This window comes from Lissotriton vulgaris, chromosome 7, assembly GCF_964263255.1.
Source record: "Lissotriton vulgaris chromosome 7, aLisVul1.2, whole genome shotgun sequence".
NCBI lineage: Eukaryota > Metazoa > Chordata > Amphibia > Caudata > Salamandridae > Lissotriton > Lissotriton vulgaris.
Window position 1 is genome coordinate 1,494,256,479 of NC_141695.1, and position 72,089 is coordinate 1,494,328,567.

The following is a 72,089-nucleotide window of genomic DNA, read 5'->3' on the forward strand; positions in this document are numbered from 1 at the left end:
AGCACTCTGTCGCTGCAGCCTGCTGTCCCTGTGGTGGTGAAGCTGCTGATACTATTATCGCTGCTAAAGCGCGAACTATGGTGCAGTACGCTTAAGGAGCTGAACAGCCGTCCTCTGCGAAGACATCCAGCAGATTCCAGCTGCCCGCGGACTCTGTCCCCCCTCCTTCCTTGACGCGCTGAAGAGAAGCCGCTGCCTTTCTCGTGCAGAGAAATCCAGCTCCGGCGTTTCCGGTCTACCCCCGCGGGTGACTGGGATATCGAGAGAGACCCCTGAAGGAGATACCAATCCTCCATCATTCTATTCAGAGGTATGGTGTTGACTAAACCCTTAGACAAGAATTCTTGAAGCAAACCTTGGCAAAACCAACTTAACTTAAAGCTACTTACTTACTCCCCTTCCACGTGTTAGGCTTAGGTCAGGCACACTGGGGTAGGTGTAGTTAGAAGCACCAGTTGAGTATTTTAGCCTAATGTATATATGACTGTATATATGTTTTATTACTTTTAAACCATTGTATGGCTAAGAAACCATATCAATGCTTTTACAGTTCTATTTCGCAATACTTATCTTACTGTACGTACTTTTTATAATAACAATTTTCGCAATTGTGGCAATACATTTCTCTTGTACGAGAAGAAAGACTGTTCAATAAATGTTAACCCTTTATTGACAAACGCCCGTCTCTCTATTCTCTACATCTCGTGAAAGTAAACTGCACTAGACTGACTGAGTGAAATACATGTCTATTGTTTCACACGACCCTAGAGATTGACTCTTGATCTGAGGAGCAAAGTTGTCATGTTGCACGGTTGTTGGAAAACTGAATCCCTTCTTGTCTGTGCCAAGGAAGCTGATCACTTCCTATGCAGAGAAGAAAGTTTCCAGTGACCTCTGAGCTAGTTGGTAACACAACCCAATTAAGTTTAGCATAGTCAGTGGAGGCCTGGAATATCTGCAGTTCCACGTCGATACTACTGTTTATGTTATTCCAATGCGCAGGGCCTAGTGGGAAACTAGGAACTACACTACAGTGGGAGGAAATTTCACATGAAAAGAGTCTAAGCAAGAAAATATACGGTTACAGTTTAAAGATGTTGTTGCATCGAGAAATTGGAGCGTATGAATGTTCTGATCGGTTGTCATCAGCAAGTCTATATGCCAAATCTAGAACCATCATTTGTGGGAGTCTAGGTCTTGCTGCAACACGAAACCGAGTTTTGAAATCTGTACAAGAAATTGAGTATTTGGCGGAGAAAGAACCAGACAGTACAGATATTTTGAAGACAAACATGTTGGATACATACTATCCAAATAGAAGTACTCACCTTGAGAACGCTTGTCTCTATGAAGTTCTGCAAACCTACACTTTTAAAAGGAACGTCACAGAAGACATCAATACAGGTGTATATGCTGTAATTGGATGTGAAGGCTGTTTAGTAAAACAAAGAAAAGGTCATTTGATTAATCATCGAAAATTTATTTGTGATTCTCCAGACAAAAGAGAATTTTATTACTTAGCACTTTTACAACTCTTTAAACCTTGGCGTAGAGAAGAGGAACTACTTGGAGATTTTCTTAATTATGAAGATTCGTTCAATGCAACCAAAGATACCATAGAATGTCCTGTTTTTTCAAGTTATCTGCAAATGTTGAACGAGGAAATACAGCAAGAAGCTACAATTGCAGCAGAGATTGCTAGAGACAGTTCTCAAGACAGTCAGAGTTCTGCTTCATTGAATCAGGATCCACTAGGAGGGCCAATTATACAAAATGAAGCTGCCACTGCCATGGAAGAAGTTAAATGAGCCATGGAACAAGCTCAGGAGGATGGAGTTGACTTAGAAGATTTGGAAAAAGAACTTAACGTTGAACAAGGACAAATATATGACCAAGTCACACAACAAATTGAGCAGGGTTTATTACATAAGAAAAAGGAGTGCTCATGTACATCATTTGTGCCTATCCGACTATATGTCAGTGGAGAAGCAGGAACTGGGAAAAGTTTCCTGATTAAAGTGATTGCAACATATTTGCAGAAAAAACTGAGTCATCGCTCTCTTGTGTTGTTACTGCTCCAACTGGATTGGCAGCACACAACATTGAAGGAATTACTTTACACTGCTTATTGATGCTGCCAGTGGAGCATGATAACAAATTACAATACCACAAGCTATCTGGAGAAGCTTGTTGTGAAGTTTCAAGAGTACTAAAGAAAATGAAACTTCTTATCATTGATGAAGTAAGCATAATATCAAATGTAATGCTTGCTTTTGTGCATTTAAGAATGCAAGAAACTCTTAAAACAGACTATGATGTGGTTTTTGGAGGCAAACACATCATTGTTTTTGGAGATTTACTGCAACTAACTCCAGTGAAAGGACAGCCAGTGTTTAAAATGCTTACGCATGAAGATACCAGTAAGTGCTTAGGAAGCATGGGAAATGTTAACATATGGCTAAATTTCAAATATGCAGAACTACTTCAAAATATGCGACAGGCAAAGGATGAAAATTCTAAAAATATTCTACAAGATGTAAGAATTGGAAAAGTAACTGAGCATGGCAAAAAAGCTTTACATGCATGATTAATTTCAAATTTTTTTCCAAAGGAAAATATTCTCCCAGAGAATATTTTTAAGAAAATTCCTGAAAACAAATCTGTCATATGCTTGATGCCAACTCTGCAAGAATGCTCAATCTTCAACACCAAAATGTTAAAGTTGGAAAATCACGAGATTGTGAAACTGGAAGCTTTTGATAAAATAGAACATGAAGGAGCCACTATTATTTTGTCAGAAAAGTTGAAAACAAAATTGAATTCTTTAGAGAAGACAATATCTAAAACTGCTGGTATGGAAAAGACTCTGTATGCATCTTTAAATTGTCGTATAATTCTACGACGTAATTTACATGTGGAAAGAGGTTTAGTAAATGGAGCAATGGGTCATGTTGTGGATTTTGTGAATTACCAAAATAGAGATGGAATTAAAATTATAAAAATTAAATTTGATGATATTGAAGAAGTACACCAAATCAGTTGTTGTTCTGCTCGCTTTTTACTAGTGAAAGATTTATATGTCCGCAGAAAACAGTTTCCTGTTTCTTTAGCATATGCAGTAACTATTCATAAATCTTAAGGTTTAAGTGTTGATACTGCTTTGGTGAATATTGGAAATTCTGTGTTCAAGGAGGGCATGGCATATGTTGCTTTATCTCGAGTCAGAACTTTATCTGGATTGTACTTGATTGATTTTTATGAGACAAAGATTAATGCAGATCTAAATTGTGTAAAAGAATATAATAGGTTAAGAAGAGAATATGCTCCAAATTTACCTCAATATCCTCTGTTTGAAAAGCATGTGGTAGGCCAAAAAAGAAGAAATGAGAAAAATTGTAGTGAAGTTGTAGCAAAAAGAAAAAAAGTAGATGAAACAGTAATTGTAAACAGAAAGGAAAGGATTCAGTTAAAGATGTTGTTGGATTTCAGTTTGAAAATAGTTATGGTGTCAACTGCTATGCTAATGTAGTGGTTAATGTTGTTTTCTTTCTCCAAACTGTAAAAGAACAGATTGCTGAAAATCGTGATCAAACACTTTGTTGTTTATTAAATTCTGTGTTTGAGAAATGTAGCAGTGATAGAACAAAAATACCAAGTGTTTCTGAAATTCAAAAGATTTTAGACATATGTTCTGGTCTAAATCAATTTTCACAGAATATTCAGCAAGATTGTCAGGAATTTCTAATGTATATGCTTGTTGTTTTACAAGATGAAGGAGTAGATTTAGAAAATCTTTTTGGCCTTTCTTATAAATGGCAACATGACTGTGACAATTGCTCCTTTTCAAGTAGTACTACAGTACACACTGAAAGATTTCTATATTTGACATTACCAGACTGCAAATCAGTGTTTTTTAATAATCTAGTTAGAGCAGCAAATCAAAACATGGTTTGTAGTCAATGTAAATCTGATATGCTATCAACTTTATTTTTAATAAGATATGGACAGTATGTTATTTTAATGTTCCAACGATGTAGACCTGATGGGACTAAATTGACAACATTAATTAAAAATGTTGTGGCTTCTCAATTATCAATTTCAGGAAGAACCTTTACAACTGCAAGAATTATTTACCATGATGGTCCTTCAACAACATCAGGACATTACACAGTTTATTTAAAATGTGAAAAAGGTTGGAAGCTCTGTAATGATACTCAATTGACTTTCAAACAACGTTTGCCTTCTGACTTACTAAATTCTTACCTAGTGTTCTTACAACCGAAATTTTAGGGAAGGTAATTGGCTATGAAGATTGCAGCAGTTAATATAACTTAGTTTGCTCTTCAAAATTTCTTTCTGAATGAGAGTGATGAAGGTAATAAAAAGCATGTAGTTCTCATAGAGATAGTATATGTTTATTATATAAAGTGTGCTGTGAGTATTATAGGAATTATTTATTAAATGTAAGCTAGAGATGGAAGTAAAACTCTTGTTTCATAACGTTGAAAGATGTTGGAGCTTTTCTTTCAGAAAGTTGGGTAAATGAAACATTACGAAAACAGTGGACTAGTTTACATAGAAAAGGACTTTCCATATACTATTTGGCCTCGTGGAAAAGTGGATGGATTAAAAGTGAGTTTAGATATGGTTTTTAAAAATTTACATTATTTAAGTAATTATTCAATGGGTTTTTTAAACACAATCATTTTGATTGTGTTTTTTTTGCCCGCTGTTATATGATGAGTACTTTTGAAGTCACTGTTTTAAGTGAAATTCAATATATTCTGAGAACAGCAAAAATAAATCATTTAACATGTTGTGGAAATGATTTTGTATTTTCTATTATTAAATATATATTATTTTTCTATTCTCTTATGCTCACTTACCTATTTCCACCCTCTATCGCTCTTTTTAACTCAACCTCACTGGCCTTTTTTGACTCTTCCTCACCTCCCTTCCCTTATTCCATTTTCCACACTTATTCTCATTAACCATTCCTTCACTGCTCATTACCTCTCTCCCAGCCACCAATTTCCAGCTGTCAGTCACTCTACTTCCTTCCCTTCCCTTTGTTTCCTTTCTTTGTTACCTCAATAATTCTCCTTCTCTCATTCACCTTTTTACACTTTACTCACTTCTTTTCTCACTTCCTCTATCCTCTCACATCCTCACTCCTTTTCCCTCACAGCCTGTCTCTTAGCTTCAGTCTCTGGATCCTCTCACTCTCTCACTCCTCTCCCGTCATGCTTACTCCCTAAAAATAACCCACACTCCCTTCCTTACCTTTCTTTGCTCTCTTACTCAGTTCTTTTGTGTCACTTTTTTTCTTTACTAGCTCTATATTCTCACTCCTTCACTTCATTTGTCTCAAGCTTACTTGTTTTTATCCTCTCTTTATTTTCCATTTTTCATCAACCTGCCTGCCCTTCACTCATCCTTGCTTACCCTTGTTAATCTCCTACTTTGTCTCTTGTATTGTAAGATATATATTATAAATATTGTAACTTATTTTGTTTTATCTTTCACAGATATAAATTTAAATGAAAATATAAAACTAAGTTGATATTACTTATAAGGTAAGTTTGGTGTAGAATATTTTTTTTCTCTATACTATTTTCCAAAACCTCACTACTCTTCTTTGATATTCCCACACCTCTGTTTCCTTATAGCGCTTGCCTCACTTATCACAAACCTCATAGATTTCACTGCGTCACCTCTACAACCCTTTCTTGCGTCAATACACCCCATTTGTATACATTACAGTTGATGCACATATAATGTGGCACAGGGGTTTACAAAGTGACGCATCTACCTAGATGCGTCACTTTGTAAATATAACTCAACAAGGTACAATTTTTACACCACTGCTGTGTCACAAAAAGAGACGTACCGGCGCCGTAAAAGTGATGCATGGTCTCATAAATGAGGCTCTCAAGCGCACCACAGGGAAAAACAGTGTTAAAAATTGTAGTAAAAAAAATAATTTCCAGCACTGCATCCTTTCACATGGGGCAAGCTCATGACCTTACCTTATGTAATGTGAGAGATGTTAACATTGTGAGAGTCTACCTTGTAAATACACAACTGTGTCAAAGATTGTGCACACAGCTTGTAAATATGCACTCAGACAAGAATAGGAAATGCTTTGAGAGATCTTATCACTGTGAGAGTCTACCTTATAAATACACAGCTATGTCAAAGATTGCTTTGTCTGCCTGCATATTTACAATCTGCGTGCACAATCTTTGACATAGCTGTGTGTTTATGCATCTTCCCACCATTTCATATGGTTTTCTATCTGCTATTCCTATCCCTCTCTAGACATTCACTCCTTCTATCCATGCTACAGGTTGCACAATGTGCTTCATAAAAATGAGCATATTTACAACTCCAATGAAACCATTACACAATTTCTAAACCAGCATTGAATCTAAGCATAAAAAACAATTTATAAAGAGGTCTACCTTATAAACACACAACAATATCAAAGATTGCGCATGCAGCTTGTAAATATGTCTCTCTTTTTTTGTATATTCTATCTCAATTTATGCCATTTAAAAAAATATTTTCAAGCAATGCATCCTTTCACATGGGGCAAGCCCTAACTGAAAGGGCCTGCGTCAGTCTTACACCTACTGTGAGGCAGGTGCAAAATATAGACACAACAGCGTCCTAAAAGTGACGCAGTGAAATCTCATAGATTTCACTGCGTCATTTGTACAACCCTTCTTTGCATCAATACGCCCCCTCTGCATACATTACACCTGACGCACATATAATGTGGCACAGGGCTTTACAAAGTGACGCATCTACCTAGATTTTTTGTATTTGATGGAAGCCTTATTAAAAACAGGCATAGTTCTAGGGGTGCCTCCTCTCGACATGAAGCATTACATTTCACTGTCTTCCAAAAATTCAAAAAATGGCGGCGATAGTGTACTTTAGAGAGAAATAGTGACAAAAAGAAGGCATGAGATGAAAAAGAGATGTGAAATGCACATTGGAGAAAATATAGTGGGAGAAGGGAAGTAACTGTGAGTAAACTAACTATGTAATACAGAAATGTTGAACTCTATACTATAAGTCTCACTTTATACTACAATTATGAAATGAAATTAAATGAAATGAAATGAAGAAAGTTCTTAATAAAGCGCACTGCGACCAAGCGGCTTCCTGGCGCTAAGGTAAAGAGCTAAAGAGTAGATATAGCCGGGGGAGATCAGCTAGAGTACGCTATGAGAAACAAATGAGTCTTAAGAGCTTTGCGGAATTGGGAGTAGACTGGTATAGATCTGATAGCCAGAGGGAGAGTGTTCCAGAAATGGGGAGCTAGTACAGAGAATCTAGTGCCTCCAGTTTTAGATCTGCGGAACCGTGGAACAGTGAGGAGAGATTGATTGGAGGAACGAAGGGCACGTTTAGGAGTGTAGGGGATAATACGAGAGTTGATGAAGGCCGGGGCAGTGCAGGTGCGAGCCATGAAGGCCAGGCAGCCCATCTTAAAGAGGGATCTCTGGCAGATGGGAAGCCAGTGGAGGGATTTCAAAACAGGAGTGATGTGAGAGGACTTGGGAGGGTGATAAATGAGACGGGCGGCCTGATTCTGGATAGCCTGCAGTCAACGTAGTTCGTAGGCCGGGATGCCCACATACAGGCTATTCCCGTAATCAAGACGGGAAAGAATCATTGCAAAAATAATGAGTTTAAGGTCATCAGAAGAAAAGAAACTGGACACTTTCCAGGTAATCCGGAGAGAAAGGAACCAGGAAGAAACAACTGAGCTGATCTGGGCATGCATAAAGAGGTACCGACTGACTTTAATACCCAAGGTCTTCGTGGAGGCAGCCGGAATGGGTGGGGGGCCAAAGATGGAAGGGCAAAATGCGGCCGACCACGGGGAGATGGTAGGGTCAGTCAGGACCAACTCAGTCTTGTCCAGATTAAGCTTAAGTTGGTTACGGTTCATCCACTCAGAGATGAAAACTAATGTGGAGTGGAATTTAGGAAGGGAGTGCAGAGGAGAAGAAAGATAAAAAAATAACTGGAGGTCATCTGCATAGTTATATACGGAGACCCCCATGTCAAGGAGAGAAAGAATAAGGGGACGGATATAAAGATTGAAGAGAAGAGGGGACAGGGAGGAGCCTTGGGGGACCCCGCAAGGAACCAAGCGGGTTGGGGCGGTATAGCCAGAGAGATAGCTAGCCTGAGTCCGTTCTTTACGAAAAGAGGCGAGCCAAGAGAGGGCGGTGCCCCGAACGCCCGCCGCGCAGACACGGTCGAGGAGGATGGAGTGGTCGACCGTGTCAAACGCGGCGGACAGGTCTAGGAGCACCAATGCCTGAGGTAAGTTGGAGTCTGCCTTGCTCTTTAGCTCGTCTAGAACGGACAGGACCACTGACTCGGTAGAATGGGCCGGACGAAAACCCGCTTGGTGGGAGGCCAAGAGGTGATTATCCTCAATGAAGGAAGAGAGACAAGATGTAATATAGCTCTCCAAGATCTTCCCCAGGTAAGGGAGAAGGGATGTGGGTCTGAAATTGGAGGGAAGAGAGGGGTCTGAACCAGGATTTTTAGGATGGGGCGAACTATAGCTGATTTAAAGAATTTCGGAACTAAACCTGAGGAGATAGAGACGTTAAGGAGGGAAAGAGGAGGATCGGGGCAGTGAGTGAAACGTTCTCTCAGAATGCGAGCTGGAGCACAGTCAGCCGGAGAACCGGATTTCCCTTTCTGAAGTAGAGCCAAAAAAGAGTTCAGAGGGATAGGTGGAAACTGATCGAGAGAAGAAGAAGACAGGAGAGGAGTAAGAGGGGGAGAAGGAGGTGGCGAGGGTACTAGAGGAATATTGGATTTATTCTTCACGATCTTCTCTAGAAAGAAGTCGTTCAGAGACAGGCAAAGAGCGTGGGAAGGGATGAGATTAGGGTTGACCCTATCCGAAGCAACTAAGTTGCGAACTATGGAGAAAATCTCTTTGGGCTTATTGGCTGACAAAGATATTCTCTCCGAGAAGTGAGTGGTTTTGGCTAACAGGATGGCCTTCTTATAATTAGCCAAAAGAAGCTTGTATTTGCTTCGCAAGAAGGGACAATAGTTGCGTCTCCAGTGGCGCTCGGAACGCCTAAGATCCAATTTAAGAATTTTCAGCTCGTCTGTGAACCATTTTTGGGCGTCATGGGGGCGGCAGGTCTTAACTTTCCTGAGGAGGGCCACCTGGTCGCTAGAGGTGGACAGCCAGTGATTCACGGCGTCTACTTGACAATCAAGGGAAAGAGTACCTAGGTCGGGGGAAGAGGTAGTGAGAGAGACACAGAGGGAGTTGAGGTCAACCCGATTCCAATTACGAGCTGTAACATTCTTGGGCAGGGAGAGTTTCTCTTGTGCTCCGAGCTCAATAGGAAATGAAATCAAAAAGTGATCAGACCAGGTGCAAGGAAGGACTGTGGGTGGAAGAATAGTACAACTAGCTGACCATATTTGATATAAAATATGGCCATGAATGTGGGTGGGGGAGTGAAGGTGAGGGAGAAAATTAAGAAACTGAAGAGTGGCCGAGAAGTCCCTAGAGGACAAGTCCTCTCTGGGGTCGCCTGGCCAATAGTTAAAGTCTCCCAAAAGGAGCACAGAAGAATTATTGACCACAAGCGTAGCCAGTAGTTCTTGCAAGGGGGGCACAAAGAGAGGCATGTTCTGATGGGGACGATACATAAAGACTATTGTAAGGGGGGCCAACAGATTAACGGAGCGGGCAACTAAAAAGTCGACGCCAGGTATGGGAGGGAGGGGGAGGGGCTGGAACTAAATATTAGAACGAATGATCATCGCCACACCCCCACCAGCTTTACCAGCTGGTCAGTCCACCTGAAGGGCGTAGTAAGAGTCGGGAAGGGCGGACAGAAGATAAGGAAGGGAGTCAGCCGAGAACCAAGTCTCTGTGAGAAACAGAAAATCAGGGGCATCGGTGTCTAGTAGATTAAAAAGCTCAAGCTGGTGCTTGCCTGCCGATCTAGTATTAAGCAGGCAAGCGGTGGCCGTAAAGGATGAGGGGGGAGGGAGAGGGACGGGGAGGGAAAAGCCTGTAACCGGGGAATAGGCAAAATAGGTTCAGGCGAAGAGAGCGACGGGACAGAGATGCCCAAAGCTGCAATGCGCTGAACCAGGGAGGGGGCAATGGGCTGAGCTAGGTTTAAGGAGACTAATTGAGCTGGGGTATAAGTGAGAGTGGGGGCAGGGTGGGTGGCCCCTGGTCCCTGCCTGTCGCGGACGAGCGCAGACGGTCTTGCCATAGGCGCGCCTTCGGCGCACAGACGACGCGCCCGCTACGCTCTTCCGCTGCGCGTACGAGGAATGCACATCTTAATTGGAAAAGGGGGCGTGGCCTTGCGGTGAGGGAAGGGGGAGTGGCCTCACGGCCGAGGGCGTGGCTTGTAGGCAAGTGGAGAATGGCAGCGAGTGTGTTTCCAAGCCACGACAGCGCTAAGGTCCGCTGCGTGGAAAGCTTAGCACAGCTGATGTCAGGGGAGAAATGCCCAGAAGGAGGGAGCAGGCAAGTTAAAAACACAGTTACAATTCAAGTTTTAAAATAAATCACAGCGTTTCTCCCGGCTTCCGCCTCAGGAGCAAAATTACCTCTGCTGCGCGCTAGCACTCAGCGCGTCTAAGTAGCAGGCAAGGAAAGGGGGCGTGGCCTCGTGGCGAGGGAAGGGGGCGTGGCCTCGCGGCCGAGGGCGTGGCTTGTAGGCATGTGGAGAATGGAGGCGAGTGTGTTTCCAAGCCACGACAGCGCTAAGGTCCGCTGCGTGGAAAGCTTAGCACAGCTGATGTCAGGGGAGAAATGCCCAGAAAGGGGGAGCAGGCAATTAAAAACACAGTTACATTTCAAGTTTTAAAATAAATCACAGCGTTTCTCCCGGCTTCCGCCTCAGGAGCAAAAATTACCTCTGCTGCGCGCTAGCACTCAGTGCGTCTAAGTAGCAGGCAAGGAAAGGGGGCGTGGCCTCGTGGCGAGGGAAGGGGGCGTGGCCTCGCGGCCGAGGTCGTGGCTTGTAGGCAAGTGGAGTATGGCGGCGAGTGTGTTTCCAAGCCACGACAGCGCTAAGGTCCGCTGCGTGGAAAGCTTAGCACAGCTGATGTCAGGGGAGAAATGCCCAGAAGGAGGGAGCAGGCAAGTTAAAAACTCAGTTACAATACAAGTTTTAAAATAAATCACAGCGTTTCTCCCGGCTTCCGCCTCAGGAGCAAAATTACCTTACTATCTCATAAATTTCAAGTAAAATAACAGAAAAATGTCTTAAACAATTTATAATTTATAAATATAAATGTATTCTTCAGAATTTTCATAACTTAGAAGTACTTCTAGCATTAATTGATCAGGAATCTCCTCATCAGAACTCTTCATAAATGACTCCTGGATCTCAGCATAGTTCAAACATTCCATTAATTCAACATCCAAAGTCTCATCATTAAAATCCTCCATTCCATCTTCTCTCAAAACAAGATCTTCTTCTTGAATAGTGTTATGAATAGGATCATTTGAGACCTCAATCAAAGTATTCTCAACAAAGGTTGCAGAAATTTCAAAATTTACATTGTCCTCGTTGACATCCATATTCTTTTTACATTTCTTGCTGTAAATAGTAGAAAACAAAAACAATTTAATTTATCTTTTTTAGTAATGGATAATATTAAACTATCTTTATCAAGTATTAAATTCCCCTTACAAATTAACAACTCACCATTTAGAAAGCAGTAGAAGAGATAATTCTGTCTAAATTTCACACCAGAAATACAACACCAGAAATTAAATTCCTCACAAATGTACCTCAAAGAGTACTATCACAAAATGGCTGTGTTTCCCTCTCATTAGAGAACCATTTCATTAGTAGAAAACCAATGAAACTTCATCACACACAAATTCAAAACCAAAGAAACATTTTAATTGGTTGTAAATTTCAAAAGCTAATTGGCTCTTGAGTGTCTGTAAACATTCTAAATGGTCTGCATAGTCCGCCATCTTGTGACTCTGAAGAACAGACACTCAAGAGGTGAAAAATAAATGGGGAAATAATTAAAAAGGGGCAGAATAGACACCCTCTGACCCCTTAGGTTTTCTGAGGGGGTCCTAGAAGGACCCTGACAGGCAAAAAAACTTTTTTTTTTAAATTTCGCGGGGCAAGCGCTGGGTGCGCTTCCGGGTGCGCTCTCCGGTACGCGCACCGTGCGCTCACCGGAAAAAAAATGTTAAAAAAATATATACATTTAACAAATGTTTTAAAAAAAAAATGTAATTGATGTAAAAGACAGCTAACAAAAAAAAATAATCATAGGTTACAAAGTCGATATACAAATGAATTCGCTTTTAAAAAAACTATGAAATTCACTGAAAAAACCATAGGTTTCACAAGCGTTATAGTTAGGAATTAACTTTTAAAAAAACCTTTCAAATTCACTAAAAAAAACATAGGTTTCACAATCGTTATAGTTAGGAATTAGGTTTTAAAAATCTTTTAACATTCAATTTAAAAACCAAAGGTTTCACAATCGTTATAGTTAAGAATTAGCATTTAAAAAACCTTTGAAATTCACAGAAAAAACAATAGGTTTAACACCAGTTATAGTTAGCTGGACATTTTACTCATACAAAACCATTGAAATTTCCATGTTATAGTTAGTTGGACTCACTATAACTCGCGCGCCCGCAATCCACTGCTGATGATGTCACATATTACATCATTCATGACATGGTCAGTGACATCACTGATGACATCACTGATGACATCTCAAATGACATCACTGATTTTCAAAGGTTTTTTAAATGCTAATTCCTAACTATAACGATTGTGAAACCTCTGTTTTTTTCATTGAATTTCAAAGGTTTTTTAAAAGCTAATTCCTAACTATAACGATTGTGAAACCTATGTTTTTTTTAGTGAATATATATATATATATATATATATATATATATATATATATATATATATATATATATATAGCAACACCAGAATTCCGGTTGGAACTCAGTCACGTTCACGGGTGGGTCGGCGTAGGGCTACCGGTCACCCAATACATCCATAAGGTACCTTTATCCGTAAGAATAAAACGTTGCCGACACTCAGAAAGTTGCTGTGCACGTTAGATTTAATAAGGCAGGAAAACAACGCGTTTCGCTTTACAGCTTGATCACGTTTACAAAGTGAATCACCAAACAATTGTCCTTTTACAGTTTCACTGAGTCTAGAAAGAGGACAAACCACCAAGTGTCTAAAACAAAGGTAACTTCATGGCAGACATGTTTGAAAGGGCAAAAGAGGGTTGTACACATAATATATTTGCGATGTAACTCAAAATATTGCAGTTTTCTTCAATATCATAATGTGAGTAAATGATAGAAAAGCAAAGTACAAAAGATGTGATTTGTTATTTACATGTGAAAAACGTTGCGATCTGGCGTTTGGTCCCATGGTTGTGAAATACAAACTATCGAAACTTTATCAAATGCACAGGCGTGTTTTGCTCAAGTGATGGTACTCTTAGCGGGTAGCTCAATAGAGGCTGAGCCTAAATGGGTAGACACCCCCGTCAGAACAACACATGGTAGTTGTAGTGTGAAACAGTCTAAGCCCCAGTGGGCAATTATAAATACATTATTTATAATATCTACAGTTGAAATCATATGCAAAATCCAGCTCACAATATTTGTTTTGCTAATAGAAAGTCCATGCCCCAGTGGGCAAATGAGCAAACTTATTTACATCCAAAGCAATTGATGTTCTTGTAAAGCTATGGGCACCTGCTTCGCCCCCAGTTATGCCAACCTATTCATGGGTTGGTGGGAGGAGCAGGTGTCCACTGAACTAGCCGAATTTAACAACGAGGTGGCCCTGTGGCTTAGGTACATCGATGACATTTTTATGATTTGGAATGGAAGCATCGATGCAGCAAAAGATTTTGTCAAGGCCCTTAATGTAAATACTTTTAATTTGAAGTTCACAGACAACATCCAGAAAGATTCAATTGAATTCTTGGATATTAAAGTTGAGATACAGGGTGACATCATAACTACCAGCCTTTATCGTAAACCGACAGGTGGCAACAGTTTGCTGAATGCCAGAAGTGCACACCCTCGAAACCTAGTGGACAGCATCCCATACTGGGAGCTTCTACGGGCGAAGAGGAACTGCAGCACGACGGCAGCATTTGAACTAGAGAAGGACATTATGTGCAATAGGTTTCGGGAAAGGGGTTATAGGAACAAAACGATCTCCCAAGCCTGTAAAAGAGTAGATGCTAAAACTAGAAATGAACTTCTCAATCCTAACAAGATCAAGGAAAATGATGAAAAAGTGAGGTTCATTACCACCTACTCGGCACAGTCACAGGATCTCCGCAAAATTCTGAATAGACATTGGAATATTCTTCTAACTGATCACCATCTGAAACCGTATCTGGGCCAGAACCCCCAGATCACTTTCAGAAAATGTAGATCCCTGAAAGACGACTTGAGTAGAAATGTCGTGGTGGATAAATTAGAGCCTAAAGACACTCCTGGGTTCAGATGCTGTAGATCCTGTAAGGCTTGTCGGAACAGCACCAACTGTAAGGAACTTACAGTTCCAACTACAGATAAAACTTTCTTGATCAAAAAGACCCTTTCCTGTAACACAACCTATTGTGTTTATGTACTTATTTGTCCATGTAACCTTTGGTATGTAGGCAGTACTATTCTGAGAGCGAAAGAACGAGTCCTCCAGCATCTAAGGGCGATCAAGAATCTCAACCTACAATACCCGGTTGCCCGCCACTTTTCCACCCACCACTTTCAGAACGAAAATCTAGTGAGAATGGTAGTTGTAGACAAGGTTGCCCTTGGCACACGAGGGGGCAATAGAAAACTTGCACTATGACAACTCGAGTCTCGTTACATCATTGACTTCGAGAGTATGACCCCCAGTGGATTAAATTTGCATGAAGAATTGGCAGTACATCTTGCTGAATTAATTTGTAAATATGATATGATTACATGGTCTGCGTAGCATTTTAGCTAAAATGTTTTAATTTCAATTTCCTCCCCCTTTTGATATTTCCCACTTAGGTAACGCTTGAGTAGATGTGACTGATTTTGGAGCAAGCAAACTCAGCTAAGCAAAATGTGTTGCAAATGAGCAGAAGCGTTGGCCAAGTAATACCCTTTTGATGGATATATAAATAACGATCTATGATTTGCCCACTGGGGCATGGATTTTTTACAAGAACATCAATTGCTTTGGATGTAAATAAGTTTGCTCATTTGCCCACTGGGGCATGGACTTTCTCTTAGCAAAACAAATATTGTGTGCTGGATTTTGCATATGATTTAAACTGTAGATATTATAAATAATGTATTTATAATTGCCCACTGGGGCTTGGACTGTTTCACACTACAACTACCATGTGTTGTTCTGACGGGGGTGTCTACCCATTTAGGCTCAGCCTCTATTGAGCTACCCGCTAAGAGTACCATCACTTGAGCAAAACACGCCTGTGCATTTGATAAAGTTTCGATAGTTTGTATTTCACAACCATGGGACCAAACGCCAGATCGCAACGTTTTTCACATGTAAATAACAAATCACATCTTTTGTACTTTGCTTTTCTATCATTTACTCACATTATGATATTGAAGAAAACTGCAATATTTTGAGTTACATCGCAAATATATTATGTGTACAACCCTCTTTTGCCCTTTCAAACATGTCTGCCATGAAGTTACCTTTGTTTTAGACACTTGGTGGTTTGTCCTCTTTCTAGACTCAGTGAAACTGTAAAAGGACAATTGTTTGGTGATTCACTTTGTAAACGTGATCAAGCTGTAAAGCGAAACGCGTTGTTTTCCTGCCTTATTAAATCTAACGTGCACAGCAACTTTCTGGGTGTCGGCAACGTTTTATTCTTACGGATAAAGGTACCTTATGGATATATATATATATATATATATATATATATATATATATATATATATATATATATATATATATATATATATATATATATATATATATATATATATATATATATATATATACATACATACATACATACATACATACATACATATATATATATATATATATATATATATATATATATATATATATATATATATATAGATAGATAGATAGATAGATAGATAGATAGATATATGTATATCATATACCAAGGTACGGGGAGACAACCCCATGTCTTGCATCAAGAAAGAAATGTATTTACAAAACGGCTGCTGGACGCATTTCACTTGACTAGCAGGCTTGTTCAGGTGAGGTGTTGAGGTGGTGAACAAGCCTGCCAGTAGTCAGGCGAAACGCGTCCAGCAGCCGTTTTTCTCAGAGCCACTTTGAAAGACGGGTCCTCTTGCACACGCTACTGGCAGGCGCGTGAAAATATCCAACAAACGATCACTTCCATGAAAATGACCAGAGGACACAGCGGGGATTACAGGGCGACCATTTATTCACAGTGCTTGACATGATGCATTTCGGCGTTTTGCCTTCTTCTGATGTCCCTTGCACTGGTTCACACTCACTCCCTCCTTTTGAATGTTCCACGGCTCCGCCTCTGATTGCCTACAGCTGCAGCCTGTCATCGGAAGACTGCAGATCCCAGCATGCATTTCAACGATCTGTGTTGGTTGCGGAGTGAGTATGTGCTTCAGTGAGCACTGCTGTGCCTTGCAAAGGGGGGGAGGAGGCTTGGTAGAAGCTGAGTGTGTCCCAAAATGAAAGTGTCCATAGCCGCCTTGGGTCCCCAAACGCCTCAACCCCATATTCAGGTACCAAACCGGGCCGTGACGCGTAGATTCAGTGATCACAGGTCCCCGTGCAGTCACGGACTGCTTCTAGCAGCGGTCACTTGCTTGGTCTGTTTCCGAGGCGGGGTCGCAGTATCCAATAACTTGGAGAGAATTGCCACGTTGCCAATATTGCTGCGAGCCACTTTGAAAGACGGGTCCTCTTGCACACGCTACTGGCAGGCGCGTGAAAATATCCAACAAACGATCACTTCCATGAAAATGACCAGAGGACACAGCGGGGGTTACAGGGCGACCATTTATTCACAGTGCTCGACATGATGCATTTCGGCGTTTTGCCTTCTTCTGATGTCCCTTGCACTGGTTCACACTCACTCCCTCCTTTTGAATGTTCCACGGCTCCGCCTCTGATTGCCTACAGCTGCAGCCTGTCATCGAAAGACTGCAGATCCCAGCATGCATTTCAACGATCTGTGTTGGTTGCGGAGTGAGTACGTGCTTCAGTGAGCACTGCTGTGCCTTGCAAAGGGGAGGAGGAGGCTTGGTAGAAGCTGAGTGTGTCCCAAAATGAAAGTGTCCATAGCCGCCAGTCACGGACTGCTTCTAGCAGCGGTCACTTGCTTGGTCTGTTTCCGAGGCGGGGTCGCAGTATCCAATACCTTGGAGAGAATTGCCACGTTGCCAATATTGCTGCGAGCCACTTTGAAAGACGGGTCCTCTTGCACACGCTACTGGCAGGCGCGTGAAAATATCCAACAAACGATCACTTCCATGAAAATGACCAGAGGACACAGCGGGGGTTACAGGGCGACCATTTATTCACAGTGCTCGACATGATGCATTTCGGCATTTTGCCTTCTTCTGATGTCCCTTGCACTGGTTCACACTCACTCCCTCCTTTTGAATGTTCCACGGCTCCTCCTCTGATTGCCTACAGCTGCAGCCTGTCATCGGAAGACTGCAGATCCCAGCATGCATTTCAACGATCTGTGTTGGTTGCGGAGTGAGTACGTGCTTCAGTGAGCACTGCTGTGCCTTGCAAAGGGGGGGAGGAGGCTTGGTGGAAGCTGAGTGTGTCCCAAAATGAAAGTGTCCATAGCCGCCTTGGGTCCCCAAACTCCTCAACCCCAGATTCAGGTACCAAACCGGGCCGTGACGCGTAGATTCAGTGATCACGGGTCCCCGTGCAGTCACGGACTGCTTCTAGCAACGGTCACTTGCTTGGTCTGTTTCCGAGGCGGGGTCGCAGTATCCAATACCTTGGAGAGAATTGCCACGTTGCCAATATTGCTGCGAGCCACTTTGAAAGACGGGTCCTCTTGCACACGCTACTGGCAGGCGCGTGAAAATATCCAACAAACGATCACTTCCATGAAAATGACCAGAGGACACAGCGGGGGTTACAGGGCGACCATTTATACACAGTGCTCGACATGATGCATTTCAGCGTTTTGCCTTCTTCTGATGTCCCTTGCACTGGTTCACACTCACTCCCTCCTTTTGAATGTTCCACGGCTCCGCCTCTGATTGCCTACAGCTGCAGCCTGTCATCGGAAGACTGCAGATCCCAGCATGCATTTCAACGATCTGTGTTGGTTGCGGAGTGAGTACGTGCTTCAGTGAGCACTGCTGTGCCTTGCAGAGGGGGGGAGGAGGCTTGGTAGAAGCTGAGTGTGTCCCAAAATGAAAGTGTCCATAGCCGCCTTGGGTCCCCAAACGCCTCAACCCCAGATTCAGGTACCAAACCGGGCCGTGACGCGTAGATTCAGTGATCACGGGTCCCCGTGCAGTCACGGACTGCTTCTAGCAGCGGTAATGAATTACGGAATTTGCCCAGTCATCCCATTAACGACGACGCACCCTTTGTTATGGTGAATAATTGCTTGTCCAATTAGAAAGACATAAATTTAGGAACCTTTACTGACAGTTTCCAAGTACCTAGCAAGCTGTGAGTCGCAGCCATTTACATGCATTGAAAAGACTGGAAAAGACATATTTACCAATGACTTCAGAAATGGGGGTTGTGAAAGGAGCGCGCCCGAGCCTAGGTTACATGATATGTTTTCAACCTGCCCCATCAAATAGGGTCACAGTACATTAAAAGGCCAAGTCTGAGGTCCGGGCACCCTCCTCCTTCCCCCAGGGGGGGGCAGTATAGGTGGACCAGAAAACAGCCCACTAAATACCAGCTCCGGAATTTTAGGTGCTGCATGCATTGGTACCTCTGTGGGAGGGCAAAAGTATGATATTTTTGGAGAATAATATATGGAAACCTGCCCCATCGGTAATATCAGCCCATGTGTAATGAGGGCATAAGTGCTTATACATCTTCAACTTGTGAGGATACACTTTTCGAAGTTCGAACATTAAAAGTTTCCTGGTTTTTAGCCATGCTATGTCCGTGCTCGCTCTGTGCTCAGGCCAGCTGGTGCCTCTACAGTTAAAGGCGAACACGCTCCTTTCCCCTCCCAGTGCTTAATTTGCGTTGGGGTTTGTGGTGCTGGGCACATGCATTTAATTATCACCCCCGGCAATTATCTCATGGGCTGCATTTTCCCAGAATTCCTAGACTTAGTTTAGTCGCCTGAACCCGCTCTTGGACCAGTCACCTACGTCACGTGGAGCCCGCAGTCACGTCACTTCCGCTGCCCTCATCCTTTAGAGCAGTCTGAAGATGCCGCCCACCGTCGTCCCGAGGGGCGGTGTCCGGGGTCAGAAAACGGATTCCACATATATAGTCGTAGAGCACACGTCATTTGTCTATCACAAAGGATAACACTCCTTCCTAATTTTCGAACCTTTTAGAGCAAAACGTGAGTGTTTAAGATAATTCTTTGTTTCCCGGAAGATTTGATGTGGTATTTTCCATTTCATTGAGCGTTGGTCCTGCTAGAGAATGAGGGATTGCTCCCTTGAAGCGCGCCCTTTCATATTCCTTGCAAGGTATCCAGGAGGGATTGTTTGTAATTTTTCTTGACAGTGTGACGTTTCCAAGAAGTCCGAGAGCAGCAGCGACCCTGCTTACAGAGAAACGGGGAAGTTGGCCAGTGGGCCTGCGCCTCTCACAGGCCGAAATTACTGGGATAATATGACAGAAAAGTCTACCTCTGCACAGGGCTATATTATGGGGTCCAATTCAGTAGGACAGGGAACAATAAGTAGTGGCGATTAGACTCAAAGACACGTCTAGAGACAGGATGTGGCCTAACAACCAGAGCTGCCCACTTTGGAACTGGAGAACAAGGATCGAGTCCTGGCGTCGGCTCCAAATTCTGTGATTCTCGGCAAATCCCTTACAGAGGGAAACAACCCTGACCTTATATAATGTATACTGGTGCCCAGTAGAGCCTCCAAGTTCGCACTACATAAAACTGCAAAACATTCTGCGTCATCAGCTGACGAGAGAGAGGTACTTGTCTCTTCAGACTCCACGTTTGATCCCAGCGCCGCCCTTTAAGGCTGTAGCCATGTTCAACATTCTGTCTTGATCTTAAACTGAAGGGGCGCGTGGCTCTGCTGAAGTAAACGTTCTACAAAGACATCCGAGCAACGTGCTTTCTTTTCTAAAGATGTTCAACATTATGTTTCCAGTTTAAAATAGGCACAGAGTTATATCAGTGATGTCACTGACCATGTCATGAATGATGTAATATGTGACATCATCAGCATTGGATTGCGGATGCCCGAAATATATAGTTAGTGCAACTAACTATATGTCGAATTTCATTGGTTTTATATCAATAAAATGTCCAGCTAACTATATAGGAGGAATTTCAATGGTTTTTTATATGTTAATTCCTAACTATATAAGGGCTAAAACCTATGTTTTTTTCAGTGAATTTCCAAGGTTTTTTAAAGGCTAATGCCTAACTATATATAGTCTATAGCCTATGGTTTTTTCAGTGAATATATATATATATATATATACATATATACACACACGCAGCTATATATAGATTCACTAAAAAAGCCATAGGTTTCAGTGACGCTATAGTTAGTTGGACCTTTGACTCCTAAAACCAGAGAAATTTGCCTGTTATCGTTAGTTGAGCTAACTATAACTTGCGCCCCTGCAATGCACTGCTGATGACATCACATATTACATCATTCATGACATGGTCAGTGACATCACTGATGACATCACTGATGACATCTCAAATGTCTCAACGGATACCAGCTGCTACTTTGGTATCCGACAGGTACGCAGTACCAAGCTGTGCGTTACGTCATGAACGTATGGGATCAGGCCCACTGTGCATTGAGTATGCGATGACTGCACGCTGCCAGGCCCATTGTTATATCATAGATGTATGGTGTCACGCCGGGTACACCATTCCCTTGGTTTGTTTTTTATGTCTCAAAACTAAATATAAATAACTTTAAACTGTATATGGTGGCCGATTGACATGTTCCCTCCAGCACAGGCATCCCAGTTGGCAAAAAATCTGGGAGTCAAGATCGATTACGGTCTGACATTGAGATCTCAGATCTTCGGTCTTATGGGCACATGTTTCGGCATTCTGAAGATGCTCCGGAAATTTCTCCCTCTGCTCACAGAAGAGCATAGGAGGATCACGGTTCAAGCTCTGATTGGCTCCAGGTTGGACTACGCCAACGTCCTCTATCTGGGCCTTCCGGACTATCTGGTGCAGCGGCTGCAGGTCGTGCAGAATTCTGCTGCACACGCAATCTTTGGCCTTCGCGGACGAGCCAGAGTGTCCGGCCTCCTGCAGTCGCTCCACTGGCTGCCTATCCGGAAGCGGATAGTTTTCAAGGCGCTGACCCTGGCTCATAAAGCGCTATTTGGCACGGGGGCAAAATATCTTCAGCGTAGGCTTGCTTTTTACCGACTGGCCAGATCCTTGCGGTCTGAATCTCTGGCTCTCGCAGTGGTTCCCCGAGTGAAGAGGGCGCGAATTGGGGGGCGCTCCTTTAGTCTGAGGGCACCACAGCTGTGGAACACTCTGCCTCTGGCCTTATGGAACTCTGCTAATCTTCTGTTGTTTAGGAAGGGATTGAAAACTTGGCTTTTTACCCTTTAGTTTATGTCACTCTGCTGTTTAGGATGCTTTTAGTTGTTATGTTTCTGTTCAATGAGCTGCTAATCTAAAGCGCCGGGACACTCCATTGGAGTAGCCGTGCGCTATATAAATAAATTGTAACATAACATAACATAACATATATGAGAGTGAGCGATAATCTAAAATATTTTAAACATTTATATATTTCTAACTGTAATAAACTTATATTATGATAAATATATTTTATCAAAATCGCCTTCGTTGTGGCCTCCTTGCTCCCTCGATACATGATTGCCACGTGACCTTAAAAAAAAGCATTTGATTAGTTAATAAAATTTCCCATTGTAACAGTTGGAGGACCCCACCCATTTTAGTCATTCCCTCTACAGCGTTTGATGAGACACACCCTTTCTGCTTGGAGAGCTTTTTTGAAAAGTTTTTTTGCTGGGTACACATATCTTATACTACAGGCAATATGCAACAATCATCTTGATCAATGTTCATAATCTGTACATTAGCCTTCCACCTGTGATGGTCATGCATCTCAAACGTTACACCAAAAACACATGTGTGTTACACGATGCCCCTGGTGTGTGTGTGTGCACATTATCATGCTGCCGTTCAGCCTGGGTATTGCTGGCTCGAAGGGGTATCATCAACCACGGGCAGAGTGCCTATCCTAGATCACATGTGTCAAACAGTAAACAGTAATGTGTAGATTTGTATTGCTGTATACTCTGTTGTCAGGCTTTACCAGTATAGTAGTGTGTCATATGTGAGACTTTCAGATTCACGTTTGACATGCATTGCTTGACTGTAATGAACGTTATCACTGTGTATGACATAGCCTCACTGCTGATCCTCCCTTCAACCAAGCACTTCCACATGTGTGTGCTTTGCGATAGTAACACTTTCAATAATACCGCAAACCACTTACATGCATGTCTGCACATATCAACAACCTTGACAACGACATGTGATGTTGGCCATTCAATGTTTTCGAACAACATCTCACTAGCGATAGTTGCCGCCCTCCCGGTACATGCTACATTAATGTAAACTGCGCATTCTGCAATGTCAAAACTGCAACAGAAACACAGAGAAGTGCACTTCGTGGCCAGGCAGGAACTGAACAATGCCCAGATCCCCGGAACAATTATTCACACCCCTAAGCTGGCCAGGCGTGCGCAAGCCCAGCCCACTTTGGGTACGTATAAATAGGATAACGATTACGCCACATGTCCCAGTTCTTCCACACTGCCAAGGTGATATGGCTGCATCCACCTCGCATATCACAAAGCGCAATAAAAAAGGGATCCATAAGGCGTACGCCATCCTGGCAATCAACAATGGATATCAATTGTGAACCCTACTGGACGTCGTGTTTTGAAAGAGATCCATGAGGTGTACACCATACTGCAATCAACACTGCATCTGAATTGAGAACATTGCTGCCTGTCGTGTTTGGACACAGAACAATGACAGCAGGTGAGCAGTGGGGCCTGGGTGCACATGGGCTGCAATTGAGCGCGGTGCTGCGGGAGGGGTGGGCATCAGCCTGGGTGCGCCAGTGCAAACAAGCAATATTTCCCTCCGTAATGATGTGATCTCTGACCTCCTTCAAGCACATGTTTGTCTCATTTTAAGGACCTGCTGGACCGTACTGTAGGCCTGAGCCAGCAGGCAGCGCTGCCCTACAGACACGTGGAGTTGCCTATTAGGGCACTATAGTGAGCTAATTACTAAGTGTACATGCACACGGGCTTGCGCCAGTGCATTACACGCAGACATTATGCTTCTAGCATTCTCTATGTTCCTTTGTATGTAAACATTGGCGTAACATATTATTATTTAACCTTGTGTATTCCCGTGCACTCCAACTCCTCTTTGAACCACGATTACCACTAACAGTTGGTAGATCGTACTTCAAGAAGAAAGGATGAACTCAACTGTTGGTCTCTATTAAGCTTCAAATAAACCTTCATTTACCTTCGGACGTTTCCACCATTATATTTTTCTCTCTTTTCAGACACTGATTTTGTTGCGCCGAAATGGGCGGAGCGGGTGCTCACCCCTAGATGATGCCCTGGGCATTCTGACGCCTTCCATCGTGGTATCAAGACACTGTCCCCAAGCGGAGACCTGCTGTGTCACCATAAGGCCTCAAAGAAGAACAAGGAGGACCCTACTCACATAGGAACCAGGGCATTAAATTATATCAAAGAACAACGGCTCCTGTGGTCTGATACTTTAATATATCATTAATTGTGTAGCGAAATAGCAATTTCAGACACCACAAAAAGGGCTATCAGGGATGTCAAAAAAGGGTACACCAACAATTTAAGAGAGTTCTCAATACTGTTTATATACTTCAAAACACAAATTGCAAAATTATACAATTGTATTCAGCTTGTCACATATTCATGTGAACACAAAAAGAGAAAACAAAAAGAGAAAAAGAGAAAAAAAGAGAAAGTGCCACCATAACGAGACACCCCGGAGTCGGAGCTTGCACCGGCACGTCGCTGGGCACAACGATGGTGGCAGTTGAGCAGTAAAGACTCAGTGGGCAGGAACTACAATTGAGCACAGTGGGGGGGAAGGGGCTGGGGTGCAGCAACCTGGGTGCACAGGTAGAGGCAAGAGGTGTTCCTGTTGCTAATAATGTAATCTCTGGCCTCATTCATACCAGTTTTATTTTAAGGACTTGCTGGACTGCACTGTTTATCGCAGACCCCAGCGTCCTAAACACACGGGTGACTGGAGGTAAACAGTGAGAGCTGGGTGCAGTAGACCGGCGCTCTGTCTCCTCCTCCCTCTGTTCTTTTGACTCTCCCTCCCCTTCTCCATTCCACCCACTCCCTCTCTGTCTCATTCTCGCTATCTTCCTTTCATTATAACTACCTTTCTTTTTCTCTTGGACATACCACGCATACTTATGTTTCATTTTTGTCTTGCAGGTTTTGTACGCTGCTTCCGGAGGAGTCCCAGACACTTATTTCATATTATTCTGTTGTTTCTTCGAATAAAGTTGCGTTTCCATTTATTTGTGTTGCTTTAATAAAGGTTTTTTTTTTTACTAATAAATAAGTGAGTGTATACGTCTTCTTTTTTCAACAACACTTGTCTGTAGTTTATTGTGAAAATCATCTGTTTATAGGAGGTTATGAGGGAAAACATTTGTAATTTAGTGGTGCACCTACCAAATATAAACCAACAGACTATTACATAAATGAAGTCTTCGGAATTCTACAACTGTAAGGGCTCTATGCGTATATCACTTTACTACAACACCATGAGTACTGCCCGTGTGATTACAAACCAATAAGGCACTACCTAGGACCACCGAGGCTTCAAGGACGGGCAAGGCCCATCCAGCATTTTTAAGTAAAGCCCCGGAGGGTTGCGATCCCCGGACTTCAGTTGTCCTCGAAGCCTTCCGACCAATTAGTAAACAATACCAGGGGAGGTGGCGATCCTCTAGGTCCCCAGTCCTGCACAGACCCCACAATATAATAATAGGATTGGCCCCAGAACATTACCCACCAGGGTGCTCATTTAAATGAACAGGTGAGACCCCGCTTCATTTTTTTCTCTCCATTTTTACCATCGGGATCCGCTTTTTTGAAGCGATACGAAGTTTTCCTCCTCTCGCTTCAATGAGCCAAACAAGGATTTGCTATAACTTTAATTGAAAAAGAATTAGAATGAGATAGGGGCTGGATTAATTTGTAAGCCCTCTTAAACACAAAAACATATATATATTTACACATTACTTTTTACATAAACATATACAAAACACATATATATACACACATTAATCCAAGAATGTATTTAAATATTGTAGCCCAATTATTCTTTCAACAAAGGATGCTCGCTATATGTACAGACTCCGCATTCCTCTCAAAGTAAGCTCCACCAGACCTAACACAAGAAGTATGAATAGTCCATATCTTTTTAGGCTATCTTCAATCCTTTTACTCCTTGTGAATAATGCTTTACATAAGTTCAAATAATTTGGCTGGGGTCTTCTTCAAACAAAATGTTGATTTATATATATACTCAGACTTTACCAATCCAGTACAGAGCAGCACACAGGACACAGTGGAAATGAATTTATTCTGGTATTGTACAGGTGACAAACATCTATATTTTTCAGCTGAGCTGAGCTTCCTTGAGCAGAAAACATCATAGAAGGTAAGCCTTACTCTATGAAGCGCTATGTTGATGATGATGGAGAATCATCTAGCTCCGCTAGAATTTCTCTTTCAAATGATTAACTACACACGATTTTAGATAAGGCTGTGGGAGATGCTATCAGTGCTCAAGCAAAACTGCCTAGACTGGAGAAAATGGATCTGGATGCGTCGATGAGGCAGGCACAGAGCATCATAGAGGTGCAGTGGAGTCTGTTTACGGAGGACATTGCCCATAGCACAGAGCGCATGAGGCTCCAGGTGCCAAATATCACAACCAGTATGGAGGGTTCCTTCCTGCTGACAGTTTCAGAGAGTTGCTGCGCTCGACGGAGCGGATGACACTTTTTCTGTCTATAATATCATATCATATCTGCCCTTTCAAGTCCCAAACTTTGGTCCAGAATTAGATGAGGTACTCAAAAAGTAACCTGAGGAGAAGATATAGCAGCAGTTTAGACCAAAGTCTCTTTTGCTTCTGCATCCTGCACATCTGCAAGTTCAGATTTATCAGCAATCCTTCTTCAAACATCTCATTCGAGGGAGGGCCAAGTGAAGGGGTGTGCAATTAATATCAAAACCCGATCCAGCACAACAGCTACTCATCCAGCTCCAAAAGCCTGAGTATGCTGCAAATCTCACACCCCAGGTAGGGGGTGGCTTCTCTTTTTGACTCACATATGGAGAACAATTAAGACAATTAAGACAGACCAGTGGCTGCTGGATGTGATTTTTGTCGGGTGCCATATTTATTTCCAAGCCCCTCCCCTTAAATTTCTTTTCAAAATCACAAACCTTACAGTTGAACAAGAGAAATGAGAGGCTCTTCCAGAAGCAGTGGCAGACCTTCTAGAGAAGGAGTCAAATGTCAAGGTTCCATCTAAGAAGATAGTGAAAGGAATGTTTCTATTTTATTTGTAGTCTGCATGCCTGTGTGAGGAATCACTACAGTGTTGAAAAACAAAGGTGTGAATCGTTTTCTGTTCAAAAGAACTTTCAAGATGGCATCTCTGCAGTAAGTTATTCCTTAGGTGAATCAAAAAGTTTTTTTTTTACAGGCCTGAATCTCAGAGATGCTTATTTTTATATACCAATCTGTAGTTCATCTCAAAGCTTTTCCGCTTTGCACGGGGTCAACTAAGATCATTATCAGTATCATTATCAGTTCAGGACTCTTCTCTTTAGATTAATCGCCTAAAAGGTTATTACTTTGACTTATACTAGTGCTCCCCTGTGCCTGGGCAAAACTACATATCTCTGACAAGCTCTACTAACATTGAAACACATGTCAAGGATTGCTTTTATTCATTCGTGGTTGGTTTAGATAGTATATTCCCAATCCAAAACTATAATACTGTGCCTGGAGTGGTAAAACGCATTCACCATTTTTCAGCTCAGGGTGGACGGCACTAGCAAGTCCGATGCTTAAAAACTTTGCTGTAAAAAAATAGAAAAGCACTATATAACTTTTCTAGCTTGGTGTGGGTGGCACTATGCTAATCCTAAGCTTAAAAGCTCAGCAAGAAAAACAGACTTTTGAGGTAAGCAGTTTTAGAGTGTGGGTGGTGTTGGAGAGTGTGCCATATAAAAGAAGTGCTCTCCACCTAAAACCTGGGAACTACCTAGAGCTTTCTGATTCTTTGTTGCATAATTTATGCGAAACAAAAGGGGATGATGGACGGAGCGTTTGAGCAAATCAAACACTCACCCAGTCAACTGATCTGGGTTTAATCCATCACCATTCTTTAGCTCACTCAGCCACCCCAGTTCAGACATGGCCATATGCAAATCAGTCTGACCCTGTGCCTCATGGGAACAGTCTAGCCCGAACTGCCAAGCCATGTCTTCCCTGGACCGGAAACAAGCATCCTGGGACCGGTTTCGGATTCATAATCCTCATCAACCAGGCTACCTTGAATCCAGTGGCCAAGTGAGCAAGGGACTCACGTCTGAGCATACCCTGCCAACTTAGGGCGAACAAAGCGAAACAAAAGGGGATGATGGATGGAGCGTTTGAGCAAATCAAACACTCACCCCCAGTCAACTGATCTGGGTTTAATCCATCACCATTCTTTAGCTCACTCAGCCACCCCAGTTCAGACATGGCCATATGAAAATCAGTCTGACCCTGTGCCTCATGGGAACAGTCCAGCCCGAACTACCAAGCCATGTCTTCCCTGGACCGGAAACAAGCATCCTGGGACCGGTTTCGGATTCATAATCCTCATCAGCCACTTTGCCACTGGATTCAAGCAAGCCGTGCTGAAGACGGCTGGAATGCCAGAAACCGGTCCTCAGAAGCTTGTTTCCGGTCCAGGTAAGACATGGCTTGGCAGTTCGGGCTGGACTGTTCCCATGAGGCACAGGGTCAGACTGATTTGCATATAGCCATGTCTGAACCGAGGTGGCAGAGTGGGCTAAAGAACGGTGATGGATTAAACCCAGATCTTTTGACTGGGTGTGAGTGTTTGATTGATTCAGATGCTCTGTCCATCACCACCCCCTTTTGTACCGCATAATTTATGCGGCACTCTAAGCCTCAAAGGATATTGTTTTCACTTATACTATGTTCCCCATTGTGTCTGCGCAAAGCTAAACCTCTCTAAAGAGCTATAATGAATGGGAAACATGTGTCAGGGGTTGCTGTTATTCATTCTAGGTTTGCTTTTATTAATTTTAGGTTGGCTTTGATGGTATTTTACTAATCCAAAGCTGTGACACTTGGCCAGGAGTAGTAAAGGGCTTTTGTCATTTTATAGCTCAGCTTGGATGGCACTGTACTAATCCTATGCTTAAAGACTCAGCTGTAGACATGGGAAAATACTTTGTCCCTTTATAGCTTGGTGTGGATTGCACTGTGGTAATCCTATGCCTAAAAGCTTTGCTAGAAAAACAGACATTTGTAGTGAGAAAATTTGGCATGTCGCTTCTGTTGTAGGGTGCTCTACACAGGAGCTGCTCTCCACATAAACTTAGGAACTACCCAGAGTTCTCTGCTTCTTCTTTTTTGCACATCTATATATATAAAAACGTATGTATGTCTGTCTGTTTGTCCTTTATGCATTACTACACCATTCATCCGATCGCCATGACACTTTGGGAAGCTGTTGAGTACACTCCGCCAGTGTTTCTGGCAAAAAAAATAAAACAATTGTTAAATATCGTCCCCCCAGACCCTCAGGCCCCCATAATCTTATAAAGCACAAGGACAATCGCTGCAAGTGTGTGAACTAGATTCAGAGAATCCGTGCTTCTCACATGGACAACTGTATGTGGCCAGCTCATGCGTCGGAAAACCTTCTGATTTATTTGTGTACACACCAGACGGAAAAACAAAAAATATTGTGTATCCACAAGCACTCGAATAAATAAACAGAATTAAAACAACACTTTAAAATGTTTTCCATATTAAAATGAATAAGTTTCAATAAAAATGATACAATGTAAATTGAATGATATCATAACAAGTTTCTTAAATTTCCTTTCTTCTGAGATCGCAGCAACGCGCGACGGGTAAGCTAGTATATAATAAATATATATATATACGTATGTGTGTGTATATATATTTATATAGTCTCGTATGATTCTTGAGCTCAATGGTAAAGCTCCTGATGGGCTCAACAATACGGAAGATCTCCATAATTTTCTGTAGATCCACTAACACACTTTGTTTTATGGAGTCGCCAATGGCAACAGAGGATATCAATATAGGAATACCACCTATATCCAGTTCTATTTGCTTGGTCATCAACAAAATAAAAATAAAATACAAAAAAGAGTAATAATAAGAGAAGAAATGATTTTCACAATAATTGGCATGTCTCTCTTACTATAGAAAGAATGGTTCGTCTGCTGCTATTTCTGCTTTTTTCAAAGAATTTTTTAGATACATAGTTGTTAGGCTCGCTCCATATGGATTGCATTGTGCTAATCATATGCTTAAAAACTTTGCAAGAAAAACAGACATTTGAAGTGAGCAAATTTGGAGTGTCACTGGTGTTGTAGGGTGCTCTTCACAGGAGCTGCTCTCCTCCTAAAATTAGAAACTACCCAGAGTTCTTTGATTCTTCTTTTTTGCATATATATAAAAGAAATATATATACGTATGTGTGTGTGTGTGTGTATATATATATATATATATTCACTGAAAAAAACATAGGTTTCAGGCATGTTATAGTTAGGAATTAGCATTTTTTTAAAACTTAGAAATTCACAGTCTATAAACGTTTGAAACAGCCGATGCACTAAGACCTCTTTTAATCCATGAGTATCTAAATACTGACTAGATCATTACACTTCTGCAAAAAAAGTTCCTCACTAAATTTATTACAGCTTCAGTTTTACCACGGTACAATGAAATACTCCTGACTGGCTCACTACAATACTAAAACAGCAGTGTCACAGTGTTTGCAGGAAGTCTAAGGATACAGACTGGGCAATTGAAAGCATAGAACACAAGTTTGCAGCTGCATACAAGAGTGCATGTATACTCCATAAGCAATCAATACCCTCCCTATATTTTAAATCAATACAAACATTTAAAGAATATATAACTGAATCTATAACTGCTTTACTTTTAGTACAATAAATACATTAGTAGATAGTGCTCAAACCTTTATTATTTTTCAACAATAAATGTATTCTTGTAACATCTCATAATTTAACAGAAATTTCAATGCAACTTCATCAGGTATGTCATTCAGATCAATTTCCTCGTCAGCAGGTTCTGATTTATTTTGTACTAAAATGTCAACATAATTTAAAACTTCCAGAAAATCACCATCAAAGGTTTCGTCTTCAAAACCACAATTCATGTCTGCAGCACTCATTTCTCCTTCTTCACTCTCATTGCCTGTGACAGATACAATTAGTTCTTCAATTATACTCAAAGTAATATCCAAAATCTCCTGAGTATGAGGCTGTTCACTTTCCATAATTTTTACTTTATGTTCTTGTTCCTTGTATAAAAATATTAACAGTTAATGTTATCACTTTTCGTAATATATAATACAAAACTACTGTTTTCACTTATTTTGGCCTACAAAAAATATTGCATAAATACTATTATCTAATAACATTATATTAGTAGAGTTTTAGCCCTTTGCAAAAGTATACAGCTATAATGAACTAACATTCACTAAACTAGGCCTCTCAGTTTATTGTCTAATTTTTATGTTATTAATTTGCTCGCGTTCTTCTACTAACTTTTCTTTATGCAGTTGCTCGTTATCTATTCTCTCAATCCTTCAATATCTTATGTTTTTCATTAATGTTCCTTCTTAATTCAAAAGTCTTCCTACTATTCCTAACTCAATGTGTTCTTTTCCCTTAAGACCTTCCTTACACAAATTTTTTCGTTTCTTGTTTTAAGTTAGAGAAAATACATCGACTGAGTACATTCAATATTGTCTATAATGTCAGGTAAGTTTACTTACTCACTAACTTGTCAAACAACGTTCTTTAACTCTCACAGAAATATTTCCAATTTCTCTTCAGGAATGTCTAAGGAGCAATTGAAAATGGGTCTGAACTCCGGAACGTCTTCGGTGAAGTTCGCACTCGTTAGTCAGCGCACGCCTCACCAAGGATTCCCCACAACTCTGTGGTAAATGACTAGATCGCAACTGCGTCTTTCAGCCGCGGCCCGAGGAGGGACTTGCGATGGGGAAGTCAGGGGGGGCGGGGGAGGGGCAGGGTGAGGGTGATAAACAACGGAATCTGGATGATTGCAGGTAAGTAAACAATTACATTAATAAAACGAATTTCGGGCCATATTATCAAGAAAACGCGATATCAACAAAAGGCGATACATTATCCCCGCTTTTATCAGCAGGAAAGTGGCGATAAAGCGGCGATAATCCATCTTGTTTTGTTCATAATATAGTCCGAAATGCATGCTAATGGCTTTGTGGTGACGATCACGCGTGGTTATGACCGCGTTGTAATGGCTGTTTCCCCCAGGACACTACAGCAACCTGGTCTGGTCATCGTGGACTCCAGGACAGTAGGCGGAGGGCCACGCAGCTCCTCATACAATATAGAAATCTTTGTGGGGTGATTGTTTCAGTGGTTTGAGGGGTGTGATTGAGGCCCAAACATTTTATTTTGTAGGGTAGTAAGTTTGCATGGGAAAATGTTGCAAGAGGTTTGTAAATGTGGTACACATTGTTTCGTATTATTTTGATTTCTTTTCTAAGTTGTAGTCTATTCAGAGGAAATAGAAGTCATTAGTTTTCAATCCTAGTCTTGAATATCTTACTATACTATTTCAACATTATTTCTATTGTGGACCGTCATACACCCCTCCCACCACAAAATAAAAGAAGTATGTACTTTTTTAAATTAACTTTTATTAAAACAATAGCTAAACAAAACTTAATTATAACTATATTGCAAACAAGTAGAAAAATAAGTTTAATAACAAACAAGATTATAAGCAAATTGTTAAATGGATTTCATAAGATATCCGATTGGTAATCTGGAAAACAAAAAAGAAAATTAGAGTTTAGAATTATGTAGATTGAGTAAATGAGCTGAACCATTACAAGTCAAGGTAACTCTATAGTTTTACGTGTGCACTGTGCCTCATACATTTCACTTGTTATAATGCTGCATTCAAGTAGTGTCTATATGGATGTGCCTACTGCGTTACTGACACAAAAGTGGCATAACGGGATTGTAAATATGTCAACTTATTTCTAATGCAGTGCTATGAAGGCTTTGTAGTATTAGGCCTCTGTGCTTACCGTTGTATAAACACTGCGGCCAAAGACTTCAGCCAGTGGAATTCACAACTTCAGTTGGACTGTTCTTCTACGTGTGCAAGTGGACAGCAGTGTCTATAAGTTTAAGAGAGAAAGAGAAATGATATCACAGAGAGTGAGCGAGACAAAGAGAGAGAAAAGAACATTAAAACTGTCTCGCAGAGTCTGGAGTTTAGATTTTTTCTTGAAAAGTGAAACATGGATTTACAAGCTCCTTGCGTCACTTTACCCATGTTAAAAGTGAATCAAATGTGGTGTAATAAGGTTGTGGATCTGTTTGTCAGACTGTTGTAAGGAATTATGGGGTATATCAAGACAGGCGATAATATTATTGCCGCTTTATAGTTATAAAACTGCTGATAAAGCGGCGATAACGTTATCGCCTATCTTGATAGTATGCCCCTATATTCGTCCGTTGTTAAACGTTTTATAGTAGTAAATGTGTTATTTTTTTTGTTTAATATCATTTTGTGCGTCCAGCCACGGCCCGTGGAGGGATTTGCGGTGGGGCAGGGAGGCGGGGTGGGAGAGGGGCAGGGTGGGGGGTTGATAAAAACCTGCATAATATGGATATTTGGAGGTAAGTAAACAATTTAATTAACAAAATGAATTTCGTAGCGTGCCCTGCATCGCAAAAATTAGTTTTGTTAATTACATTGTTACTTACCTCCAAATCCAAATATCCATATGCCGATTTTTATCACCCCCCACCCTGTCCCTCTGCCCACCTGCAGCAAGCGAATACATATACAGAAACCGCAAACCGACCCACTCCATCAATGTGCAGGTGCTCTGTATTGCCAAGCACATCATTACTGACATCGTGGCCAAATTCCCCGGGAGTAGCCACGACGCCTACATCTTCCGTAACAGTGGCATCCATACACGTCTGCTTGCTGGCGAATTTGGAGACGGATACATACTAGGTAAGTACATGTGCCACACCCTGATGTACACCCTGCCTCAAGCTGTTGTTCACAGTAATCAATGCCACTTACTTCTTCACTTAGGTGACAGCGCATATGCCCTCCGGCCTTATCTGCTCACACCATATCTCAACCCAACCACCCCAAGGGAGAGGAGGTACAATGTGGCACATAGGAGCACACGCAACGTGGTGGAGCGCACATATGTATTGCTCAAAGGCAGATTCCGTTGCCTCCACAAAACTGGAGGTGCACGTCTGTACCGCCCCATAAAATGTTGCAAGATTATTGCTACATGTGCAATGCTGCACAATCTAGCCACAAAAAAAGGTACAGCAGTGGAACTAACTGACTCAGAGGACGAGGACGACGACAACCCTCAGCCAGAGCCCTGCGCAGCTGGTGGTGCAATTGAACATGATGGGAGACAGAGACGGGCAGATATTACATCAAACTTTTTCTGAGTGAGTAACGACACTGAGCCATTACCTGTTACATGTAAAGGTGTTTATTGTGCACACCTCCACTATAGTGAGCAATGTCCAATTGGACATGGGTTACATCACCCATCTCATTCATGGAAACAGCCATAGCTCTTTACTTCCTGCGTCCATGCGCTGCACGTCCACGTTCCCTTTCGACACTGTCTGGTGTGGACGATTGTTTATGTGCAGGCACGTTGCGTTCACTACGCCTCCTGCAATCAGTGGGTGAGGGCATAATGCCACCACGGCTGGTAGCCTCTTCACTGTCCCCCCCTTCCATTGTGGCCGCCTTAGCATTCTGCATGAGCTGTCGCACAGAGGTAATGGACACCATCCCCCTGGCCACATCCCTGCTGCAATGCGGCATCTCCTCCTGCATGGCGATGGACCTGCGACACATCACTGAAGTTGTAGTGGCCAGCCAGTTCACCGACTTGGTATAGGCCTGGAGCCTCTGTCTCTCCCCGTGCCTGCCAAGATGGTCCTGCTGAAGCTGGCTGCAGAGGTTGTCCATCGAGTTAGCTACTCTCTCCATTCCCGCACACAAGTTCTCACCCATAGCACTGATGCCCTTCTCCATCCTGTGCATATGCTTGTTCATGTGTGCCACCTCCCTGTGCATTGACTTCATCTCCCTCCATTGCAGGCGCTGGACCTACAGCATGTTGCCTTCCAGTCCAGCAAACACACTGTCGCCCTGCTCGGATGCAACTGGACTGTCCGGCCTTACCCTGTGGCGTCTTGATGTGATGTGGGAGCCCTCGGATGCTGCACCAGCCCTCTCCCTGTGGTATCGATCAACTATGGGACTTTGTTCACCAAATCTGCCCTCCTCCTCCGACCCCTCCATCTGCTGGAGGCTGGGCCTCCTGCCTGACTGTGGTGGTGGTGGTGTCGGTGATCGTCGCTCTGGGGACTGTGTGAGAGGGGACTGCGGCCCTCCCTGGCGCAGTGGTGATGGCTCTGCTGGAGGAATGGGTGGCTGCGATGGCGCCGTGCTTGTGGTCCCTGAGGACATGCTGTCATCCTCATGTTGGCTCCCCTTTGGCCTGGCTGACTTGCCTCTGCTAGCCTCTGCTGCACTGCGAGATGACTCGCCTGTAATGACACAAATGTACATGTACTCAATGCTCTGTCACCAATGGAATTGCATTAAACAACATGCCTATAGTGCACAGTGGTTGTCCTGACGTAGCCAATTCCTTTACCATGGTATTGTACTTGATAGCCTGACTGTCCCATTCATGTGTTCCCTTTGACTACATCACCCATCATGCATTGAAGGTAACCAGTAAGACATGGGGTGGAGTGGGTGCCACTATGGGGATTGGGGTTGGGGAGGGGGTAGCACAGCATGCTGGGCATGCTTCTTACCTTGTTTTCTTGCTGCTCGGGCAGAGCTGTCTGCGTCTCCCACGCCACTCACACTCTCCGGCTGGATGGTGGACTCCACCATCAGTTCAAGTGGTGTTGGTGCTGGGGTTCGGCTTTTGCCTCCACCTGTTAGGCCAGCCTGCCGGTGTCTCACTGCCATCCCCTGTTTTTCTGCTTTCCTGAGGTCGTACCACCTCTTCCTGATGTCCTCTATGGTGCGCTGGGTGACACCTATGGCATTGATTTTGTCACGAATGCCACTCCAGATTTGCCTCTTCTGTGACTCTGGCACTTGGTGGGACTGGGCTCCAAACAGCTTGTGGTGCTCTTGGTTGACATCCTGGATCAGGACCTCCAGCTCCTTGTCACTGAACTTCAGTTTTCGTTTTCTGTCACCTCCCTCCTTCTCCTTGTCGTGGCTTGCCTTTCACTGCTTTCGGGTTCTTCTGTCTTGCTTCGTGGCTGTGTGGCTGTGTTGCTGCTGCCTCCTCAGCTCTCCTGGCTGACTGCCTGCCTGCCTCACTGTGTGCTCCTCGTCCTGTACACCTGGCTGGGTGTGGCCACTTCCTGTTTGTAAGGTAATTGGGTGATCAGGATTGGCTGATTCTCCTACGTCTTAATTTTTGAATTACCGATTCGGTTTTTACCGATTCGGTAATCGATTCGGTAACACCGATTCGGTATTTCATTGTTGGATTTTTGATTTTTTTACCGATTCTTTCAGATTCGGTATTTAATACCGAATCTTAACGAATTGGTACACTTTACCGATTTTTTATCTACATCGCATTTTACGATTTCTTAACACCGATTCGGTAAAATTCGGTATTAAGGAAGCGGTATTCTCCTTTTACCTACATATGGCCCGAAGACTATTGTTCAGAAACAGAAAAATGTTTTTAGTGTATCAGCCACGAAAAAAAAAATGCTAATAAAGAAAATAATAATGGAAAATCAAGTGCAGAAAAAACTGTGTATAGTAAAAGGAGAAAAAAACAATTTATAGAAATTAAGAAACAAATGTTTTATAATAGATTTGTAACAAATTTAATTAAAGAAATTAAGGCATGTAAGAAAAAAACTGTATTTTATAAGAAGAAGAAAGCTATAGAAAATGTAGTTGAGAAAGCTTTGGAATTGAAAAGTAAATTGTTTATTTTAGTAATCAATAGAGTTAGATCACTAGATAAGCGAATCCATTTAATGAAGTCCAAAAGTAAGCGGAAGAGATTAATTAACAGAAGTAATTTTTGTGAGGTTTTTTGGGTGAATGGAAACATAGTTCAAGTTCTGTGCCTTTTTTAATGAAGAAAGTTATCTTCAGAGTAATGATTTGTTGCATGCAGTTGACACCAGTGGTCGTGCTTATGAGGTCAGAAATGGTTGTCCTATTGACAAAGAGAAATTATTTCTAGAAATGCAGAAGAGGTGTTAGCTGGTGAAGTTTTAGGGAGACGTCCTAAAGCTGCAGTGTACACTTGGAATTGTAGTAGTATTTGCAGTGTGCTGCAAGAATCTATTGCTTTTTTACGCAATTTCTTACGTAATTATACTAAGAAAAGTGTTAAACAAAAGATTAAGATGTTGCAAGTACTAGACCCTTTCAGCGTGAGAGAAAATACTGGTTTGCAAGGTCATTCTCTGGCTTGTCTTTCTAAAAAGGTATGTTGAAGTGTTTTCCACTATTTCAGGATGTTAGCAGTTCATCATACTCAGATGAGTAAATAAGTCAGAACATTGTATTACGCGAAAAGTCCAGCACTAATGTTAAAAAAGTTGAACAGTGCTCTTTTGCATGGATCAGATGTAACAAATGTTTGTGATGAAATTCAAATTAGTTACTTTGCTCCTCAGGATGACAGTGAAGAAAGTGAAAGATTAATAGAAAAAAATGTGGAAAAGAATGTAGGACAGTGCAGTGTAGAAAATTTGAGCAAGAAATTATACAGTTTAAGGTGATTTCAGGTGAAAGGCCAAATTTTTCTTGTATCTGTTGTCGACGAATTCATTATAAAAATCGGACCAGGACTGTTGATCTATCTTTAAAAAGTGAAAAAAAAAATAATAATGAGTGGAAGGATTTTGCAACTTATTTGTTGGTAGAGAATTGTTTTGATTTGGGTTCTGATCAGCGTATTTGTAAATATTGTTATAAAAAATTAGATGAGAACAAAATGCCTGCTAGAGCTGTGCATAATAATCTTGAGTTGGTAAATATTCCTTCGGAACTGATGGATTTAAATACCTATGAGTCTATTCTTATTCAATGTGTGCATCCATTTCAGGCTATTGTTCATATGGAGCCTAAGAAAGGAAAATTGCCTCCTTCAGATTTACAGAGAGGATTAAAGGGAAGAGTTGTATATTTGCCTCTAGATTTAAAGAAAAATATTGAAACTATTGGTGTAGAAAATGTAGAGGATGAACCTTTAGTTATTCTTGTTAATGGCGTTCCTACTAAGAGTAAGAAAATCTGGCAAGAATTAGTGGATGTTAGGAAAGTGAAAAAGGCAATGTTGCATCTGGTAAAAAATAATCAATACAACCAATCATCATAAGGGTTGCTTGGCATGGTACAAGATGATCACTAGAACTAGTGAGCATCATATACCAGGCCAACTTCTCACAGGATTCATAATAATAAATCCTTAGTTCAGCCTTGGTAAAAGTGGCAAAAACCACCAGGCTTTACTAGAGGAACATGTGTTAAGCATTTCAGAGTACCAATGTGGTCGATAAATAATTGACACAACTCAAAAGACATCTGAAACCAATTTATAAAACTGAAGCAGAATTAAACATCATTTTAGACACCAAAATGAAGTAAATCAGATGAGTAGAACCCGAGTTATGGATTTAAGAAGCAATATTAAATGAGTAAAAAACAGTAATGCAAAACCTTATCCTTGCAGTCATTGGGAAAAAGCTCTAGTGACAATCGGTCACTTGCAGGTCGAGTTGTGTGGAACCCAAGGAGGGTAAAGATGATGCAGGTCTCAGGACCAAGCCACGACAGCCAGTTAGATTTTACCTGGCTCAGGAAGCCCAGGTGCAGAGCTGTTATGGCTGTCCTTGGTGCTGAAGCGGGAGCAGCGGCCGAGCTGGTTTTACTGCTTACACAAAGGTGGTAGAAAGTAGGGTACAAAAAGTCAACAACAAAGCCACTGCTGATGTCTGATTAGGGTTTTGCAGAGTTCCCTTGCGGTACAACGTCAAGTAAAAGGAATGGTTGCTGGACTGCTGACCAACAAGCATTGGGAGCGGTAAGCACTGCAGGAAGTTAATTCAACGTTCGGGGGTACACAGCAGCTGCCCGAAACTTCGTGGAGGTCAGGACTACATTTCCCACAACCATCTTCTTCTGGGTGATCCCCCAGAGGGCCGCTAGCAAGCGATTCTTTGGTTCTGGTGCGTTATTTTTACCTAAGAATGCATGACCTAGTGCCACTAGCCCAGGGGATTCTGGTGGTGCCTTTGGCTCTAAAAGGGGTCCCTCTGTCTGGGGGAACCAAGCTTTGGTCCAGGACAAGCTGCAGTTGTGTAGTTCCAGGAAGGTTGCCACAGGTGCAGAGTATTACACCTTTGGTTTGTGCAGCTCCTGTTGTCACAGACACGGGTCTCTTCTTGCGTCCTTTGTTGCAAGTCTGATCAAAACTGAGGTTCTGATGTGAGAATCTTGTGTGAGGGGTATCCCATGAATCCTAGATATAGGTTTGTGGGTGCAAGTGCCCAATAGGCTACTAGCCCCAGCTGCCAATCCACCCCTGAGATGGCCACATCCAGTGGTGTAGATCTCCTTTTTATCCAGAAGCCACTATTCTACCACTTTTAAAAATGGCAGAAGTCTTCCTTAGCTGTACAGGCCAGGTAGTCCACCCAGATGTGTGACTAGCCTTCTGTGCTGTACACCTCCTGAATACCTAATGTTCCCACCTACCCAGGTGCAAATGTACCTGGGGGCCGGGGGAGGGTTGTTTCCTTCATTGAGAGGCAGCTAGGTTGCATATCACAGGTAGTGCAGCCTTTGAAGCTCACCGTCTTGATATGCCACTTCAGTAGCCATTTTAGGGAGGGAGGTGTGGCCTCCTTTCCATCCAGGCTATTGTTTCCGACTTCTTGGATAGTTCACACCTTCTGGCAGGGGCCCAAATTCCTGTCTTGGTGTCAGCAGCTGCAGGCTGGCAATCTGAGCACAGGAAAGGCTGGGACAACTAAGTGGGCTACCTCTGAGGTAGTCTTAGGCACGTGATTCATGTCAGGGGTGATTGAGCACGTTGTTTGATACCTGACATGACATATGTAGGCGATACCATAATGGAGCTATCAACCTCGGATTTGCCCGAGTGCCAGCCCATGTTATCCTGTTGACCGTTTATCACTTATAGTGTCCTTTAATGGTAAAGGCCACTGTAGGGACATATAAGCTTGCACTTATATGTCAATCAATCAATCAGTCAATGGTTGAAAAAGTGCAACTACTCACCCATGAGGGTCTCAAGGTGCTGAGGGGAGGTGGGGAGCAGATCCATCTAAGTGCTGGGGTCATTGGAAGAGTCAGGTCTTGAGATCCTTCCTGAACCGGGGTAGCTTGGGAGATAGTCTGAGGTGGAGGGGTAGGGTGTTCCAGGATTGGCAGAGAGGAAAAAGAAAAACTTTCCTCTTGTTCTAGTCTCGGGGATCCATGGGAAGGTGGCCAATGCAAGCTGGGCAGAGTGGGGTTCCTTTTGGGTGCTAGGAAGGAGAGGCAGCTGCTCAGGTATGCTGGTGCAGGTGTGATGTGACTGTGCTGGGGGAGGTCGAGGGCCAGTCTGGCTGCAGCGTTCAGGATATTCTGGAGCTTGCTGAGGTTTTTCTGGGTAACGCTTGCATAAAGGCGTTGCCATAGTCAAGTATGTTACTGATGACCACTTGAGTGTTGATCTTTCTGGATTAATTGGGGATCCATCTGAAGGTATGTCACAGCAGTCGGAGGGTATTGAAACAGGCCGAGGATACTGAGTTGGTCTGGCGGTCCATAGTGAGTGATGTGCCTAGTATGATGCTGAGGTTTCGAGTGTGGTCCGTCGGGGTGGGGGGAGTCCCTAGCACAGAGGGCCACCAGGTATCCTTCCATGCAGAGGGGGTGGATCCCAGGATGAGGAATTCTGTCTGTCTGAGTTGAGCTTAAGGCAGCTGTTCTTCATCCAGGTGGCAATGGCGTTCATCCCTTCTTGGAAGTTGTGCTTGGTGACGTTGGATTCGCTGGTGAAGCAAAGCGTGTATTGTCAACGTAGGAGATGATGTTGAGTCTGTGGTTCCTGATGATGGTTGCGAGGGAGGCCACGTAGACACTGGAGAGGATGGGGCTGAGAGAGGAACCCTGGAGTACTCCACAGTTGGTCTCTGTCGGTCCCAATAGGTATGGTGGAAGTCTGATCCATTGTGTTCTGCCTGTGAGGAAGTTTCAGATCCAGCTGAGGGCCCTTTTGCAGATGCCGGTGTCATGGAATCTAGTGGTTAGGGTCCGGTGGGAGACAGTGTTAAATGCTGCCGAGAGGTTGGAGGATGAGGGCAGCGGTTTCGACCTGGTGGAGGAGGAAGCGCATGTCATCGGTGGCAGCGAGTAGGGTGGTCTTGGTGCTGTGCTTGTTTTGGGAACTGGATTGGGAGATGTCCAGGATGTCATTTGTTTCGATGAAGTCGGTTAGTTGGTTGATGATGGCTTTTTGATAACTTTGGCTGAGAAAAGGAGCAGGGAGACGAATCTGAAGTTCTAAAGGTCTGTCGGGTCCATGGAGGATTTCTTTAGGAGTGGGTTGATATCTGCATGTTTCCAGTCGTTGGGAAAGGAGGTGGTCTTGAGAGCAGTTGATATTTCGACATAGCTCGGGTGTGATGGCGGGGGTGGCTCTGTGGAATAGAATGGAATCAAATTTTTTTGCACAATTAATTAAAATCATTGCAATCACAAATACTGAGATACAGAATAAAATGCATGAGCTGCAATATTAAAGGTTTTCAGCATTTACATTAAAGAGGATTAAAACTGATAGTGGTTTTATGAGCTTTATGATTCTATGAGTTTTTCGGAGGCCAAAATATCCTTTATGGCCATCAGAAATTTCAAAAAGTGCGCAGGCAACTGTGCTGAGTCACCCTTCAAGCATTCCACCGGGGCATCCAGGCAAGTCCGAATGTTTAAAATGCGCCAGATGGGTCGAAGCCAATAAGTTCTTAAAGGGCGCAATATCTCGCATATACATAATATGTGAGTTAATGTTTCTTCTTCTCGCCCACAGGCAGGGCACAGTATGGATGAAATTTTTTTGTTGCCTTGCCCATACTTGTATTCCAATAGAGAGATCAAGCCGAATCGTAGCCTCATCAGTTGGCGCTTCATTATTGGATTTATGGGGGATGACAGATAGTGTGGTAAGCCTCTGCTGTTGTATAGTTTTAAAGCCCAACTTCCATGCTTAAGGTTTTTTAAGCTTGTTGCATTGTTAAGCTCTGTGGAAGATGAGGTGCGGGCAGGGGTCCAATGGTCCTCCGGAGAGTATCAATTTATGGTCTTTAGGGTGTCGACCATGGTGAGTGGGGTCTAACTGATCAGGGTCTGTCGGGGCCATCAGTTGCGGATGTTGCTGATGCAGTGGGGAGGAGAGGTCTTGGTTGTTGAAGTTGTCGTATATTGTTTTGGTCCTGTGGTGGGAAAAGGTGCTGAGCCTGTTGCTGAGGTCATGGGATGGTGGGATGTCTGTGGTTTCGCTGTTAGGTTTTGCTTTCATGATCTGCTTGCTTGTGGCATTCTTGAGGGAGGCCAGGGTGTCTGTGCAGTTTGCAATCAACTAGGGAAGGTTGAGAGCTGAGGTGTTGGCGTCGGAGGATAATGGTGTGAGGTGCTGAGGGCAGTGGTGAGCTGGTCCTCTGTGACCTTGTTCCAGCCTCTCCAGGGGAAACGGTGAGCGTGCTTGGAAGCTGTGAGTTTTTTGAAGGAGAAGTGGAGACAGTGGTGGTCTGTCCAGAGAAGTTCTGTGGTGTGGCTGCAAGAGAGACTGTTTCCTGTGGTGAAGACAGGCCCATGCTAGGTGTGTTGGGGCCATGACTAACTGTTTCAATCCTACTTTGGTGACGTTCTCTAGGGGGAGGAGGTGTACGGATCATTGTGGTTGTCCAGGTGGAAGTTGAGGTCTCCGAGTAGGATGTAATCTGTGGATGTAAGGGCCTGGGGTGTGATGGGGTCGATGATGGTGTCTGTGAATAGAGTTTGCGGCCGGGTGGTCTGTGGATGAGTATGGCATGGAGGGTGGTTTTCAGGTTGGTCTGGATCATGAAGTGCAGGTGCTCCATGTGGGTTGTGGGGTCGTCTGAGATGGTGGGCAGATGGAGGGCGCTTTTGTGAGCGATGGTGAAGCCTCCTCCTGGCTGGTTGTGGGCGGTCCTTGCAGATGATCTTGTAGCCGTCGGGGATGGTGATGGTGATGTCTGGTGCTGAGCTGGCGTTCATCCAGATTACCGTAAGGAAGGCATCGCTGGGCGAGGTGGCGTCAAGGAAATCCCAGATCTCTGTGGTGTGCTTGTGGAGGGATCATACATTGAGAATGATGCAGTTGAGTGATTTGGGTGTGGTGAGGGTCCTTTTGAAGGGTGATGGAGCTGGGGCATGGAGGTGAGTGAAGGTACGGTGACAGTAAAGGCAGGAGAGAGGGCCTTGGGTATTGCTTGGCATAGAGAGCTGGCAGGCGTTTTTGCGTCTGGGGTTGAAAATGCGGAGGCTGCTGGAGTCGTAGCAGAGGTGGTTCAGGAGGGCAGGGTTCCTGGCGCTGGGCATGGTCGGGCACAGGCAGGCTTGCCTTTGGCGTGCCAGTAGCCTGGCCACACAGCGGCTGCCATTAAGTAGGTGGAGGGGGAGGGTTGGTCAGCTGAAAGACAGGAAGCATGGAGTGGGAACGGCATAATGGAGGGGAGGGCTGCCGGGACAGCAGTGGCGGGAAAAGGCAGAATGAGGTGCAGGGAAAAGAAAAGGGGGCATAGAAAAAGGAAACGGATTAACAGGAAAACAGGCAAAAACAGAAAAAAGGCACAGAGAAGGAGAAAAGGCAAAAGGAGAAAAAGCAAAGAAGAAAGACAGAGTGCAGAACAGCAGAAGAGCAAAATGCTCTCCAACTGGGCTACTGGGGATGAGGCGCAGGCGGGGGGCTGGGGGTTTATTTTGAGGGTTTTATATAGCGCAAAACAGACCCTTGCGGGTATCAGAGCGCTTTACAAGGTAAATATCGAAGACACATAGGCATATAGTAAATAACAAAGTTCCATACACATCAAGAGTCATATAAGCGCAATAACCCTGGTTCATGTGAATTTCACCATGAGATGAGATTTCACTTCTTTTTTGAAAGATGCAGTAGAGGGATTCTGTCTAGTTTGTGGGGGTAGAGCATTCCAGATACTGGGTGCCATCCCCCAAAAGGCTCAGTTGTATGTTTTCTTCTTGATTAATCTTTGTGGTTTCAGTAAGAGGTTACTGGCCCTTCTGGACACTCTGTTACCACCTGAAGGCACCAGTTTCTGTGCCAGATAGCTGGGAGTGTTGTTATGAATAGCTTTATGGGTCATGTATGCGATTTTTAGTTGAATGCTGGCTTTGAAAGGTAGCCAGTAAAGGGATATTAGGTCTGGAGATATGTGGGAGTTTCTTTTGGAGCCAGTAATAAGTCTAGCTGCGGCATTGATTGAAGCTCTTAGAGGGGCCGTTGAGGACCTGGGTATACCGCAGAGAGAGACACTCACATATTCCACTCTTGGAACTAGAGCTTGTACTGCCAGTTTGAGGTCCTTTTCGGGCAGGAAAGGTTTTAGTTTTCTCAATGTGTTCAGCTGAAAGTTTGCTCCTTAAGTTGCGATGTTGATGTATTTCTGCATATTTGGGTTTCTGTCCAGAGCTTTTACCACTGATTTCCCTGAGTCAACGATAAGACGTTGGAAGTTGAGTGCTGTTATGTGTTTGATCCAGTCTTCAATCATGGTTACTTGTGCGGTTGGACCGATTAGGAAGAATTCGGTTTTGAGGGTATTCCGTTTTAGATGATTTTCGGCCAGCCAGGTCAGAGCTTTTTCTAGAGTTGTGTTGAGAGATTTGATGTCTTCTAGAGAATGGATCTTTAAGTATAGTTGTGTATCTTCTCCATACATATGATACTGCACGTTAGAGGCAACGAGAATTTCGGTGAGTGGTTCCATGAATAAATTGAAAAGTGTTGAAGAGAGGGATGATCCTTGTGGGACTCCTAAGGTGACAGGTACAGGTTTGGACAGGGACTGATTAACCTTGAATTGTTGCAATCTGTTTTCGAGGAACAAGGTGAACCAATTTATAACGGTTCTGGATAATCCCATTCTATGTTTCAGAAGGTCTAGCAGGTTGGAGTGTTTGACGGTGTCGAAGGCCGAAGAAAGGTCGAGCAGGATAAGTAAGCAGGCTTCGTTTTGGTCTAGGATTTGTAGTGCATCGTCTATTATGTGGGTCATAGCTTATTCGGTACTGTGGCCTGCACGGAACCCGGATTGGAATTGGTTGAGAAGATTGTAGTGGCCTATGTGTTTTCCAAGCTGAAGGTGTACACATATTTCTAAGAGTTTGGCCAGGGTACGGATGTTGGATATTGGGCGGCAATTGTTTAAGTCCGCCGTGCCAACAGTTGGTTTCTTTAGGATGGGGGATAACTGCCCGGATTTAAGGATATCCAGGATCATTCCTTGAAGTAGAGAGGTATTTATAATCTTGGTCCAAAGACATAGTAGCAGTGGGATGAAGTATTTTAAGCAGTTAGCGGGAAGAGGGTCATTGAAGTGATTTGTGGGATTCACGCCATGAGAATTTTGAGTGTAGCTTCTTCGCTGTAGGTCTTGAAGGAGGACCAAGATGCATTATTTTTGAGGTCGAGCATTGGGAAGCTCTGGTGTGGGACTCCATGAAGGGATGATGAAGAGTCAATACGTGAGTCAGTATGTGTGATTAAATCATTAAGTAGGTCCTTCTTTATATTTACGGTCTAGAGAGAAGAAGGAGGTAAACGCTTCGCAGCTGGGTAGTGAACCTGTGTTAATTTGGGTGGGGTGTGGTGCATCCTTAGATGGTGTTTTGATTAGCTCAAAAAGTGTTTGGGGGCGATTCTTGGTCTGGTCTAGTTGATGACTGAAGAAGTCTGCTTTAGATCATCTGATCTTTCTGTAGTAGGTGTTTCTCTTCATTCTTAGCAGTTTTAGGTGGTTGGCAGATGGTGCAGATCTCCATCTGCATTCAATTAGTCTTAAGGATCATCTGTTCTCAATGAGTCTTCCATCGTACCAGGGTTTTGAATCTTTTATGGAGACTCTCTTCACTGATTGAGTGCTTTGTGGTGTCCTGAGGCGGAAAGCCGGGACTGTGTGAAATTGCATGTATTTGTGGAACTGTTTGCTTGCTCATTCACCCACTTTACATCGTTTTTAAAAAATTGTAATTGCGCCGAATTTTAATTAGATTTCACTTGTGGTGTAACTGGCATATGACTCCTGACTCGTAAGGGATCCCCGTTACCCTCCCGCTGTAAACGCCGACCCAGTAGCAGAGTTATTCACTACCTGGGGACCGCGTTTTAGGCTCCGCCATCTTGGGTGAGGGAAACAGTAAACGAGCAGACTAGTGCTCGGACCCTCCCGCCCTCGCAGCTACAAAAGGAATTAGGAAGACACAAGCCCAGACTGATTGAGTGCTTTGTGGTGTCCTGAGGCGGAAAGCCGGGACTGTGTGAAATTGCATGTATTTGTGGAACTGTTTGCTTGCTCATTCACCCACTTTACATCGTTTTTAAAAAATTGTAATTGCGCCGAATTTTAATTAGATTTCACTTGTGGTGTAACTGGCATATGATTCCTGACTCGTAAGGGATCCCCGTTACCCTCCCGATGTAAACGCCGACCCAGTAGCAGAGTTATTCACTACCTGGGGACCGCGTTTTAGGCTCCGCCATCTTGGGTGAGGGAAACAGTAAACGAGCAGACTAGTGCTCGGACCCTCCCGCCCTCGCAGCTACAAAAGGAATTAGGAAGACACAAGCCCAGACTGATTGAGTGCTTTGTGGTGTCCTGAGGCGGAAAGCCGGGACTGTGTGAAATTGCATGTATTTGTGGAACTGTTTGCTTGCTCATTCACCCACTTTACATCGTTTTTAAAAAATTGTAATTGCGCCGAATTTTAATTAGATTTCACTTGTGGTGTAACCAGTGCTTTAAATGGGAAAAAATAAGTGCAGGTACTCATTAAAATGAGCTAGAGTTGTAGTGAGTGGGCGGCGCTAGGGGCGGGGCGAAGGGCAAGACATAATGATAATTAACAATTTCCATAATAGTTGCAACACACACCAAAGCACATGATAAATGTGTTTATATAAACAAAGCAGGTTAACTCATTATACAAAATGAAAGAGAAATGCGATAATATGTTAACTTTTCCTTTTTTTGCAATAGTTGCACCTTCTTAATGCCATACTGTTAATTGATGATGCTTGGCACAATACTATATATTTTTGAGCATGTGAGTAGGAAGAAACTGAAAACAACCCCACATCAAATCAAAACTCTTACACAACTAGCAAATGAAGCAAATCATCATGACCCTCCCCAGAAGATATCTCTTGTCTCTTCCATCGATCTATACAGTCATCCTACCATTTACCTGCTGATGTCCACCATTTACCCTTTACATTTTGTCATCTATTCGATTTTTCATCCATCGTTCAGTTTTTCACCATTCCGTCTGTCCACCTTTCATATCCAAACCTATCCATCCATCCTTAAACATATCCATTCATCCTTTCACTCATCCATCTCTTTACCCACCCTTTCACTCATCCATTAATCCTTTTGCTCATCTATCCATCAACCCTTTCACTCCTTTATACCATCCACTCAATACCTCCTTTCACTCATCCATCATCCATCCATCCTCCCTCACTTCCATTCATCCATCCATCCATCCAATCTTTTCACTTGCACATCCATCATCCGCCCTTTTATCCAATCATCCACCCTCTTTCACCCATACATCCATTCACTCATCCATCCATTCACTCATCCATCCATCAATACATCCACCGTAGCTCACTCATCCATCCACTCACTCACCCACCCACTCACTCACCCACCCACTCACTCACCCACCAACATTCCCTACTACGTTATTCATGAACCTTTGTCACCACAGACATGTACACACAACGTACCACCCATTTTCTTTAAAATACCTCCTGAGCATGCCTTGATTCTCTCTCTCGCGCGCGTTTTCCTTACAAAACCAGTCATACAAATGCAGGCACACTGGGTAATTGAGACATTTTTTACAATTTACCTTAAATAAAAAAAATAAAAAAGAGACATTTTTTTTAGGAAGGTGGGTTTCTCAGTGCAGAACGCTGTTAGATTAGCGCTCAAAGAGCCAACCGTGTGAAACTTGTAAAGTCTCAAGAAAGTGGAATTTTGCACCAGAACATGTCACAAAGAATTGACCCGAAGAATTATTTACTTCCAGACGAAAGCACAAGAAGCCCAAGGAGATGCAGGAGCGAAAAGCAACACCACAGTGGTTGCCAGGGAGTCATTCCTTCTCCCCAGCTACCAGGCATACCTCCAGCCGGAGGGAGTCACCGCGCACCCATACTCGTCAGAAGAAACACGAGGAGGACAGCACTTGCTCAAGCCGGTTGCACAGTAAACTGGCAACCATGCAGTGGCTCGCAGCCCTTCAGAATTACTTCCTCACATGGAGGTCATCAGTAAATGCGCGGTATGTGCGCTTTCTACAAAAAAAAAACATTTGTTAGTAACCAAATCGCATTGTCTGGGCATTAACCCTCTGATCCAGAAAGTACAGGAAGTGTGAGAATCCGCCGCCCTTGCCACTGCTAAAATGTATATGTTTAAAGTACTTTTCACTTTCTGAAGTGCTGCGCTTTGAAAATCACATGCGCACACTAGCAGGTAAAATGAATCTCCACCCTGCTTTGTCTAGCACAGCGTGACCGTGAGCACCTCACATTATTCAAGTGAGCCCTGCCGATTAGCTCAGCAGGGGCTCAGATGGGGGTTACTTACAGAAGTGGCGCCTTGGATGACACAAACGTCCCCACCTTCTCATTCGCACTCTAAGCCAGTGACCTCCCTTGTCATGAGTACCGGTACTCTCCTCTGGCAGAAGAGAAGTGCCGGTACTCAGAGTGACAAATCTAAGAAGTGCCGGTACTCCGTACCGGTGAGTACCGGCCCATTTAAAGCACTGGGTGTAACTGGCATATGATTCCTGACTCGTAAGGGATCCCCGTTACCCTCCCGCTGTAAACGCCGACCCAGTAGCAGAGTTATTCACTACCTGGGGACCGCGTTTTAGGCTCCGCCATCTTGGGTGAGGGAATCAGTAAACGAGCAGACTAGTGCTCGGACCCTCCCGCCCTCGCAGCTACAAAAGGAATTAGGAAGACAAAAGCCCAGACTGATTGAGTGCTTTGTGGTGTCCTGAGGCGGAAAGCCGGGACTGTGTGAAATTGCATGTATTTGTGGAACTGTTTGCTTGCTCATTCACCCACTTTACATCGTTTTTAAAAAATTGTAATTGCGCCGAATTTTAATTAGATTTCACTTGTGGTGTAACTGGCATATGATTCCTGACTCGTAAGGGATCCCCGTTACCCTCCCGCTGTAAACGCCGACCCAGTAGCAGAGTTATTCACTACCTGGGGACCGCATTTTAGGCTCCGCCATCTTGGGTGAGGGAATCAGTAAACGAGCAGACTAGTGCTCGGACCCTCCCGCCCTCGCAGCTACAAAAGGAATTAGGAAGACACAAGCCCAGACTGATTGAGTGCTTTGTGGTGTCCTGAGGCGGAAAGCCGGGACTGTGTGAAATTGCATGTATTTGTGGAACTGTTTGCTTGCTCATTCACCCACTTTACATCGTTTTTAAAAAATTGTAATTGCGCCAAATTTTAATTAGATTTCACTTGTGGTGTAACTGGCATATGATTCCTGACTCGTAAGGGATCCCCGTTACCCTCCCGCTGTAAACGCCGACCCAGTAGCAGAGTTATTCACTACCTGGGGACCGCGTTTTAGGCTCCGCCATCTTGGGTGAGGGAAACAGTAAACGAGCAGACTAGTGCTCGGACCCTCCCGCCCTCGCAGCTACAAAATGGGACCACCCTCTAAGGAGCGCAGCGGATGGGCGCAGCGGGCGCGCCGAAGGTAAGCCAAAGGTAGGCCCGTCTGTGCCCGTCCGTGCACAGACCGGGCATAGGGCTGGAAACGCTGTCAGCACTAGACCCTTCATTACCTACAGCAGTCAGGAGCTATTGGCTATCGGTAGATCTGCTACGACCTGCTGCTGTAAACTTGACATGGCAACACTAAATGGCCCAATAAATTGCTGTCAATGCCATATAGTGTTCTACCCGAAGCAGATTGCTGCTTATGAAAATAACAATGCTGTTCTAAAAGGGGCACTGATCAATGCCAGATCCTTATCAAAACACGCACTTGACATATATGATGTCATTGTAGAAGAAAATCTTGATTGCCTGTTCGTCACAGAGACGTGGCTAAAATCATGGTCTACGCCAGACATAGTGCAAGCGCTCCCCCTGGGATATCAGATCCAAAGAATAGACAGGGAGGAGATTCGGGGGGGTGGAATAGCAATATTATATAGAGATTCCTTTAACTGCACCACAACGAAACTTCAAGAGCTTAAGGACGCGGAAGGGATGTGCTTTTTACTTAAACTCACAGACTCTTTTACCTTTGCTGGTGCTCTAATCTATCGCCCCCCAGGCCCCTGCAAAAGCTTTCTGGAAAGCATAGGAGAGGCACTGAGCCCCCTGGCTACGCGCTTCTCTAACTTCACTGTATTAGGGGATATCAATATCCATCTTGACTCACCTACGGATACCTCAGCAATCGCCTTTAGGGATACCATGGACGTATTGGGCCTTACTATATGCGTCACACAGCCCACTCATGAGGTGGGCACACGATTGACTGCATATCCACTAACCTGCAAGACATTCAAATCAAATCCCATAAAATCCAAACTTGGACAGATCATACATTAATACCATTTGTACTACCATTTAAAATACTTAGAAATAATAAACTGGCAGGGAAAACTGTACACAGCAGTCAATTAGAATGGAAAGACGCCATGAAACATCCAGAACTGCTTAATATAGCAAAAGAACATGAACCTTCATGGTCAGGACAGCCTGAAGCTGATAATGACAACTTCAGGAAATGGATGTCAGACTTGAAAGCAACAGCAGCCCCGACTAACCGTAAACCTAGACCAACGGCTAAAAAACAATCAGCACCATGGTTTAACCCCATGTTAAAAATAAAACAAGGAGAGGTGCGTACAGCCGAACGCAGATGGAGAACTAACTACTGCATCGAAGACAGGAATAACTACAAATCCACCAGAAGCGCATATCATGCTCTGATTAAACAAGCCAAAACCAACTTCTACACCTTGGAAGTAGAAAATGCCAGAAACAAACAAAAAACTATTTTTAAAATTGTCAATAGTTTTAATAAACCCAAAATATTAGAACAAGAAATCCCGCCTTCGGAACAACTATGCAATACCATCGCAGACTACTTTGAAAACAAGGTATTAGCACTCACCAAGGATTTCATCACCTCTGAAGTTAGGGTAAATGAGGAAAACATGGAAAGGGACAGACTGGAAACTTTCCTTCCCATTAGCTTGGACGAGACCCATAAGGCTATCTTAGCGGCCAAGTCAGGTTCCCCGTTTGACCCATGTCCTCCCGCACTGCTACATATGATGGTGGAGGTAGCTAACCCTGTGATTAACAGCATTGTGAACTCCTCTTTGACAACAGCAACAGTCCCAGCTGAATGGAAGCTAGCGGCAGTCAAGCCATTGCAAAAAAAGCCACTCCCTGATCCTACCACCCTATCCAACTTAAGACCAATATCCCTCCTCCCTATGCTGTGTAAAATCACTGAAGCCTGTGTAAACAAACAGATCACCAAATTCCTGGAAGGAAATGAAGCCTGGCATCCCAATCAATCGGGTTTCAGGGCTCAACACTCCACGGAAACTGCCCTCCTGCTCACCTCAGATACCATCCGCATGGCTCTGGACCAGGGTAAGAAGGCCGTCCTGATTTTATTAGACCTGTCGGCGGCCTTCGACACTGTGTCACACGCCATCCTGATTAACAGACTTGAAACCTCTGGCATTTCTGGCACAGTGTTGGAATGGATCAAAAACTTCCTGAGTGACAGGAGACAAGTAGTTACTCTCGGAGAATTTCGCTCCAAGGAAAAATTGATAAAAATGGGCGTTCCACAGGGCTCAAGCCTCAGCCCAACACTGTTTAATGTCTACACCGCCCCTTTAATTAAACTAATATCGTCATTTGGAATTGATGTAGTCGCCTATGCCGACGATACTCAATTGATATTGGTTTTGGACAAAGACACACAGGAATGGGAAGAAAAACTTAAAAGCTGCCTCACGGCAACCTTTGATTGGATGAAAGTCAATCATCTAAAATGCAACACAGGCAAGACAGAAATCGTGCCAATGGGCCCAAATAACAACTTTACGCCCAAAACCTGGTGGCCAGAAAAGGCAGAAATCCCACCGAACACAACTCAATCGGCACGAAACCTAGGGATTACATTTGACAGCAATATTTCTTTCAAGCAGCAAGCCTTGAAAGTGGCAGGTAACTGCTTTGCCATCATTAAAGGACTCAGGAAGTTTTTCGACCTCCTTCCACTAGAGGCTAGGAAGACGGTAACAGTCGCTTTGGTGACGTCGCGGATAGAATATTGTAATAGTCTATATGCAGGTACAACGAAAACCACCACACATAAACTTCAAATGGTGCAGAATGCTGCAGCTAGGTTAGTCCTTAAATGGCCGAAGAAATCCTCTGCATCATCTGCACTAAATACTCTACATTGGCTCCCAATAAACAAGAGAGTCTTATTCAAAATACTGACTATCACCTTTAGAGCCACCCATGCTCTGGGACCAAAATACCTACAGCAGAGATTCGCCAGATACCATCCCTCTCGCAATCTCCGTTCATCTAGCTCTAATTTCCTGTCAGTACCTAGGTTCAGGCTCAGCACGAGAGGTGGTAAATCCCTACCAGTACTCGGAGCAAAAGCGTGGAACACTCTTCCCCCCGCCCTTCGTGCCTTAGACAAGGAAAAAGACTTCAGAAAGGGACTGAAAACCTGGATTTTCAAGCTACAGGACTCCTGCGTTAGAGCACTAGTGTAACAGTTGGGTGAGTTTCCATCCACTCCCTACCTGTTTCCTTCATCTCTGAATCAGTATCTGGCGCCTTGATGCTCCCTGGAGTGACTGCTGTGCGGTACAAATGCTATTTTACATTACATTACATTACATTCAGTTGTAGAGGGGCAACCTAGTCTAATACCATGTTCATGGAATTGAAGTAGTGGTTGGTGAGATATTAAACCTCGGATAGACCTAATGGGGGAAGAAGGATGTTGGAGCTGGAGGTTGGTATGAGGTCCACATTTGTATTTTTCAGATCCCTCTTCCATATTTTAGTTCTTGTGGGTTGGGCAAAATTCAGTTTCACTGTTTAGTTGATGAAGAAAGTGATGACGTGATAGTCGGACCAATCACATAGACTGATCGTATCGAGCTGAAAGGAATCGGCCTTAGAGATGACTAAGTCAAGGTTTGACCCTTTATCATGTGTGGGCTTTTACAGATTTGGGGTGCGGTCGAGGACCAAGAGGAAGGATTTGAGACTATTGACCGCTAAATCATTAGGGTCATTCCAGTGGAGATTGAGGTCTCCAAGAAATATTTGGAAATTTTGTTGTCCGGCATTAGTAGAAACAATGGCCATGAGATGTTCGATGAAGGTGAGGTTATCACCTGGTGGATGATAGAGAGTGTGAAGAGAGCAAACTGGTTTGTTATTGGTAGTGATGTCTAAGCATAGGTATTCACAGGAGGGGAATACTGGAGACTGGGATCGGTTTACTGAGAGATTGTTTCGATGTATGCAGGCAATACCACCCCCAGGCTTATCCAATCTGTCTAGTCTGATGATGTCGTGGTTCCGGAGTACCAGTATGTCGAAGATGGGCATAGAAGATTAATTTAACCATGTTTTGGTCAGGATTAATAGGTCCGGTTCTTGCATAAGAAAGAGGTCAGCTAAATCAGCAGCATGTCTTGAGGCAGATTTACAGTTTAGCGGTATACATTTAAGACGGGGCTTGATGGGGTTTGAGTTGGGTTCCTGTATAAGGGGAACTTGTCTAAGGTTGTTTTCGACTATACCTCTGGGATTATGTTTTGTGAATCTGTGAGTATTGGAAGGAATAGTTTGGATTAGGGATTGTTTGTGGAAGTCGTCTGGATGCATTGTATTGATGGTGGGTCAGGGGAGATCATAGGAGCGCACTAGGGAGAATAAGTCCTTATCCGTTGGGGGATTGGTCCTTCGGATTGGGCAGGTTGAGGTATTGTGGAGAGGAACTGATCTCCACTTAGGGGTCAGTAGTTTTGAAGTGAGTTTAGAGTGGTGAGTGTGGAAGTTTCTCCTGGTTTCTTGTTTAGATCTATTGGTCAAGGGTTGGTGAAGAAGCAATTCACATAGAACTTGTAGGTCCTCTTTGAATTTCCTTAGAGAAAGTAGAATCTCGTCAAGTCTAGGGTTTGGTGGGGGAATGGATGGCTGCGGAGTTCCACACCGCGTAGCCACAGGTGATCGTTGCCCCGCACCCAGTAATGGCGATCGTTCCTGGCGTGTTGACGTGCAGAAGGCTGGTGTCTTCTGAGCCTTGCTGATGAATTCTGCCTGAACTCGGGCCAGTGTGAAAAGCGGCGAGGGGCGATTGACAACAAGACGGCAAATGATGTGAGAATGACGCAGCTTATGCGGTAGCCGCTTTCTTGGTAGTGTTTGGAGTTTTACTGATACCGCAATCTGCCTGGGGTCCAGCACCTCGCATCTGTATGTAGAGAGTGGCCAGTGGCAGATTTTGGCACGTGGAAAAAAAGTCACTAAAGCGGCAAGCAGCTCCTTCAAAGCGCCTCTAAACATCATAGATTAGTTTTTCCTGAACATGCGGCAATATGTTAAAAAGACCGGCATCTCCTTGATCTAAAACGGTGCCTGCCCAGCAGAGGAGAGGTGGGGGCTTCATGCTGCAGCGGTGGTATCCACTTTGATTTACAAAACCCCAGAGACTGAAACGTAGAAATGCAGAGGAGAGGCAGTACGAGGGGAGCTGGGCCTCGAGAAAAGATACGGGGATTGTGACTGTGACGTCCTGGGGGCTTGTGTTACAGTAAATATCGAGACACTGTGTCAGTACATTTAATAATATATGGGGTGGCTTGTGGAATAATTAGCCTCTGCCGTGACTGTACTGCACTGCGCTGCCTGCATGCAAGTCTCCAAGGGTGCAGTATTCATTACTTAAAGGGCGGAAGGAAAAAATATAAATATTTTGAAATCCAAAGCTTCACTCTGCATTGAGAACTGGTGTAACAATTTAATCTCTTTTTGATACTGTTTGACACCCAGTCCTTTCTGGTTTCCTGGGACACTCTCTTCTTTTGAAAGAAGGTAACAATTAACAGTGTCTCTGAGTGCTTCAACGACTGGGAAAGAAAACGGTGTTATCTTGTTGAAGAGAATTTCACCTTATAAACACGCAGATTTCCAGATAAAGAAAATTCCCCATGGCAATTTATAGGTGACAGCATAGCGAAATAACAGCAAAATAATCTAGGTGAAACAATGGGCAAACCCCAGAAGGATGTCACTACTGCAGCTAAATTAAATAAGGCAGAGGCCGCTGCCCGCCTTAAAGCTAAAGCACGCCAGGCCCGGGCTAAAAAGGCAGCACTCCGAGCTAATAAGGGAACGGATAAGGGAAATAATTCCAGCTCCCCCGATCTTAAAGCACCCCGGAGAGTTCAGGGGATGAGTCTCCGTCCATCACAGTCTCCCCTCAACGGGAAGGGCTGCCTAAATTAATGGTTGATCAAGCAGCCACCGTCACATCTGTAATGTCTCCACAAGACAGCCCTGTGCTTAAAACAGTAGCCCAGAACTGGATGGCTCAAGGAAATGTAGAAAAGGAGTAAAGGACTTTCTGCTGTTTGTTAAAAAAACTATCCTACAACTTTCACAGTCCTCTTCACCAAATCTAAATGCCGCCTCCAAATCTTTGAATACTTCACCGCCGAGGCCAGGATTGGCTTTAGCAGGATCTCTAGAAGAACTGACGTCTAACTCTATTCAGGCTCAAGACTTGGGAAATGAAGGCAGAAGGATTGCGATGGATACCTCAGTGAGATTGATGTCGTCTCAGCCTCAACCCCAAGTGTTGCCTCTGTTGCAGCCCCTGTTGCAGTCTCAGCCTCAACCCCAAGTGAGATCACAAGGGCAAGCACCACCAGTTGTTGCGCTAGCCCAGGTAGACCCAAAAGTAGGAAATTTGACTACTGAAGCTGATGGCCCAACCAGTGATTCCGGCCAGATCATGTAGACCAGGGGGGTCTTTCAGGTAGATATTAGAGATATGCTGAATTTGATTCTGGAGGAGGTCCGCGAAATAAAAAAAACAGCAAATGTAAATCGCAGCTTTGCATCAACGATTGGGAAAGATCGAGGAAGTGATGACCGGATTTCCCATTAGACTACAGGAGGCGGAAGCCAGAATCTCTGTCCTGGAAGATCAACCTGGCTATGGGGAAGGCAAAAGAGGCGGTTAAAAGGAAGAACTACCTTGAGAAATAGCTGGAGGAGCTTGAAAACCACTCTTGGAGGTCTAACCTCTGAATTGTTGGGGTCCCGGAAGGGATAGAAGGTTCCCAGCCCCTCGCTTGGGTAAACACATTCATCAAACAGCATGTTCTGCCTGAATTTGAGAGCGACCTCACTATTACAAGAGCCCATCGAGTCCCCGCACAGCCTTTCCCAAGCTCCACGATACCAAGAACTATCTTGCTGAATTTTGCGGATTTCCGGATAAAGGAAAGGATTTTGACCAAAGCTATTCAGCAGAGACAGTTCTTTGTGAATGAGACGAATGAGTGTAGCATATTCTCTGACATGACTGCTTTGGCCGCACGCAGGAGAAAATAATTTGTTCAAATCTTACATGTTTTTAAAGCTCAGGGTGCGCAGGCATCAATTGCCCAGCAGTCCAAACTGAGGGTTCTGGTTAAAGGAAAGTTCTTTATGTTTTCAGACCTCAATGAGGCCCAGGCTTTGTTAAAGTAGATTTCAGCAGGGTCTAGCGTTTGAATACTGGTATTTATTAGAGCTATCGGTAGTAACAGCAACATTTAGGGTACCCTCTTAAGAAATCCACGTTGGGGTGGCTAGGAAATGTGCTACAGATAGGCAAATGTGTATAGTAAGTAGGAGCTAACCTTTTGGTAATTGAAATGGAAAAAAGGGGGGTTCCTGTATTTACCAGCAGGGTCCAGCTCATGAACACAGAAATGTATAGAAAATTGCTAGTGGTACTGGTTATATTAAGGGAGCCCCCTCCAGAGATACATACCAGGAGGATTAGGGAATGCACTTATTGATATGTAACTGTCAATAGTAATAATGAGTATTTTTCGCCATCATGGCATGCACGTAGATTGATTTTTTTTTCTCTTTGTTTGTTTGCTGGGGGGCCTGGGGGCAGCGGGGTCACCCAGGGTGTAACTTCATGACACCCAGAAAGATAGATGGGAGGGGAGAAATGTGGATAGCAAGGCGTGGAGTAGCGATATATTTTTGTAGGGGTCTCCCTTGGGAGTTTGGCCAAGTGAAGCGAGATCCTCAGGGGAGATGGATTTGGGTTGAGGCTAAATTGAATGGTACCAGTCTGCATTTCATTAATTATTACGGCCCTTATGTTAATGACAAGATTGCCCTGTGTAAAATTAGCAAATTATTAAGGGGAAACCCCAGGAAATTGATTATGGGAAGGGATTTTAATTTTATCCAGGACCTAAAAAAAGTTACCTCAAACAAAAGTAAAAAAGAGCCTAAACTTAAAACTAAAAAGATGATTGAGGCCTTAACCACACCCGTGCGGCAGGAATTTCAGCACTGTGCTGAACATTCCTTAACTGGGTGTGGTCATGACGGAACCATTCCGTCATCAGCACAGCTCAACCGTGACTGATGACGGAATGGTTCCGTCACCCGCATCGAAAGGGTTAAAACAGGAGCATATCTTGATCGATCCCTGGCGAATTGCCAACCTATCAAAATTGGAATTCTCATGCCACTCTAGTCAATTTCATACGACCTCTCGAATACATTTTTTTTTAATTTCACAATCCCTGGGTTGTACAACCTGTAACATAGAAATTAATCCATTCTCTGACCATTCTCTTGTCAAACTGAGTATAGAAATTGGGGTAAACAGGAGGCCAAGATCCAGGTGGCAGATGGATCGGCTCCTTCTCCAGGATCATCAATGGGTGGCAGATACCAAAGAGTGGATTGTTGAATTTTTAAAGATTAATCTGAATACGGCAGAAACCTTCTCAGTTTGGGCTTCCTTTATGGGTGAATGATTGCACTTTCTGCCTCTCTAGTTAAAACTAGAAAAGAGAGGTGGCGTGGCCGGGCAAGATGGCCGAGCAGACGTAGCCTGCATCGGCTCCCGGTTTGCGCACTGTCGGGCAAGAATTATCGGCGGCTACTCCTGACGGAATTACCTTCCTCCCATACCCAAGGGCTCTTTGTGGTCTTGAGAGGCCCCTACACGCTGACTTTGGTTCCTAGTGTGGGAACCGAGGACAAAATGGCGCCTGCGGGACGGCAGTGAATGGCACTGCGCTAAAGCTGATCCACGGCAGCACCGGCAGGATGCAAGGCTAAGGATGCAAGGCTAAGGGAAACGTTGCGGCGACGAGGACAGGAGCGGCATGCCCAGGAATGAGTGCGAACTGCTGGAATCTGGCTGGACACTTAGTGGTGGCGAGTACCCACCTGGCTGACCTTAAGATGGTGGCGGCGGTGGTCCCGCGAGGGGCGGCGAGGGACAGATCTCTGCCTGCCAAGGCCCAGAGAGTGTTGAAACAACAGTGCTGCCAGGGGAGCTGAGTGGCTTGGCCCCCCGGGGCCCATCACAGCTGCTGCTCCCTGTGGGTAAGGAGATGTAGCAGTCGGTCCCAGGGCTCTAGATGTTGCTCCAGGAGCGCCTTCCCTTACCTAAGTTGCGACAGTGGACAACGAAGTTGAGCCATCTACCCGCTGCGGGCACACAGCACCTAACACTCACCGAGATGATCGGCTCTGTGATAGATGTAGAGGGGGCCCACGCAGATTTCTAGAGAAATAGCCAAGCACCAGGAAGATTTTCGGACCCATCACCCCCGAGCCTACGACACTGCCTAGTGGAGCGAAGCAGAGGGTCCTGGTGAGGCCCTCTCCTTATGCCGCCGAAGAAGAATACGATTAAGGGGACCAGTAAGGTATCGAATTTCTTCACCACTGCTGACAAACACCCGGCTCTCCGAGGGGATACCGACAAGACGACCATGGCCCTCTCGAAAGCGGACTTATTGTCCATGCTCAAAGACTTTAACTTTGAGCTCCGTACCGAGTTGTGTCAGGATATTACGTCGTCCATCAACCAGTTACGGGTGGATTTGTCTGAGCGCCTGTCCTCTCTTCAACAGGATGTGGACTCGGTGCGCATGAGAGTCCTAGATTTGGAGACGCAACACCAGGAACACAAGTAACTTGCCGGAGAATGACGCGACGATATCCATGCTCTTAAGGAACAGCTACAGCAGACGCAATTGAAGGCAGAAGATTTGGAAAATCGGGCCCGGAGGGAAAACATACGAATTAGAGACCTTGAAGAAGGAGCTGAAGGGCCCGACATAGAAGCATTTGTGGAGGGTTTGTTCACAGAAATCCTGAGCCCCCAGAAACTTAAGATGAAGCTCGATAGGGTGCATAGAGTGGGCCCTCCGCAGAACGGTGATCGACGGCGGCCCCATGATGTGCTGGCAAAGTTCCACTCCTACAAGGTCAAGGAAGCGGTGCTGCAAGCAGCCAGGGCAAAGGACTCCGTCTCCTTTCAAAACTTCTCATCTGCTATATATCAAGATGTCGCCCCTTCCACTTTGGCGCGCAGACAGACGTTGCGACCTATCACTACTAAACTGCAGGCGGATGGTATCCGGTACCGTTGGACATACCCCTTTGGACTCAGCTTTGAGTATCGTAACAAGCGGAGGCACATCACTGACCTGAAAGACGGACAGTCCCTTCTTGGCCTCCCATCGGATGAGGGGGGTCCCTCGCCAGAGTTGTCTGGAGACTCCTCGCAGGGGGCATCCTCCGCCTCCACTTGGATGCCGGTTTCGAGGAAAGGAAGACGCTGACAACGCCTGCAATGGGGTCCCCCTGTCGTGAGTTGCTCTGGACCCCATGGAGGGGTTCTGCTTTGCTCCGAGCCAGCGCACCCATGGTAAGGAGGTTCCAAGGGCTCAAGGGCTTTGGCAAGGGTGAGACTATGTTTGGCTCTTATCAGCTGCAACGGCCCCCAGACTGACTTTCTTGGGTTCCTATGTGATGGGGCAAGACTCTTCGTTGAGACTCTGGAGCGATTAGTCGCTGCTTGCTGGAGCCTTGGGCCTTTTCTCTGTCTCTCTTGGGGGGCAGGGGAGGGCTATTATTCAGGATGGACAGAATGCTCAAGACTGTGAGGTTATTATGCTCTGCACTGCGCCTCGGCTGAGCCCTTCAGGGTACATGTGAGCTATCTCACTGCTACAATGATTCCTTCTTGAGATCCTGCCGCGATAGGGCACGGACTGGATCCCAGGACCCGTTGTCCCCCTAGTCGATGTGGGGGTGTACTCGTCCTGCACTGCGACCAAGAACTGGTTTTTGGTTCACGCTCTGGCTTGTTCTTGTTTGGGGGTTTGAGGGGGGTGGGGGGAGGTTAGGGGTGGGTAATGGTGGCGACGTTTTTTTGTCTTTTTACGGGACACTTTGGGTTTGGAGGTCTGTCCTTTTTGTGATGATTCAGGAGAAAGTGAGGAGGGCAGGGAGGATGGCCTTTCACTGTGGGGGAAAGAGATGCCCTGCATGCGACTTTGGGGTCCAGCTAGATACATCAGACATGGTGACACCATTACAGATAGTTCCGCACTGGCCGCCAGGAAGGAGGGTAGGCCGGGGCTCACGAAGGCACAGCACCTTAATCTTCTGCTCTGATGCCGATCACCATTGGTAAGTGGAACATTAAGGGGCTTAATTCCCCCCAGAAGCGCCAAAAGCTTTGGAAGTATGTTATGGATCACCAGCTGGACATTGTAGCCCTTCAAGAGACCCATTTAGTTAAGTCGGAAGACACTCGCCTCAAACGCAAACAATTTCCACTCATTTACTGATCCTCAGCCTCCACGAAGCAGAAGGGGGTGGCCCTTATGTTCCGCTCCGCCTTACAATTTCAGCCCTTAGGGGTTCAGAGCTACAAGAATGGCCGCTGGGTCATGGTTAAGGGCCGCTTGCGGGGGCAGCTGTGCACCTTCATAGTGGTCTATGCTCCTAATACTAGCCGGGGCGGGATCCTCCACATGCTCCTGGGAAGGTCACAGACTTTGCGGAAGGGCCGCTATTCCTCATGGGTGACTTTAACTTGTGTGGCAGAAGGCCCTTGACAGCACCCACCCTCAGCGATCAGACATGGGCTCATTCACCCCGGACACACAACAAAGAGACTTTTAGATACTTGGTGGACTCTGTACCCCCACACCCGAGATTACATTTTTTTCTCCCACGTTCATCGGTCCTACTCCCGCCTGGACTATATTTTTCTTAGTCAGTCCCTTCAGGGTGACCTGCAAGAAGCTAAGATCTTTCCACTGTCTGTTTCGGATCATAGCTTATTTTCGATCTGTCTTCACTGTGGTGTGAGTGGCCAGGCCTCCCCAGGTGGTATTTCCCAGCGTCCTTGACGCGGGACAAGAACTCTTGTGATACACTGAGAAGGGCCATTGCTGACTTTTTTTTTCTTAACAACCTGGAGGACACATCAGTCTATACCACATGGGACGCCTTTAAGGCATTTTTTCGGGGACAATGTGTGTCCCACAATTCTGCTCTTAACAAACAGCGAGGCCGGGAAAGGGAGTTACTGGAAGACGGGTTGTCTGCTCTGGAGCAGGTCCATAAAGCGAACCGTACTAGACAGACACGACGTAACCTGACGGCGGTTAGGGGTAAGCTTTGGGCTCTCTACAATAATAGGGTGGAATAGACACTGCTGAAATTGAGGCATCTATCCTACTCCCAGGGCAATAAAGTGGGTAAACATCTTGTGAGGCAGCTGCAGGATAAAAGGGAGCGGGAATATATAGAGGGGATCCAGGATCCATCAGGTGAAGTCATGCACAGTGATGAGCCTTTTATAAAGATTTGTACTCAGGGGACTCTTTAGATCCAGCCCAACAGCGGGATTACATGCGGGCCCTCCCTCTGTCTCAAGTCTCTGCTGGGTGGAACGAGACCCTCTCGGCTCCTTTTACTAGGGATGAAGTGATCTCCACCATCAAGGCGCTGAAGCCTCACAAGGCGCCTGGGGCGGATGGATATACGGCAATCTTCTACAAGACGTTCGCCTCTGAGCTCAGCCCTTTTCTGGTACGCTTATTCAATCAGATGGCTGATGAGGGGGAGACCTCTGGAACTATGGTGGAGGCCATGATTTTGGTCATACCCAAGCCGGGGAAGGACCCTAGTAGATGTGCCTCCTATAGGCCTATTGCCCTGCTCAATCTCAACGGGAAGCTGTACTCCACCATACTTGTGGAAAGGCTTAATGATTTAATGCCTGCTCTCATCCATCCAGACCAGTCTGGATTTATTAAGGGGCGACAGACCCACGACAACACTCGACGTATAATTCATCTGATTGAGAAGGCCAATAAGCCTAAAATCCCGGCAGTGCTAGTCCAGCTCGATGCTGAAAAGGCATTTGACAGGGTGGATTGGGTCTTTCTATTCCAGACGCTGACGCATTCGGCTTTTCTTCTAGGTTCCTGACCATGCTTTGGGCCAACTACTTGTCTCCCCGGTCCAGAGTTGCGGTGAATGGGTGCCAATCCTCCTTTTTGCATCACTCGAGGGGTACCAGGCAGGGGTACGCCCTCTCCCCTCTGCTTTTTGCCTTAAGCACTGGCACTGGCGATCAGAGCTAACCCTGATGTCAGGGGTCTGCCCTTTACAGGAGAGTCACATAAAATCACCCTCTTCACATACAATGTTCTTCTGTCACTCTCTGAGCCAGCCCACTCACTCCTGGCTGTGCCGTTAGAATTGAAGCGCTTTGAGGCAGTCGCAGGCTTTAAAGTCAAGTTAGACAAGTCGTATATCCTGAATCTCACTCTTCCCCACTCTGAAGTACTTCGGCTTCGAGCGCTCACGTCTCTCCCATGGGCAGAAGCCTCTATTCAATATCTGGGGGTCCAACTGATGCCTACATTAGGGAAACTGTATGCAGCTAACTTCCCCCTATATTGTCGCGGATCCAGACTGAGCTCGCCCAGTGGAAGCCTTTATTTATATCCTGGATGGGTCGGATCCATGCGATTAAAATTACCCTTCTCCCTAAGCTGCTCTACCTGTTTCAAGCTCTTCCTATCGAAATGGACAGAGACTTTTTTAGGAGAATGAAGACCATGATTCTACACTTTATCTGGCATGGAGGTCGGGCGCGCTTTTCCTTTTCTATTCTGCACCGCCCGCGGAAGGAGGGCGGAGTAGGGCTCCCGGACATTCACCTATACTACAAGGCAGCGCAGCTTCGGGTGCTTGTGGAATGGACGCAGTAAGAATCGGAACAGCATTGGCTGCATATGGACCGTAGTGTTGTGGGGAGGAGCATCTGGGATCTGATCTGGAAGCCCAAAAGCGATAGACCTAAGAACGTATATATTAGCACTCCCACCCGGATAGCTCTGAGGGTATGGGATTCACTGTCTGGGGATGACAGATGGACGACTTTTCCTTCCCCATTTACACCTATCCACTTTAATCCTGCTTTTCCTCCAGCGATGCGTGAGGGCCCCTTTGCGGCTTGGAAGGAGGGAGGTTGTCTTGTATTAACGCACCTGTTCCATAACTACGAGCCACTCTCCTTTGCCAACTCTAAGTGGGATTATGGGGTGGGGGACATAGAGAGATACCATCATACACAGCTACTTCACTGGGCACTCACCCCTCAGGTAAGGGATGCTGTTATGCGCCCCCTCATGAAATTCGAGGCCTATCTTACCAGAACCTCCTCGATGAAGGGTGTTATCTCCTTCTTATATGGGTTCCTACTCTCCACGGCAATTACACCCCGGACAAGGTACATGTCCATGTGGGAGGGGATTCTCCAGCGAGATATCACTGACGAGGAGTGGTCACACTTGTGGTCGGATATCTCAAAATGTAACCACTCCCTAGAACTTAGAGAGGCCCATATGAAGACCATGATGGACTGGTACCTGCACCTGTCTAAGCTTCGACAAATCTTTCCTGGAACCTCTGATAGGTGTTGGAGGGGGTGTGGATTTCTAGGGGACTTCCAACATATCTGGTGGGACTGCCCTGTTATTCGGCCCTTCTGGGAAGAGATTTTGGCCCACATTAAGGAAATGCTGGGGTATCCCGTTCCTACCTCCATGGCTGCTGTCCTTCTGGGCCTGCGAGACCTGGACATGGAGCACCAGACTAAAGAGGATAAAAAAATCATGTGGCTCAGTATTGGGGTGGCCAAGACCACCCTGGCAGCGGTGTGGAAAAAAAGGGAAGCCCCGGCCATCTCCTTATGGCACTCCCGCCTATGGAAACTACTGAGTCTGGAGCGCATGTCCAACATTTTAAGGGATGACTTTAAGAGTTTTGCATTTCGTTGGGGACCTCTGGTATCCTCCCTTTCGCGAGGCCTCCCATCTGCAGTTTGCCCCTCTAGTGTTAGGGCCCTCCACCTTTTCCAGCTTTGAAGACAAGAGAGAGTAAAGGTCTGATTTTCTGGCCCAGTTATTGCCGCCACCACTGGGGGGTAGGGGTTGGGGGAGGGGGGATTTTGTTAGTTCCTTTTTTGCTTTTCTTTTTTCCTTTTTTACAAAGTTGATAGGTAGCGTTTGGTAGGGGGACGTGTAGAGCTGCGCTCTAGATTGTGACAGGTGTCACTTTCTGCTTGGGAGGCGCAGACCCGCTAATTTGTTGATCAGAGTCTGGGCACTATGATGTATTGCCATTTACCTTTTCCATTGGACAGATGTTTTGCTAACCCCCACTCCCGTTAGAAGATGAAACCCTCAGAGTGCTGCCCTATTAACCTGGGGTCTTTGCTCAGTTGTACTTTTGCTCTGTCCTTGTTTAATGCGCCTGGCTTTGCATTAATGATTGTTTCCCCCTGCGTGGGATGAAGTACGGGATTGTCGCAATATATCTTTTTTTTTATATACCAATAAACATATCTTTGAGAAAAAAAACTAGAAAAGAGAACATTTTAAAACTCCAGCAGGCCGTAGCAGAAGCAACAAAAACCAAATATGCACAGTCTGCAGGTTTGGGGGACGCTAAAGCAAAGTTAGATAGGGCCAAATTTGAGTTAAAAAGAGTTTATTACTTTGGAAGAGATTGCTAGCTCGAGAACGTACTTACAGAGGGTATATGAGCAGAGTCAGATGGTTGGCAGGCTGCTCGTTGGGACTGTGAAAATCAAACAGGAGGCATCCACTATTACGGAAATTATGGATCCTAAAACCAGATTTCCTGTGACAGGCAAAGAGGAGATAGCTCAAGTTTTTTTAGACCACTACTCCCAGCTATATACAACTAGATATAAGGCTGAAGCAAGTCAAATTAGCAACTATTATGATGGAGTCGAGCTTCCCTCTCTTTCACGGTTCAGGGCGGAACAGCTCTTGCTAGACATCTCTGAAGAAGAGATTTTAGGGGTTATAAAGTCTATTTCAGGAGCAAAAGCCTGCGGTGCTGATGTCTTTCCTATAGAGTTTTTTAAAACTTTCTCCAAAGAGCTGACCCGGTTCTTGGTAAATCTTTTCAACAACATCACCCAAGGAGGTTGTGTTCCCTCAAATTTTAAGGAATTTATATTGGCTAGCTTTGTGAAAAAGGGTAAAGATGGTAAAGATATTAATTCATACAGGCCTATTAGTCTTCATAATGCGGATTTTAAAATATTAATGAAAATCTGGGCGCAACTCTTCATGCCTATTGCCCAGGAGCTTATCCACTGTGATCAAATCAGGTTTGTTGCGGGGAGATATATGTCTACAAATACTCGATTTTTAATGCAAGCACTTGATTATGTAACAAATAGTAAAATACCTACTCTCATTACCATAGTCAATGCTGAAAAAGCATTTGACCTTGTTAATTGGGATACACTTTTTTTTGGCTTAGGTAAATTTGGATTTCCGGCTCAAGTACTAAACATGTTAAAAAATATCTACCAGGTGCTCATGCTCGGGTGATAGTCAATGGAGATGCAATAGGGACGTGGAAATAAATCGCGGTACTAGACAAGGGTGCCCTGTGTCCCCTCTTTTTTCCATTGAATCCCTTGATGTAAGAATTAGTGGAAATTCCCTTATTAGAGCTCCATGTGAAGGGGCATCAAAAGTTAAATTATTTGCAGACGACATAATCATGTACCTTTCCCCGGAAAAACAGAAAGTGGAAGAAGCCCTTTCAGAACTGAGCAAATTTGAACAAATGGGAGGCTATAAGATAAACCAAAAGAAAACTGAGGTGCTATTACTTAACTCGAATGGTGTCTGTTTACCCACGTTTTTAAGAACTCAGGCCCAGAAGGCCGAGCCAATCAGATACCTGGGCATTAATGTCTCATGCCATATAGATCAATTATTCAATTTAAATTTTACAGCTGCGCGAAGTAAAATTAAAACTCTATTGGATAGTTGGTCCCTTTTGCCTTTGACATTGATTGGGCGTGTTGCTCTCCTAAAAATGTCAGTTCTTCATTTATTAATATTTTTGGTTTTCAACATACCCTTAAAAATTAATGCTAAATATTTTAAAGAAATCAACACTATGTTTAGGGAATTTGTTTGTAACAAAAAGAGGCGGCTAGGGTCAAATTGCCCATACTACAATTAGAGGCTAATCAGGGGGGCTTAGCCCTGCCAAACATCTTCACATATTACGAAGCTGCGTTATTGGATCTTACAGCACACTTGGTGGAACCGAACGATCAGGTGGACACATTATTTTGTTAAAAAGGTGATGGCTGTGTCCGGTACACAAATCCCCACATTTTTAAAAACATCTAAACTACCGAAAAAGTTGCGCTATAAGACTGTGTGTGACTATTCTAATCGACTTCAATTGCTGTTTAAACAAGTTAATGTCTCCGGATTTGCCTTTCTGAAAATGGATGAATGTAGGGGGTTTGGACTGTATATTAATTCAAGTGATGTTAAGGTATGGAAAGATATTGGCCTTGAGTATTTGGGCAGTTTCTCATTGGTAATAAAATGATTCCCTGGGAAGATGTAATAGGCAGGGTAGGGAGCCGAAGGAAGCCAGGGTTTTTAGAATATATACAGATTGCACATTTTATTTAAAAATATATATTTCCGGTAAGCGGGGCTCCAACTCCCCTACCTAATGCAATATTCAAAGTAAATTTGAAGAGAGTTGGAAATTGGTACTCCTTACTTATGAAGCACAAGGCACTTCCCATGGTGGATGAATTTCTGGCAAAAATAACCCGGGAGATGAATTGTGTTTTCTCACATAAGGAATGGCAGGTTATAGCCCAATTAGTAAGCAAGGCCCAAAGAACGGCTAATTTTAAAAGGATGGCCTTCCTGTTGCGATGGCTGGCTTATTATACTCCGAAAAAGATAAATAAATGTCATCCGGAAGTAGACAATATATACTTTCGATGCCTTTCCAAGATGAAGGAGATTGGTTTCATACGTTTTTTACATGCCTGAAGCTTGAGACCTTTTGGGAAAATATTTTTTTAGCAATGAGCCAGTCAATTAAAAAAAAGATCAACCTGAGACAGAGGTGGCTCTCTTTGGACTCTCCAAAGCTAGGTCAGAATTGACCAGAACTGAAGAGATGTATACATCTATTCGCTCGACAGTGGCAAGCTCATTAATCCTCCAAAATTGGAGGTCAAAGGAGGCTCCATCTTATCTTAAATGGGTAAATAAAATGGCAAGAATAAGGAGATTTGAAGAAGCATATGCTAAACGCGTTGGTGCAACAAAAAGGTTTGCAGTGGTTTGGAAGCTCTTTGACAACTTGGCTATATTACAAGATCTCTAGCACTTTATCACATTAGCACTTTAGAAAATTAAGCACTTTAATGCACTGCACTTTTAAATTCAGGTAAAACTTTTGTACTGTAGTAACAATGCCAAGTATTGTCAAATGGAAAAAGGTACCAATGAACTAACTGATTTACTTGTATTCCTAAGGAATTGTTGGTACTAGTCACTTTAGGTACTTTTTAGACGTGAAGGGGGTAATGAATTGCTGTCTTGATTTTTATGAACTTAGGATGTTGAGGACTCTTTGCTTGATTTTTTAAATGTGTATAATCAGGTTTAGGGGGTTCCACATTTTAACTGTTCATATGATATAGGTGAGATGTATATATTATATACAATATATGTGCGTTATATGTGGAAAAATTAGTATTATTCCTCCCTGATTACCAATGTTATGTTATTTTCTTTTTGGTTCTCTGTTCTGCTCAATAAAACATTTTTTTTTTAAAGTCTAGGGTTTGGTGAAGGTGGTAGCATGCTTGATGATTGGATTGTGGGTAAGGGAGGTGTGCTTGTGTTCCGTAAGTAGTATGAGGGTAACATGTAGTCTGGGTAGTTGTGTTGCCTCCTGCCTGGTAGCTTACCTGGAGCGGGGAGGGTTGGACTGGTGGGGGTCATCTATGTATGTATCGTCGGGGTGTGAGGTGTGGATGAGGTCGAGGGAGTATTGATTTTGCTGGTGGAAGGGTTGGAATTGGCTGGATGTATGTCATTTCCAAGGAAGGCTGCTGAATGTGGAATGAGTGTAAATGTTGGTAGTGTAATAAGAGGGGAGTGTCTTATAAGGGCATAGGGTGGGGAGGAAGGGGTAGCCCTGGGATTGGGTGTAGATGCTGAAGGTTTCATCAGATGGGAGTGACTAGACTAAGAATTATGGGGGTTTTAGGGTGTGTGCTAGTGGTGGGAGCCACATGGGATGTGGGGTAGGGTTTTACTACTTTGTCCTTGATGATGGGGAAGATGTTATCCAGCAAGTTTAAGCTACGATCCGATAATTGCATGAGGATGATCCCATTGTGATAGATGGTGATTGTTGCTGCGGCTTTGTAGATTGGGGAGGGGGAGAAAGAAATTGTGAGACCATGCGCAGTTTTCCTGGTAGAGGAGATCAAGAACAGTGCGAAGAAGGCTTTACTCGATTGTGCTCTTCTTTTGGTGTAGAAAATAACGTCAGTGGTTATGTACCCTTTGTTTGTTGAGAGGTAGGGGTCTGAGATAGGGGTTCCAGGGTGTGATTTTAATAAATTGTGTTTAAAGCGTTTGGCTGCTTTTTTTGAAAGGTTGGCAGAGTAATCGATGCTGTAGGTATGTAAGCCTGTGCATTCCATAGTGGGGTTGGAGCTTGTTGGTGGGGATAGAGCGGTATGGGGTGTTCTGCGTGGTTGTGGAATTGGAACAGTTGTGGGGGGTCAATGATGTGAGGGGAAATCGGCGGGGATAGGTAGAGGGTAGGCGTGAGATGGGAGGAGGTGTTAAAACAACAGGTGTGGGTGTCGATTTAGGGTAGATTGGTAGGGTGGAGTAGCAGTTGATACAGATTTAAACGGTGAATGCCCCCGCGGGAGGCGTATAAGAGATAAGGGCCTGGGTCAAGATAAAAATTCTCCCTGTTTGCATGTGGAGAGGAAGACCGAAGGGTGTTAGCAAGCGATATCTAAGGGCTAATCCAATGTCCAAGATGGCCGCACCATTCGTATTGTATATCGGAGCCAGAGAGGAAGTCCTATGTCTCTTTTGATTAGCTGGGTCAATATGAATAGGGTAGTAGTCCTGTTTCAGTTTCTGTATGTGCTCTGAGTACTTTGTCCTTTTCCACTTGCTTTGTCCTCTGCTTCTTGGGCCGATCGGTGTCTCTTCCTGCCTAAAACAACAGGCTGAAAGCAGACCCTAAGTTATTCGAGTAGATGCGGCTGCCATATTGCAAGCATCTGGGCAACTGCAGCCAGTTGATTCAATAAGTGGGAACCCCTGAATAGGTTCCCCAGCATACAGATGCGGGTCTCTGGAATGGGGAGAGGCAGCCTGTGTTAGTGAACAGGTGGAAAATCCCACAAGTGTGAGACCCCCATGTATCGGGGATCTGACCGAAATGCACAGTGTAAACACCACAGAATGATGCAGACCAAACACATGGTGGGATTAATCCTAACCGCTCACAGTCTAGAGCAAGTGGCTGCTTCAATTCCGTCCATTTGGCACAGAGCCCGTGAGGGGCAGAGTCAAGCTAGAGGGCTCTGTGTTACAAGCGCTCCGGTTTCGCAGCATGCCAACACAACAGAATGCTGCCGACCAAACAAAAGCCACAAACAATCCTCATTGCTCAGTGTCTAGATTGATTGGCTACTTCAAGTACTTTCATTTGGCACCATGCCCGTGATAGGAGGGGTCAGGCCAAAGGACTCCGTGCTACAGGCGCTCCGGTCTTGCCGCCTGCCTCCTAATAATTACTGCGGGTGCAGATCAAAACCAGGCAGCAGCGCTCTAGGTCTACCGCCTGAGCCGCAATCTCTCAGGTTGGAGGAGGGCCTCGAACACCTCGACACAGAGGTCAGAGCATGCCCGGGGGCAGCACTTAGCTGGTAGAGCTGCGGGGGAGGAGATCAGTTTTAATGACTAGGTCAGTGAGCTTGTTCCTCTTGCTGTGCAGCGGCCGCCATTAAGTAGGGTGAGGGCGGGTTAACTGGGAGGCAGGAAGCGGGAACGGCGCAATGAAGGGGGGAGGGGCCATGAGGCAGCAGCAGCAGGAAAAGGCCATAGGAGACTTAGGGGGGAAAGGGGGCACATAAAAAGTCAACAGGTAAAAAGGAAAAACAGGAAAACAAGCAAAAACAGAAAAAAGGTGCAGAGAAGGAGAAAAAGCAAAAGGAAAAAAGGGAGAGAAGAAATACAGAGAGCAGAACAGCAGAATGCTCTCCCACTGAACCACCAGGGGTGAGACACAGACGGGAGCCTGCGGGTGGAGGAATGCCTCGAACACCCTGACAGAGAGGTCAGAGCGTGCTCGGGGCAGCACTTATTTGCCGCAGATGCGTGGGAGGAGAGCAGTTGTGTACACTTTTAACATAATGCACACTACCTCTTGGGCTCATGAGGTCTTCCTTAGGGGTGTCTGGCATATATTAAAAATAGTGCAATGACTTTGCCACATATAGTGAGGGCAAAGTTGAATTCAAGCAGTTTGCACTGGTCCCGCAGTCTGCAATGGCAGGCCTGCTGTCAGTAGTTCACTTAGTCACTCATGGTTGCACAAAGAGTGCTTCTGACCCTGGTAACCCTTTAACACCCATGGCCTGGGTCCCTCTAGTACCATATACTAGGGACTTAGACAGGGGTTAAAGTCCTTTGCCAATTGGGGTTACCAATTCACACACATCACTTCTAGGAAGAGGGCACCAGCATTGGGATCTTGGACAGCAGGCTACAGTGCACTCTTAGAGTCATAACCGTCAGCATTGTAGCAGAAAGTGGGAAAGTGACCATAAAAGAGGGCACTTTCCTACATCATCCTGTACTCTTCTTCTTCTTATTATTATAAGTTAGCTTATAAAGTGCCTGGTTACTCCAATGGAGTGTCCCAGCGCTAGGACATCACAGACCATGAACACAAGCCCTATCTCTCCCCCCCCTCCCCCCAAGGCCCACATGCCCTAAGATGCGGGAAGGCCTGACACCAGACCTAACACCAATACCCAGGGGAGAGTAAAAGAGCCAGGTTTTCAATTTTTTACGGAACATTGTCTCCGATGGATATGTCCTCAGTTCCATAGGTAGGTTATTCCAGGCCTTAGCTGCGAGAAAGCCAAAGGATCTAACTCCTGACCGCACCTTACGAACCTTAGGCACTACCAACTTAGCAGTGCCCAAAGACCTCAGATTCCGGGTAGGTCTATAAGCAGTGAGTAGTGGGCACAGATACCTCGGCCCTTTCTAGCTGAGGATCCTATGGCAGAAACACAAACCCTTAAATGTGACTCTAGCCTGTGTAGGAAGCCAGTGTAGTTCCCTCAAGGCTGCCCCCACCGATGCCCGTCTAGGGATATTCAATATCACCCGGGCAGCTGCATTTTTTACCTTATGTAAGATGTTTAGGTTTCTTTTGGTCACCCCAGATAGAGGACGTTGCACTAATC